Genomic DNA, 72089 nt, shown 5'->3' with positions numbered 1-72089 from the left:
GTCAAGCTTTGTCCCTTTGTGCCCTCAACAGTCTTAAATAAATGAATGAAGGGCACTTTAGATAGAAAAAACTCTGAGAAGTCTCTGATACTCAGACCACACTCTGATTTATGCAGACCAGCTATATTTAATTCTTTATAAAGATATTCTTGACCTATTTAATTTGGAGAAATCTCTAACAGAAAAGGTAGCTCTTGTATTTGGCAGTGGACTGGCTATGTTCTAAACACAGGAAAAAACAAAATTACTTTTAAGTGCATATAATTTGCTCCCCTTCAGTACAGAACACATTTTCATCAGTGTCAATGCCAGAATATATCTAAGCCTTACCATGATGGAAAATGTGGAAGAGATTAACAAGGCCTTACACTATGCATTCCAGTAAAAACTTTGAGTATAAAACTTTACACTTTCCCAATACAACTTAGAGAAGATTCAGTGATCTTGTCTTCTGTTTACCTATGAAAAAGTCAAACAAAAATCCACAAACTCCTGTTTTTCACTTTGTGATATGGTTTTAATATAGATTTTTCCCACTAAAACTTATGTTCAGACTTTCTTCTTCAAGCCCCAGAGTACATCAAAATATCATTCACCATGACCAAATAGGCTTCATCCCAGGCATGCACGGATGGTTCAATATACAGAAATTCATCAATGTAATCCACCATATGAACAAACTAAAAAAAAAAAAAATCAACTCCTTAGATGCTAAAAAGCATTTGAAAAATAACACCTCCCATTTATGTTTAAAGTTTTGGAGAGCTCAAGGATACAAGTCACAAACCTACACATAATAACGGGTATATAAATGGTGATCCAGGAGATCCAAGATGGCAGCGAGCGGTGTGGACTGTGTTTAGAAGCTCTTGTAAACAATTAAGGGACATGCACAGAATTCTGAACCATGAACACTGGGGTCCCTACACCACTGTAGCAGGAGTGCTCCATGGTTTGAGGGGACCAGCGTGCAGAGGACCTGCGTGCCCCTGCACATGGGAGGAACACGGATTTTATCAGATCAGAGCGGCAGTGGTAGCGGCAGCATCAGCAACTGAGGCGATTGGTGTGGTGATGGTTAGAGTTGCTGTGGGAGAGGGGACTCTGGGCAGGATTTGGGCCGAGTGGTGCCCTGAGACCCAAACTGTACTAGGCGGGCAATTCAGGCCCTGAGTCCCAAGCTCAGCTCAGTGTGCAGTTCCACCGTGGAGATGCTAGCACAGCTAAGCGTGCAGTTCTGCCCCAGACACTAGCTCAGCTAAGCATGCAGTTCTGCCCAAGATGCTAGCTCAGCTCAGCTCGCAGTTCTGCCCGAGATGATAGCTCAGCTCAGTGTGCAGTTCTGCAGCGGAAACACTAGCTCAGCTCAGCATGCAGTTCCACTGCTGTGACACAGGCTGAGCTCAACGCACAGATTCGGCCCAGAGTCCCTAGCTGGACTTGCCAGGTAGGTTGGTCTCAGAGACTCTAGCTGGCTGGACTCCCTGTGCAGTTTAGGGCTGGAGTCCCTGGCTGAATTCAGCGTTCAGTGTGGGTCCAGAGTCCCTGGCTGAGCTTGGTGCGTAATTCTGCCCCTGATATTCTGGCAGAGATCAGCGTGTAATTTGGGGCCATAGACCCTAACTGCGCTTGGCGGGCAGATTGGGCCCAGAGACTCTAGTTGAGCCTTTTACTCAGTCTGGGCCCTGAGTCTCTGGTTGTTCCCTGTGTGCAGTTTGGATCCAGAATTCCTGGCTGAGCATGGTGGAAGGTCCGGATCCTGAGACTATAACTGACCACGGCACGCACTTTGGGCATAAAGAACTTGGCTGAGCTTGGTGCACAGTCCCAGGCCTGAAACTCTAGCTGGAATCTGCATGCATGTTTGGCCCAGAGTCCCTAGCTGAGCTCGGCAGACGGCCAGGCCCTGAGAATCTAGCGGAGCTTGGTGAGTGGTTCAGGCCCAGTGTCCCTGGCTGGTCTTGGCAGGGGACTCAGAAGGCTATGGACACTTTGACCTGACCCAACGCACATTCAGAGACCCAGAACGATTGCAGGACCCACAGTACAAGGGAGCTGAGGATCACTGGCTTTGATGGTCCAAAAGGACAGGGCTAGCCTCCTGCCATGCACACCAGTGAAGCATCAGAGCTTCTGGCCTAGGGAAATCATGAGAAAACAGGTGAATCTATTATCAGACTCCCTCCACCCAACTCTGGAAGCTAACCAATAAAAACAGAGACAGCAAGATGTCTAAAGGACAGCATAAAAGAATATGCCAAAAAAACAAAACAAAACAAAACAAAACAAAACAAAATGGCATTTCCAAATACCAGCTATCCTAAAGAAAACAACCCAGAGAACTCAAACAAAAGGGAAATACAAGAAAATGACCACAAATCCTTAGTAATGAGGATGATAACAGAGGAAACAAATAAAATTCAAAATCAAATGCAGGAAGATGCAGGCAAACAGGTGAGAGACATAAAAGAAGCCCATAGAGTGGAATTGGAAATTTTTCAGGAAAATACAAACAACGAGATGAAAGAAATCAATAAAGCGGGTTAAGCTCTGAAGACCTATAAAGAGGTAATGGGAGAACTCAGGAATATACAAACAATCAGATAAAAGAAATCAAAAATTCAATTCAAGATCTGAAGATGAAAAGAGATTCAATGATAAACACACAGATAGAAGAAAAACGAGAATGTGAGACCTCAGAGAAGAAAGCAAGCAATACAGAGGCAAGCTTTTCTAACAGAATCCAAGAGAAGGAGGAATGAATCTCAGGCCTAGAAGATACAATCACAGATCTTGAAGTAATCATTAAAGAAAATGCTAAATCTGGAAAACTCTCGCCACAAAACATCCAAGAAATTAAGGACACCATGAAAAGAAGAAATCTGAGGATAATAGGCATTGAAGAAAGAGAAGATATCAGACTCCAAGGCCCAGAAACTATTCTCAACAAAATCATAGAAGAAAATTTCTCCAATCTAAAGAAAGAGATGCCCATAAACATACAAAAGGCCAACAAAACACCAAATAGAATTGACTAGAAAAGAAAAACTGCCCATCACATAATAATCAAAACACAACACATACAGAACAAAGAAAAAATATTAAAAGCTGCAAGGGAAAAGGGCCAAATAACATTTAATGGCAAACCTATCAGAATTATACCCAACTTCTCAGCAGAGACCATAAAAGCCAGAAAGGCCTGAACAGAGATCCTCCAAACCCTAAGAGACCACATATGCCAGGCCAGACTACTTTACCCAGCAAAACTATCAATAACCATTGATGGAGAAAACAAAATATTCCTTGACAAAAACAAATTCAAACAGCACCTATCCACAAATCTTGCTTTACAGAAGGTACTAGAAGGAAAACTCCATCACAAAGGGACAAGCTACAACCAAAACTATTCAGGAAATAGATAATTATACCATGGCAAAAACACAACTACACAAACGCTCGAATGGAACCAACATCAAAATTAAGACTCTTAACAGTCACTGGTCATTAATATCTCTCAACATCAATGGTCTCAATTCTCCAATAAAAAGACACAGACTAACTGAATGGATGCATAAACAAGATCCAGCATTCTTCGGCATTCAAGAAACACATCTTACCCATAGCGATAAGCATTACCTCAGGGTAAAAGGATGGAAAAAAATGTTCCAAGCAAATGGTCACAATAAGGAAGCAGGCGTAGCCATTTTAATATCGAACAAAATAGACTTTCAACCAAAATTAATCAAAAGGGATGAGGAGGGACACTTCATACTCATCAAAGTTAAAGTCAACCAAGATGACATCACAATTTGGAACATCTATGCTCCCAATACAAGGGCACCCACATTTGTAAAAGATCTGCTAATGAAGCTTAAACCACACATCGATCCCCACACAATAATAGTGGGAGACTTCAACACCTCACACTCACTAAAGGACAGGTCATTGAAACAGAAACTGAGCCTAGAAATAACATCATTAACCATTGCCATGAATCCAATGGCTCTAATAGATATCTATAGAACCTTTTACCCAAAGAAGAAGGAATATACTTTCTTCTCTGCACCCCATGGAACCTTCTCCAAAATTGATCACATCGTAGGTCACAAAGCAATCCTCAACAGATACAAGAGGATTGAAATAATACCTTGTATCATATCAGATCACCATGGTCTTAGGCTGCAATTCAACAACAACAGAAATAACAAAAAGCCTACACGTACATGGAAACTAAACAACTCTCTGCTAAATGATTCCTGGGTCAGGGAAGAAATAAAGAAAGAAATCAAGGACTTCTGAAATTCAATGAAAATGCAGGAACAACATACTCAAATTTGTGGGATACATTGAAAGCAGTACTAAGAGGAAAATTCATAGCACTAAATGCCTTTAAAAAGAAATTGGAAACCTTGTACATAAGCATCTTAACGGCACAACTGGAAGCCCTAGGAAAAAAGAAGCAGAAACACCCAAGAGGAGTAGACATCTGGAAATAATCAATCTCAGGGCTGAAATTAACAAATTAGAAACTAAGAAAACAGTCCAAAGGATCAACAAAACCAAGAGCTGATTCTTTGAGAAAATCAACAAGATAGAAAAAACCATTATCCAAACTAACTAATAGGCAGAGAGACAGTATCCAACTCAACAAAATCAGAAATGAAAAGGGAGACATAACAATAGACACTGAAGAAATACAAAGAATTATAAGATTCTACTTCGAAGGCATATATGCCACAAAATTTGAAAATCCAAGGGAAATAGACAATTTTCTTGACCAACTTCATTTGCCAAAATTGAGTGCAGAACAGATAAACAAGCTAAATAGTCCCATTTCCCTTACAGAAATAGAAGCAATCATTGATAGTCTCCTAACAACAACAACAAACAACAACAACAACAACAACAAAAGGCCCTGGGCCAGATAGTTTCAGTGCAGAATTCTCCCAGACCTTCAAGGGGGCACTAATACCTATAGTCTTCAAGCTACTCCAAAAGAAAGAAATGGATGGAACATTACTAACTTCATTCTATGGAGCCATAGCCACATTGATACCTAAACCTCACAAAGAACCAACAAAGAAAGACAATTTCAGACCAATTGCTCTTTTGAACATTGATGCAAAAATACTAAATAAAGTACTTGCAAAACGAATACAAGAACACATCAAAGATATCATTCAACATGAACAGGTAGGCTTCATTCCAGGTATGCAGGGATAATTTAATTGATGGAAATCCATCAATATAATCCACCATATAAACAAACTGAAAATAAAAAACCACATAATCATCTCCTTAGATGCAGATTAAGTATGAGATAAAATCCTACATCCATTCATGTTTAAAGTGTTGGAGAGACCAGGGATACAAGGCACTTTCCTCAACATAATAAAGGCTCTATACAGCAAATCGTTAGCCAAAATCTAATTAAATGATGAGATACTCAAGGAAATTCCTCTAAAATCAGGAACAAGTCAAGGCTGCGCACTCGCTCCATATCTCTTCAATATAGTACTCAAAGTTCTAGCCAGAGAATAAGACAACAAAAGGAGATCAAGGGCATCCAAATGGGAAAGGAGGAAGTCAAATTATCCCTATTTGTGGATGATATGATAGTCTACATAAGTGATCCTCAAAATACCACCAGAGAACTCCTACAGCTGATAAACACCTTCAACAAATTGGCTGGATACAAAATTAACTCAAAAAAGTCTGTAGCCTTCCTATACACAAATCACAAGCTTGCAGAGGAAGAAATTAGGAAAACCACATCCTTCACATTAGCCACAAACAATATAAAATATTTAGGAGTTACTCTAACCAAGCAAGTGAAGGACTTGTTTGAAAAAAATTTCAAAACTCTGCAGAAAGAGATTGAAGATGACATGAGAAGATGGAATGATCTTCCTTCCTCATGAATCAGGAGAATTATCATAGTAAAAATGGCTATCCTACCAAAAACAATCTACAGATTCAAAGCAATTCCTATCAAACTACCTACACAAATTTTTTAAAAAGACATTGAAAGTTCAATTCTGAACTTCATATGGAAAAAAAAAACCCAGAATAGCTAAAACAATCTTGTACAATAAAAGATCATCTGGAGGAATCTCCATACCTGATCTTAAGCTGGGCTGTAAAGCAACAGTAATTAAAACAGCATGGTACAGGCACAGCAAAAGGCTGGTTGATCAGTGGAATCAAATTGAAGGCCCAGATATGAATCCACACACATATGGTCACTTGATTTTTGACAAAGAAGCCAAATCTATTCAATGGGAAAGGGATAGCATTTTCAACAAATGGTGCTGGTCTAACTGGATGTCTATGTGTAAAAAAATGCAACTGGACCCATATTTGTCATCATACACAAAACTTAAATCCAAGTGGATCAAAGACCTCAACGTAACACCAGAGACACTAAGTCAGATAGAAGAAAAAGTGGGAAAGAGCCTGGAACATATTGGCACAGGAGACAACTTCCTGAACAGAACACAACAACCCAGGCCTTAATGTCAACAATTAATAAATGAGACCTCATGAGGCTGAGAAGCTTCTGTAAGGCATGAGACATTGTCAACAGAACAGAGCGACAGCCTAAAGACTGGGAAAAGATCTTCACCAACCCTACATCTGACAAAGGTCTAATATCCAAAATATATAAAGAACTCAAGAAATTAAACACCACCAAACTAAAAATTACCTAATTGAGAAAGGGGGCATGGAACTAAACAGAGAATTCTCAACAGAGGAATATTAAATGGCTGAGAAACACTTAAAGAAATGGTCAACCTCCTTAGTCATCAGGGAAATGCAAATCAAAACAACTCTGAGATTCTATCTTATACCCATCAGAATGGCTAAGATAAAAAATTCAAGTGACACCACATGCTGGCAAGGATGTGGAGAGAGAGGCACACATTGCTGGTGGGAATGCAAACTAGTAGAGCCACTTTGGAAATCGATCTGGTGCTATCTCAGAAAACTGGAAATAGGGCTTCCATAAGACCCAGCTATTCCACTCCTTGGAATATACCCGGAAGATGTGCCAGCACACAACAAGAAAATTTGTTCAACCATGTTCATAGCAGCCTTATTCATAATAGCCAGAAACTGGAAACAGCCTAAGTGTCCCTCAATAGAAGAATGGATAAAGAAACTGTGGTACATTTACACTATGGAATACTACTCAGCTATTAAAAACAAGAAATTCCCGAAATTTGTGGACAAATGGATTGAACTAGAAATGATGGGAGGATTCCAAGATGGCATCGACCAGAATGCACCGTATGTGATCTACTCCGAGGAGACCAGGGATGTGAATGGAGCCACAGACTGCTGGATCTTGAGAGCTGTAGGTGAGTGGGGCCCCAATCTCCACAGAGCACCAGTGGGCCTACCCCCAGGTCAAGCAACATCCCGGAGGTGCTAAACACACTCCCCAAACTCTATAACGGAATCCACATGCAAACTACAGCCTGCATATAAAGCACAGACTCGCTGTTTGCGGAGGGGATTTTCCGGAGCCCCCAGCCAGAGGAGTCTCAGTGAATAGGGTGAATCTGCCCTTGTATCCCTTCTTCCATACCACCCCAAACTGCAGAGGTCACCTGCCCAGGCCGAGTGGAAACACAGGTGGCAGGACCCACCAGAGACAGCTAAAGTGGGCCTACAGCTCGTGGGCCATCCTGGGCCCATCCTAACGCCGGACACAACGGACCGAGCCTGGAAACAGGGGAAGTTAGAAATCAGCTTGGACTGCTTCCACAGGCCTATCAGGAGACGTGGGTCATGCTTGCAGTGTCTAATTGCTGACCTAGAGCATTAGTGGAGCCTCACAGCCCTTCAGGAAGAGCAGATACCTCGGGCGACCGCCAGCTCTCTGAAACCCTATTGTCTTGGCTGCTCAGCTGCAAGGCACTGACCCTGCACTCCCCAATGGAGAGATCCTAGCTGGGTCCGTTGGCCCAAGCAAGGCAGGAGCTCTCACGTTATCAGGAGACAAGACATGGTTCATGCTTGCAGTGTCTAATTGCTGACCTAGAGCATTAGTGGAGCCTCACAGCCCTGCAGGAAGAGCAACCACCTTGGTGACCCCCAGCTCTCTGAAACCCTATTGTCTCGTCCACCCAGCCACAAGGCGCTAACCCTGCACTCCCCAAAGGAGAGATCCTAGCTGGAGCAAGTGGCCCAAGCACTGTGGAGCTCTCACGTTATCGGGAGACGAGACGTGAGTCTTGCTTGCAGTGTCTAATTGCTGACCTAGAGTGTTAGTGGAGCCTCACAGTCCTGCGGGAGGAGCAGGCACCTCAGGTGACTGCCAGCTCTCTGAAACCCTATTATTTCTGGCTGGCAGCCACAGGGCACTGATCCTACACTCCCCAAAGGAGAGATCCTAGCTTGGGCAACTGGCCCAAGTAAGGCAGGAGCTCTCACTTTAGCGGGAGATGAGACGTGGGTCATGCTTGCAGTGTCTAATTGCTGACCTAGAGCAGTCTTGGATCCTCCAGGCTTATAGTTCTGGGAGAGGCTAGACACTTCTACAGGGTATAGAGACAGAGCTAAAAGACAGCTACAGCCCAGAAGATCTGATCTACCTGGCGTCTTATCTACAAAGCGACAGAAAGGACAGGCAACTGGGATCAACCTACACAACTAGAACGTTTGTGTGCTGACCTTATTCTAGGTCCCAAAACTGCTGATCTGAATTGCAGCAGTAAAGTGAAAGGGCCCAAACAGAAATCCACTTTGGCTGGCTCAGCCTGTAGCCTATGGTGCAGAGAAAAATCTCCAGGAGTGGAATCTGGATCACTGGCCTGTTCCAGGGAAATAGTCCCTGATCCCCACAGGCAAGAGCACCCGGCCTATAATCAGTCATCAACTATCCACTCTCAACGAGCGAAGGTCACTACAAACTGCCTTCCAGCATCGAGTCACCAAAATGACAAGAGGACAGCGAAAGAACGCTAACAAAAACCAAAACAGTTTGGCATCTTCAGATCCCAGCAATCTCAATAAAAACAACCTGGAGAACCTAACAAAAATTGATAGTCAAGAAAATGACCTCAAGTCCTTAGTAAAGACGATGATAATGGAAGAAACAAATAAAATCTGCAAACAAATGCAGGAGGAGGCAAACAAGAGGGCTGAAGATTTAAAAGAGTCATATAAAGTGGCACTTGAAGATTTTCAGAAAAATATAGATAACCAAATGAAGGAAATCTTTAAAACAGTTCAAGACCTGAAGATAAAAATGGAAGCTATGATAAAGGAACACACAGAAGAAAAACGTGATCGAGAGGCATCAGAGAAGAAAGGAAGCATCTCAGAGGTGGCCTTATCTAACAGATTGCAAAAAATGGAAGAATGAATATTGGGACTTGAAGATACAATCGCAGAACTGGAAACAACCATCAAGGGAAATGCTAAATCTGAAAAGTTCCTGACACAGAACATTCTAGAAATGATCATAATGAGTGAGTTAACCCATAAGCAGAAAGAGTTAATTGGTATATATTCACTTATATCTGTATACTAGCCCAAAGGGCATGTTCTATGAAAGTCTTCACTAACCAGGAAGCTGGGTCAGAGGGGAGGACATCCTATTGGGACTCTAGATAAGAGAAGCATGAGAGAATGGCAAAGTTGAAGGATCCAGAGGATCCTAGAAACCTACAAGAAGAAAATTATGATAGGCAGATTTGGGCCCAGGTGTCCCTCTCAAACTACGAAACCACCCAAGGACAACACAGACCCTAAACTTCAAACCCCTACCCAGATCTAGCCAATGGACAGGACATTCTCCACAGTTGAGTGGAAAGTGTGGTCTGACTTTAACACGTACTCTGGTGCCTCATATTTGACCACGTCCCTTGAATAGGGAAACCTGGTGGCACTCAGAGGAAGGATAGCAGGCTACCAAGAAGAGACTTGATACCCTATGAGCATATACAGGGGGGAGGAGGTCCCCCTCAGTCACAGTCATTGGGGAGGGGAGTAAGGGGAAATGGGAGGGAGGGAAGAATGGGAGGATACAAGGGAGGGGAAAACCACTGAGATGTAATATGAATAAATTAATAAAATAAAATAAAATTAAAAAGTGGAAAAAATAAATGGTGATACATTGTATCTACATAGGAAATGAGAAAGTTAAGGTATTGCTATTTACAAATTATATGATTAGTGTACTTACACAAGCCCCAATATTCCACCAAAGAATTCCTAGAACTGATAAACACATTCAGCAAAGTGGCCAGATACAAAATTAATTTTTAAGAAATCAGTAGCCTTCATGTATATAAATGAAAAGTAAGCTGAGAAAAAAATTAGGGAAACTTCACCCTTCACATCGTCACATGTATTATGAAGTATCTTTGTGTAACTCAAACTAAGCAAGTGAAAGACCTGTATGAAAAAACTTCAATTCTATGAAGATAGAAATTTAAGAAGATATGATACGATGGGCAAATCTCCCATGCTCATGGATCAGGAAGATCAACATAGTAAAATGGCCATCATACCAAAAGCAATCCACAAATTCAATGTAATCCCAATTAAAATACCTATACAATCTTTACAGACCTTGAAATATCATTTATTAATTTATTTGGAAAAATACAGAATAGATAAAACAATCTTGTATAATAAAAGATCTTCCAGAGGAATCTCCATCCCCAATTTCAAGCTGTACTATAGAGAAACATAATAAAAACTGCATAGTAATGGCTGAGAAATAGCCTGGTTGAGCAATGGAATAAGATTGAAGCCCTAGAAAAAAATACCACACAGCTATGGATGTTTGATTTTTGACCAACAAGCCAAATCTCTACAATGGAAAAAAGATAGCATCTTCAACGAATGGTGATGATATAACTGGATGTCCACATGTAGAAAAATGCGGATAGATCCATATTCATTGCCCTGACCAAAAGTCAATTCCAAGAGCATTAAAGACTTCAACATAAAACTAGACTAAATCTGTTAGAAGAAAAAGTGGGGAAGAGCCTTGAACTTATTAGCACAGGAGAGAACTCCCTGAACAGAACACTAATAGCTCAGGCTATAAGATCAGCAAATAATAAATGGGACCTCAAAAAACTGAAAGGTTTCTGTAAGGGAAAGGACACTGTCCACAGAACAAAACAACAGCCTACAGACTGGGAGAAAGTCTTCACTAACCTTATATCAGACAAAGGGATAGTATCCAAAATATATAAAGAACTAGGGAAATTAAACACCACCAAACCAGATAACAGAAGAACATCTAATGGCAGAGAAACACATAAAGAAATGCTCAATGTCCTTAGTTATCAGGGAAATGCAAATCAAAACCACTCTGAGATTCCGTATTACAGCTACCAGAATGGCTAAGATCAAAAATTCAAGTGACAGCACATGCTGGTGAGGATGTGGAGAAATGTAAATACTTCTCCACTGCTGGTGGGTATCCAAACTTGTACAACCAATTTAAAAATCAATCTGCCACTTTCTCAGAAAATTGGGACTAGTGTTGCTTTTAGACCCAACCATACAAATTTGGGCATATACTGGAAAGATGCTCTACCATACAGTAAGGACATTTGCTCAACTCTGTTCATAGCAGCTTTATTCATAATAGACAGAATCTGGAAACAACCTAGATGTCATTCAACCAAAGAATGCCTAAATAAACTGTGGTATATTTATACAATGGAATACTACTCTGGTATTAAAAACAAGGAAATCTTAAAATTTTCAGGATACTTAATTGATTGTATCCAGTTTGTAATTGGATTGATTGTAATAATTAATACAAATACTTAAAATTGATTAAAGTAGAAATGATCACCCTGAGTGAGGTAACCCAGACCCAGAAAGACAGACATGGTATATACTCACTTATAAATGGATATTAGCCCAACATAGATGTCCTCTGAGAGACTCTACACAGAGTGGAATCAGGATGGATGCTGGAACTCACTGCTGGACTCTGGGTGGAGCTCTGAGGGTGGTATGAAACACTGGAGAATCAAAGGACCCAAAAGGTTCATGAGTCCCATAGGAGATGATCTAGTTCAGCAGATTTAGACCTAGGGGCACCTGCAAAAACTTCTACACCACAAAAAATGCATGCAGTAAATCTAGACTCCCTGTTCAGATATAGCCAATGGACAGATCATTCTCCACAGTTGTGGACAGAATGAGGACTGCCTTTGACATGAACTCTGGTGTCCCCAATCTGATCATTTCCCCTTTGTTGAGAGGTGATCACACAGAGGAAGAGGAAGCAGGTTATCCAGATGAGACCTGATAGACAATGGTTATATGTTGGGGGAGGAGGTCCCCTTATGTCCGAGGCCTAGGAGAGGAGAAGATAGTAGAAGAGGAGGAGGATCAGAACTAGAAGAAACAAGTGTGGGGATAACAATCCAGAGCTAGTCTGAATAAACTATAATGGATGAAAAATATTTCTGATTATCCAGCCTCTATCTCCAAATCCTGTATTTATTGTCATGTAAAACCATATCTAGTTTTTTGGGAGGAGTTCTTTTGTTTGATTTGGTTTGGTTTGGTTTTTCTATTCATTATAGAAATATATTTGTGTGCATAAATATAAATACATGTACTCAGACACGTATATGTTCATGGGTATCATATGTGTATTTATATCTATCTTTTTTCCACCAATCCATCCTTACATCAATTAATCTTGCAAGATATATATATATATATATATATATATATATATATATGATAAAAATGGATCAAAGTTATATAAGAAATTAAAATTCACAATATCCTTTGAGATGGTTTGAGGCTAAGTAATTTTGTTTTCCAAATCCAACTGTTTTAAGGTAGTACTACCCATAAGAAATACAATATCAGTGTTCATTCTATCATATTATACTGTCATTGTGTAGATTTTTGACATATATAGATACTGAGTCTTAGAAGACTGGGTTGGGACTGAAACAATTTTCTCCTTATATCTGTTATCAACAAAATTCTCAATTGAGTTTTGAAATATACTTAGTCATTGTCAATTCATTCTCTACCTCTGTTTATTCTCCTGGGCATTTTTTATACTCAATATTAGTAGAAACACATGTTACATATCAGTTGTTTTCAGTCACAATGATCTATCAACTTGCTATATTTGAGCACTAAAAAATACATGTTTGTATCAAAAACAGATTTTCTGTCTTATACACAGAAATTACAAATAGCATTTGTTTGCTCTACCCTCAGGCTATATAATAACTAGTAAACAAAAATGTTTTCTGTCTCCCATAATATTTTACTACATCTAGATATATTCATTGATTGTTCCATGTACCATATGACTAGTATAAATGGATTTGAAATAAAAAGCTTCATCACTATAAAAGCTAGACATATTACAGATATTTGTGGAGGTGGGGTTCAAGACAACATTTTACTGTGTAGCCTTGGATCGCCAGGATTCACTTTGTAAAGCAGGCTGCCTTCAAACTCACAGAGATCTGACTACCTCTGCCTCCAAGAGTTCTGGGATTGGAGGCATGTGACACCTCAGCTCAGATACGTGTTTTTACAGTGGATTTATTTTTCATTTTTTCCATGCAAAAGGTATTTACTCACCTCTCTTTGAAATGTTTCTATAATGTCTTTTATTTCTCTTTTTGCTACTCATATACTCCTCCAAATCAATGTCATCTCTGATTAAAATGTTACAATTCATCATTTATTATGATGAATATAGTGTAATTGATTATTTTTGTGTTTTTCTGAAATTATTCTAAATCCTATAATAAATGGACAAAAAAAAACCCCTGAAAATATGCATTTGCACATGGATATTCATTAAAAAGTAGCTAAATTTCTTGAAAAATGCTAAGAGAAGTTTTACCACTCAGGCTATGTGGAAATGCAAGTAAGGTATGTGGGCAGCCACTATCAGTATAAACACTACATGTATTTTTACATAATTACACCAGATTGCTTTAAATATAACAAAATGAATTTTACTATAGGTGACAAAGTTTGTTTTCTATTGATATGATAAAGCACCATGGCCAAAATCAACATGAGAAAGTAAAGGTTTTATTTGGCTTACACATCCTAGTTCCAGTTCATAACTGAAGAACTCAAAGGTAGAAACTCAAGTAGGGCATAAACCTGGAGGCTGAAAATGGAGCAGAGAACATAGAGAAATGCTAATTATTCACTTGCTATCAATGTGTGGAATCAGCTTGCATTTTATAACTCAGAATGATCTGCCCAGGAATAGTGCTATCTACAGTGGGCAAAGAATCCCACAACAATCTTTAATCAAGCAAATAATGCTGTAGACATGCCTACAAGCCAGTCTGCTGAAGTCATTTCTCAATTGATATTCTCTTCCCAGGTGATTCAGCTGTATCAAGTTGACAAAATACTATCCATCACAGTTCATTAGGTTTAATCTTTTGTATGCAATTATTTTGGACATGGAAAGAAATCAGAAAATTATATTTAATAGACCTTCACTGCTTAATAATATTTGCATGGAGCTATGGCCCTCCTTTATTTTATTTTTTCCATTAGGAGTACTTTTGGTGCTTAAAATGGTTACTAAAAACAAGCATTCTACAGAAAATATAATTATTTCTCAATCAAATGCATTATGGTCAGTGATTTTCTCAATGTAATCACATATCTCCAAATTCAAGATAGCTTTTATAATGAAAATAATAGTTAATGAAAATTTGAGATTTTAATTCAAATACATTCAGTAAACTTCAGAATCTTTTTAAAGTAAGGAGCAGTGGTAGAGTTTGGACTCTTGGACTCGAGGCTTTACACATGTAAAGTAAGCTTGTATCACTGAGCTATGTACAAAGGCTCAAAACTTCAGAATCTTTAGTAGATAAAATGAACAGCTTAGAAAGTATCAAAGAAAAAGTATGCCTATATCTGTTCTTACTGTGGTTAATGAATGCCACATTATTGAAAAAAATCAGTGCTTACTTACAAGACAGGTCACTAGGAGTTTGGAAAGCAAGCTCTATAAATATATAGTTTGTGACATAAATGTTCTCTGTTTTGTTTAAGTTCATTTCCAGTAATGTGTTGACTGTGTTAAGATTAACATGTGAAACCTATCACTGTTTACATTCAGTAGTTAAATAGATTCTTTAATAGTATTTTTATTTTATTTTTTAAAATATTTTATTAATTTATTCATATAACATCTTAATAGGTATCCCAGCCCTTGTATCCTCCCATTCCTCCCTCCCTCCCATTTCCCCCTTACTCCCCTCCCCTATGACTGTGACTGAGGGGGACTTCCTCCACCTGTATATGCTCATAGGGTATCAAGTCTCTTCTTGGTAGCCTGCTATCCTAATTAGAATACAAAGTATGAGGTTTCATAGTGACATTTTCAAATATCATTTGTTTTATTTTTGCCTACTATTTCTTTTAATAGTGGGATTTAATTTCACATAACTTGATTACATAGTGAAAAAATTCTTCACATACATTCTCTCTCTCTCTCTCTCTCTCTCTCTATATATATATATATATATATATACTCCACTGCTACCTCTTTAGCAGTGGATGTACAGATGTATATTACCACACCCAATTTTATGTGGTACTGGAGATAAAACCTAGGACTTTGCAAATTCCATGTAAATACTCTACCAACTGTGCTACTTCTCCAGCCTCCAAACATAACCTCTCTTAAAAAACAATGTTTTGAGTGTCATAGTATACTTTACTCATGAATTACTTGCTTAATTATCATTTCAAATATGATGAATAAAAATTAATAGAAGATATTTGAGCAAAGCATGAATCATGAAACATGAAGTCCTCAGAAGCATCTAAGATTCAAATGGTACACAGAAAATGGAAAGAGGGATATAAATCAATATTTGTGGCAATAAAATACCCTATGAAAAATACACAAAATGAGCATTTGCCTGGTGAGAACATAATCAGATCATTTGGATGTCTGTGACTGGATGATCTCCAGCTGCTGTGATTTGCTGAGACTCAGCTCTTTCATTCATGTGTAACTCTTAGGTTGTTTGCAATTGTTATATACTGTTAGATAATCGTACAGTTTGAAAGTGTTCAGTGAGGCAGCTTGCCTCAAATGTGCAAAATGTAAAGCTGAATCATATGAGTGTCTGTATTTAGTCAATAAGTAGTAGGTAGAGTAGACATCTCCTCCATTGGCCTGGCAGACTAACAATCTGGCACCAAGCATAATGAATATTTTAGGCTATTTTGCAAGATTTTGATTGTCTACCCTTTGAAATTACACAGTCTCTCTTTTATGATCTCTTTAGAAGCTGGAAGTACTTGAGATAATACTTAGTGTGGAGAAAATGCTTATCATTAGTAAATATAGGAAATTTTTATAGGAAGAGACTTTAAAATGGTTCAGGGGTTGGCCTACCTCAGAAGCCTGAGCTGAGCTCACTATATGACAATTCAAGAGGAATAGCAAGAACAGAGAACAAGAGGAGAAAGTTCCTGAAAAAATATAGCTGAAGGTGTTTAAGTATAACTCTTGTTAAACAGTTAATCAGCTTAGGGCTTCCCACAAGGAAGATGTACTTTTAGGAATTGTTAGTGTTTTCATGCAGCTTTTTTCTTCTCACTGCACAGGCAAGGGAATTTAATAGTTCAATGGATGTGTGAGTTGAGTAACAATCCCCACAGAAAGAAAACTGTTAGAATTGGTGGTGAATTCAGAAATACGTGTTATCTCTAGTTCTTCCTGGGAAGATAGGCAGTAGTGACTGAGTATCCAGAATGATGTCAGTGCTGCCTTGCAATTGAGATTCTGATAGGGACCAGTTCTGTGCTGGTTCTGGCTACACATAGCCCCTTCTCAGTGTATAAAGACATACTCAGCAGGTTTTACTGAAATTAAATGTGTAGTTTGATTACTCATAAGTGCTAGGTTCCTTTAGAAACTGTTTACATAAGATTAAAGTAGAAAAGCTTAGAAAAATTATCAAGATCAGCAGACATATTGAAGCCATTTTTGTTGTTGTTGTTGTTGGTTTTCTTTTCCTTTGTTTTTTTTTTTTTTGAGAGGATTTATTTGTGTAGCCTTGGCTGTCCTGGACTAGCTTTGTAGACCAGCTGTTCTTGAACTCACAGAGATCCAGCTGCCTTTGCCTTCTAGAGCTCTGGGATTATAGGCTTTAAAAACATTTATTTATTTATTAACTTTATATCCCAAATGCAGCCCCCTCCTACATGTGCTTCTGGTCCCATCCTTATACCCTCTTTCCTCTTCCCACCCTTCCCTTCTTTGCAGAAAAGGTGAGCGCCCACCCCCACATAAACACCCTCCAGCACATAAGCCACCTCATTACTGAGTGCATCCTCTTCCACTGAGGCCAGGCATAGCAGCTCCACTAGAGGGAAGTGATCCATAAGCAGGCCACAAAGTCCATGTCAGAAATAGCTCCCACGCTGCTCCACTTGCTAGCAAACATACATGAGGACCAAGCTGCCTATTGGTTACATATGTTTAGGTGGCCTAAACATCATTCATGGTTTTTAGTTGGTGCTTCAGTCTCTGTAAGTCCCCATAAGCCTAGGTTGAAGTCATCTTTATCGTGTTTTTTACTTTAGAATGTTTTCTGAAGAGCAGTGCTAGATCTTCAGGTGGCTTGCAGTAGTACTCCTATGTCACTAATGGTTTGAGTTTTGGGTGGTCTTAAACTCGAAAAGATAAACCTAGAAGTTCTTTTAAAAAATCAGTGCCACCAGGGTAAAAGGGAAGAAACTGTAATGTCTTTCCACTTGGACTAGTTGGAATTATTGGAGCCTTCCCTCCATATTCCATAACTTTATTATTTCTTATTCCCTAGGATTATCTTGAGCTCAGTGGAGCTTATAATCTTGGATAGAGAAAGGGTGAGTACCAAAATTCTCCAATTATCTTCTGAAATTGTCCCAAATTCAAATGGAATTTTAGACTTTGTTCTTTCTATGAGTATATTAGGTCTTTATATAAAAATGGTCTCCCATGAAACATCTTGTGCAAAGACACTTTATTTTTTGTTCTTGAGGTGTCTTGAATCCTCATTAAGGTTATGAGTATAGTTAGGTGTTTTTCTGAAATATTTTAACAAATTTTGTCTAGGATACTCTTTAAGGTTTCATTTGCTCTTTCAATTTCTCCTGAAATCTGAGATTCTCTAAACATAATGTAAGTAATATTTAATGTTGAATGCTTTAGTCACTCTTTGGGGATTTCTGCTAAGTGAAGGAGAGTCCATTGTGACTTTATAATGACTGATACAACCCAAAAAGATGGATAGTTTTTAAAAAATTCTATGCTGTCTTAATTCATATGGGAAAACTTCTATCCATCCTGCAAAGACATCTAACAGTACTAACTAGAGGTTAGGCCTTTGAAGAGTATCACGTGAGTAAAATTTAATTGACAGTTTTCTACTGTGAAAATGCCTCATTTCTGAACAGCATTTAACAATTGAAGTGGTTTTAGTCCTGTGCTGTTAATCATAACTTTGACAAGCCTGGCATACCAATCTTCTAATGATTCTCAGTGCTGCTTCCTTTAAAAGCCTTAAAGCCATCATGGTAGTGGTACCCTATCCTGCATCAAAGCCAATGATAACTGTTTCTTTTGCACAACAAGTCCCCTATCTAGATTATCTTTGTTTTAATTCCTGGGTTAAAGAAGAATACAGACGGTGTCATTAGCACAACTGCCCTGAATTTCTGGTTATCTTTCCTATTCCCCTCAGAAGTTTCACTACTACCATATTGATAACCCTTACACAGAATCATTACTATTTTTAAGGAATACCAATTGCATCTCTTTTGACCCCCCACTCCAGTAACAGTTGTGGACACAGAAGATGGCCTATCCACTAACAGTCATTAGAATGTTAGATATTTTCCCTCCTCCAAAATATAAGGCAGTTAATATCTAATTCCAAGTGTTTGTGCTATACTTTTTTTTTCATAAACACAGCAGGAATCTATGGGATATCTGCACTTGGTGCAGTCTTTTGCCTACTTACAAGTTTTCTAACATTTAAAGCAAATTCCCCCATATTTTTAGGTTCCATCAAGAAAACTCCCAATTATAACTACCATAATTTTGTATTGACCTTTATCTATGTCTTATTTTCTTCCCTCCTCTTAGTTGCAATTATTAAAGACAGTGAAGGCCATATCCACCAGCTTTTCCCTCCAGGAAAGTTTAAAGGTTAAAGTCAGTGTCTGGATACCAGTAATTTATTTATTTGTAGCCTCAGAATGAGTAGCCAACTTCCCACTGTAATATTCTTGGCCCAGATTACTCTCTTAAAGGAAAGAGTGATTCTTTTGTCCCAGAAATTAGAGGTCCCTTGTTAGTATTTTGGGGCCTCTGAGAAGAAGGCAGACTTCCTTGGTCATGGGACTCAAAAAGATTGTGTTTAAATAATCCATAAGTAGAAAGAATAAGGGAAAAAGTACCATAGTTTAACAGTTTCTTCTTTATAATCTGAAAAAAAGAAAAGGATAAGGACAGTCCATCAGATGTTTTATATTTAATCCAAGTAACTAGTGATTCTTCCTTGGATATGGGGGTAAGGTGAAGAATTAAACTTGCTTGTTTTATAGTAAAAACAGATTCCCTAAGTCTTTGAACCTATGAAATGAATTGATTGAAGAATGTGGGCATCTAAAGCTTGGTAATGAAAGATTGCATGGCCATAACAGCATGGGGTGAAGAAAATATTCTCAAATTGGAAGCCTAAAGTATAATATTGTCCTTCAAGTTGGTCTTTACTTTAGAAAATAGGGGAATAGCCTGTTATCTCTATTTTATTCTTCTTTAATGCAATATACCATGACCACAATTTGCCATCCCTCCAGTCCTTTCAGCCCCAGCCACAATTTCCCTCCACACCAGATTCATTACTCTTTCATTTCCCTTCAGAAAAAAGCAGGCATCTCAAGGATATCAGCTGAACACTGCAAAACAAGATGAAATAAGGCATGAGCCCTCGGGGCTGGATGAGGCAACGAAGTAGAAGAAAAGGGGTCCAAAAAGCAGGTGAGTCAGAAACACCACTGTTCATAGTCCCACAAAACACCAAGCTAGCAAATATTAAGTATTTACATAAGACATGACACAGACTCTTGCAGGCTCTGTGATTGCTGCTTCAGTCTCTGAGCTTCTATGAGCTAAGCTTAGTTGATTGTCTGGTGTCCTTGCTGGTGTCCCGGTGTCCTTGACTCTTCTGGCTCCTAAAATCCTTCCTCTTGCACTGGGCTCCCCTGTTCTCACCTAATGATCGGCTGTGGGTCTCTTCATCTGTTCCCATCACCTAATTGAGGAAGCCTCTCTTATGATGATTAGATGCTTAATGATCTATGAATCTATGAACATGGCAGAGTAACGACATGAATCATTGTTTTTTTTTTTTTTTTGTTTTTTTTTTTGTTTTTTTTTTGTTTTTTGTTTTTTTTGTCAGTTGTGTTTGGTTCTACCCAAGATCTCTGAGCCATCCAGATTCTAGTTCCTGGCTATCCAGATAGTATATGCAGTGTTGGGCATTGGCTCCCTCTTCTAGTTTGGGCCTAAGATTACAACAATCATTGGTTGGCCACTCTCCCAATTACTGGGCCACTATTGGTCCAGCACACTTTGCAAGCAGGATAGGTGTGGATCAATGGTTTTGCAGCTGATTTGATATCCCAGATCCATCATTGGAGGACTTTCCTGATTAGAGAAGACCAGTTCAGGCTTCAAACCTTCCATTACTAAGAGTCCTCACTAGGGTGCCTCCCACTGGTTCTAAGAAGTTTTCACTGCTCTGTTTCTATACTGCCCCCTAAATACTCTGCTATTCCAGGAATCTCTCCCTATATGTACTCTTAATCCCTCCTATTTCTATGCCCACCAACCCCAAGTCTACCTGCAAAATCTATGCTATTTCCTCTTTCCAAGGACACACACACACACACACACACACACACACACACAAATCGAAGTCCCCTTGTTATTTAGTCTCTCTGGGTCTATGAATTTTAGCATGAGTATCATTTACTTAACAGCAAATATCTACTTACAAGTGAATATAATTGGATGTTTGTCTTCTGGGTCTGGGTTCCCTCACTCAGGATTATTTTTTCCTACTTCTATCTATTTGCTTGCAAACTTCATAGTGTCATTTCTTTTCTAACAGATGAGTAGAATTTCACTGAGTGAATGTACCATGTTTTTATGCATTCTTTGGTTGAGGGACATCTAGGTTGTTTCCAATTTCTGGCTATCATGAATAAAGCTGCTATAAACATAATTGAGCAATTATCCTTGTTGTAGCATAAAAAGTCCTTTGCGTTTATGTCCAAAAGTTGTATACCTGGGTCTTGATGTTCATCAACTCTCAGTTTTCTGAGGAACCACCATATGGATTTCTATGTACAAGTTTGTACTTGTACCAACAATGGATGTGTGTTCCCCTTGATTCACATCCTCGTAAGCGTGAGCTCTCACTTGTGTTGTTGATCTTAGCCATTCTGACAGTGTTTCGGTAGATTCTCAAAAGAGTTTTGACTGGTGTTTCCCTGATGCTTAAGGATGTTGATGTTTCAAGTGTTTCTTAGCCATTTGAGATTCCTGTATTGAGAATTTTGTGTTTCGATTTGTACCACATTTTCAAATGGATTATTTGGTTTCCTGATGACTACTTTGAGTTCTTTATAATTTAGATATTATCCTTCTATTAAATGTAAAGTTCATGAAAAATTTCCCATCCTTTAGACTGCAGTTTTCTCTTGCTGACAGAGTCCTTTTCCTTACAGAAGACCTTTTAAGTTTCATGAGGCCTCATTTATTAATGGTATTCTGTTTATGAATTTGTCTCCTGTGCTGATGCATCCAAGGCTATTCCCTACTCTTCCTTCTATCAGGTTGTTAGTCTGATTTAATGTTGAAGTCTTTGATCTTCTTAGACTTGAGTTTTATGCAGAGTTATAAATATGGAAACTATTTGAATTCTTCTACCTGCAGACATTTAGTTAAACTAGCACCATTTACTGAAGATGCTTTTCTTTCTGGCTCCTTTATAAAAAAAAAAACAAAACAAAACAGGTGTTTATAAGTATGTGGATTTATGTCTATGTCTTTTATTCTCTTCCATTGTGGTCAACATGTCTTCATCGCAGCCAGAGTTTTCTACTCCAAAACAAAACTCCTCTCTCTAAAAGGGAAACATAAAAATTATGGACATCACAATAAGTTACTCCAAACAGAGGAAAGTAAATATTCATGTTGGTAACAACAGAGAGCAGGGCCTCAAAGACAGGAGAGGCAGTTTGCAATCTTGTTTTATGAGGTTCTAAAGAAAGAGGGACATGAACTGGTTACTAAAGGGCATAGAATGCCTTGGTTGACAGAAATAGACACATTTAAATATTTCCTACTGCGCATGTCTCTTCCAGTAATTATTTGATTTTAATAATTGCATGCACAATTTTAATGGACATAATAATAGAATATTATTACCTAGAAGATTATGTGAAGGTCAGTTTGTTTTGTTGAGCATGCACCCGAAACCACTTTAGTCATGATCTGAATTTTTTTCTTAAATAGCATTTTTTCGTATATCTTAACTATGATATTCCTTTTCTTTACTCCTCTCAGTTGCTCCCCAAGTCCCCTTCCATCCAGATCTATGCACTTTCTGTCTCTTGTTAAAAAACAGATTCCTAAGGGATAGTAATAAAAATAAAATAAAATTTAAATCAGAAAAACACAACACATTGAAATAAGGGAAAACAAGCAAAGATAAGGGAATTGCTGAGAAAATGCACATATAAAACAACTATGGAATCAGAGACTCAGTCACACATTCAGAAATCCCATAAAAGCACTGAATTGAAAGGTATAATATATACACAGGAAGCCTACAGAAATAAAAGAGGGAATATATACATGAGTACATAAATAAAATTTAAAAAATAATAAAATTAAAAAATTAAAAGTTATAATGCAACATTATGAGTAAGGAACATCCAGTGATGCAATTGAGCTCATTTTCTGATCACCATCTAGTGCAGGGCATGCAGCTTACCCTGAAAACTAGTTTACTTCCATAGTGAGACTCCATTGGAGAAAACTAGGTATCATGTGCATGTGGTTATCAATTGCAGATAATTTCTTGGTTAAGGATATGGGAATGTGTATACTTCTCCTTTCAGTTCTCAGACTCCATCTGGTGCAGACTTGTGCAGGCCATGGCCATGTTGGCTCATTATCTTAGAGTGCATATATGCTTCTGTCTTCTTGGTTTACAGTATTTCCATAGGACCACTGGTTTCTGGTGGTGTCATATAGTTCTGAGTTTTGTTGCTTGTGTTCTTGTGCTGGCCTCTAGCCATATGGTTGTCTCTGGTAATAGTAGACCAGGAGATTTCTCCGATGGGTATCTGTGTCCTAGGTGGGCTAGGCAGTTCAGGAGCAGGCAAAGAGACCTCCAAGCCCAAAGGCTGCTTGCTAGAGCTCCCCGGAGTCCTCCTCAGGATTTCAGAGACTGGGTATTGGAGCCTGCTTCCTGCTCAGGTCTGAAGGGTTCACTGTCTGTGTCCTAGTTGTGTCATGCAGGACAGAAATGCACTGATAGCACTCCAAACCAAAAGCTGCTCAGGTGCCCTCAGGCCTTCTCAGTATGGTGGACAATGCATTTGGTGGCCTGCACTGAACCTACCTCTGCTATTTCACTGTCTCTGACCCAGATATTCCAGGCCAGTAAGGAGTGGATAGAGAAAGATCCAAACCCAAATCTGCTCAATTGTCTCAAATGCCTCCTCTACTTGTTTTCTGGCTGTACCTTGGATGAACCAGTCTGGTGATGAGAGGAAAAAGATTTATCCAAGCCCAAAGCTGCCATCTACAGGTTAAAATCTCAGATGTTATGGAATAGTTTCCTAATACAGCAATGCTTTCATAACAGCACTGGTTTAGAAAAATTTTTCTTCTTCAATATATGAATTAATTGAATTAACTCCTTTGAAGAATACTAGTCATAACTAGAGTTATTGAGTTGAATTTTCATAGTACTACCTGTTTTTATTGAGTAAAGATTACAATAAACCTTAAAACAGAGATCTCTCTGTGAAGAAAATATTTGCAGCCAGATATAGTATACTCAGAAGTCTATAAAGGAAACTAGGTGGTCGAGAGATTCTATTCTCACCCAAAGATACACTGAGATTTGACTTGTAGACAAAATTGATTTTCTAGATTTAGCCAAATAAGACAGGGGGGAAAATGTCAAAATCATGATGTAAACTTGGATTGATTACTAACATATCAATAAAGTAGCCATCTTTTCTTCTCCTTTAGAATAAACACAATAAATCCTTCTGTAGGCTATGAACAATATGGCAATGATGAATTTACATGGATCTTTAAACTTCTCTATTGTACACCAAGAGTAAATATAAGACTTAAGATTAAATGGACACATAACAACAATCTTATTCCCCTCTAGCTATTGTTTTGTTTTAGAAGACATATTATTCTTCAGATCATATTTAGACCTATCACCTAATATTTGAAGGATGCTTAAATATGAGTATATCATCAAGATGTGTATGATACAAGAAATACTGGTATTACTACATTATGGGAAGATATTAATATTATCACATACTAGTCTTACAAAAATTCAGAGGAAAAAGTGCAAAAATCTAACAAAGTACAAAAGATACCTGAGATTCATATTATAAGTTTTGTTCCATGAAAGTGAGCACTTGTTATTTAATGTTGAAATGAGAAAATTAATGAAGGAGATACAAGATCGTGACACCCAGTGTGCATGGTATCTGAAAAGATGGAAAGCAGTGGGAGCAAAGAAACTGACAGGCCTTTTGATGGACCACAAACCCACAACATCTGTGTTTCTCACGTGAATCAAGAGCCTATGGTGTGGGAAGCTTGCAGGTCTAACTTCAACTCTCCAATAAAAAGACACATACTAACAAATGATGCATAAACAGGACCCAGATTCTGCTGCAAAGAAGAAACACATCTCAGCCACAAATATAAACATTACCTGAGAGTAAAAGGCTGGAAAAAGTCTTCCAAGCAAACAGACTCAAGAAGCAAGTTGTACTAGCTATCCTAATGTCTAATAAAATAATTTTTTCAATTGAAATTAATCAAAAGAGATGAGGAAGGTCGCCCACATTCATAAAGGAGACAACTAAGGTTTAAGTCACACATTGAACTCTATACACTAATAATGGGAGACTTCAACATCCCACTCTCTCCAATGTACAGATCATCAAGACAGAAACTGAATGGAGAAATAAATAAACTAACAAAGGCCATGAAGCAAATGGACCTAACAGATATCTACAGAAAATTTCACCCAAACACAAAGGAATATATCTTATTTTTAGCACCTCAGGGAGCCTTCTGCAAATTTGACAAAGCAAACTTCAACAGATACAAGAAAATAGAAATAATAGAAATAATCCTATGTTCATTATTAGACCACTATGGACTAAAGCTGAACTTAAAAAACAATAGAAATAACGAAATAACGAAATAACGAAAAGCCTACAGACTTGTGGAAACTGAACATGCTTCATCCCAGTTATGCAGGGGTGGTTCAATATTTGGAAATCCATCAATGTGATCCACCATATAAACAAAATGAAAGAAAAAAATCAGATGATCATCTTCTTAGATGCGAAAAAAGCATTTGACAAAATCCAACACCCATTCATGTCAAAAGTTTTGGAGAGATCAGGGATAAAAGGCATATACCTAAACATAATGAAGGCAGTACACATCAAGCCTATAGCAAATATCAAACTAAATAGAAAGAAAGGTAAATTAATCCACTGAAATCAAGGACAAGAAAAGGCTGTATGTCTTCAAAATAGTACTGGAAGTTCTAGCTAGAGAAATGAGACATCAAAGAGAGATCAAGGAGATACAAATTGGAAAAGAAGAAGTTAGAATATCATGATTCATGGATGGCATGAAGTTATACATAAGTGAGCACAAAAAGTCTACCAAGAAACCCCTACAGCTGATAAACACTTTCAAAAACGTGATTGGATACAAAATCAACTCAAAAAAATATCAGTAGCCTACCTGTATACAAAAGACAAGCAGGTTGAAAAAGAAACTAAGGAAACAACACCATTCACCGTAGCCACAAAAATCTCATAGAATATCTTGGTAATCAAGTGAATGAAGGACTTTTATAAAAAAAAGCTTCAAGTCTCTGAAGAAAGAAATTGAAGAAAATATTAGATGATGGAAAAATCTCCTATACTCATGGATTGGGAGGATCTACAGAATAAAAGTGGCCATCTTACCAAATTAAATGCAATTCCCATCAAAATGCCAACACAATTCTTTATAGACCTTGAAAGAACAATTCTCAAATTCATATGGAGTAACAAACAAACAAACAAACCATCAAAAGAAAAGCTAAAAATAATGATATATAAAAAGAGATCTTCTGGAGGTCTCTCCATCCCTTTTTTCAAGCTGTACTATAGAGCAACAGTAATAAAAAATGCATGTCACTTTCATAGATACTGACTGGTGGTTGAATAGAATGGAATTAAAGTCCCAGATATTAACCCACGCAGCTATTATCTCCAAAACCATGCAATGGAAAGCAAACGACATCTTTAACAAATGGTCCTAGTCTAACTGAATGTCCACATGTAAAAAAAAGGTAAATCAATCCATATTTATCACTCTGTACAAAACTCAACTCCAAGTGGATAAAAGAACTCAACACAAAACCGGACACACTAGATATTTTAGAAGAAAAAGTATGGAAGAGCCTTGAACTCATGGGCACAGATGACAACTTCCTGAACATAACACCAATAACTCAGGCTCTAAGATCAACAATTAATAAATAGGACACCATGAAACTGAAAATCTTCTGTAAGGCAAAGCCCACTGTCAATAGAACAAAATGACAGCAAATAGACTGCGAGAAGATCTTCACTAATCCTACATCCAACTGAGGTCTACTATCCAAAATTTATGAAGAACTTAAGAAACTAACCACCACCAAAGAAAATAATCCAATTAAAAATGAGGTATGGAGCTAAACAGAGAACTAGTAACAGATGAATATCAAATGGCTGGGAAACACTTAAAACAATGCTCATAGTCCTTAGTCAAAAAGTAAATGCAAATCAAAACAACCTTGAGATTCCTCCTTACACCCTCCAGAATGGTTATGATCAAAAACTCAAGTGAGACACATGCTGGCGAGGATTTAGAGAAAGGAGACATTTTTCAACTAAGTTCATAGCAGCTTTATACATAATAGCAAGAATCTAGAAACAGCCTAGATGTTCCTCAACCAAATAAGAGATAAAGAAACAGTGGTATATTTACGCAATGGGATACTACTTAACTATTAAAATCAAGGAAATCCATTTGCAAGTATTTCGTTAAGTATTTTTGCATCAATGTTCATAAGAGAAATTGGTCTGAAATTCTCTTTTTTGTTGTTGTTGTTGTTGAGTCTTTCTATGGTTTAAGTATCAAGGTGACTGTGGCCTTATAGAATGAGTTTGGTAATGTTTCTTCTGTTTCTATTTTATGGAATAGTTTAAAGAGAATTGGTATTAGCTCTTCTCTGAAGGTCTGGTAGAATTTTGTGCTGAATCCATTTCATTCTGGGCTTCTTCTTGTTGTTGTTGTTGTTGTTGTTGTTGTTAGAATTTTGATGACTGCCTCTATTTCCTTAGGTGTGATAAGATTATTCAATTTGTCTACCTGATCTTTATTCACTTTTGGTAGTTTGTTACTACCAAGATAATTGTCCATTTCACTTAGGTTTTCAAATTTTGTCACATATAGGCTTTTGAAGTAAGACCTGAAGTTTCTCCTGATTTTCTCAATGTCTATTGTTATGTCTCCTTTTTCACTTCTGATTTTGTTGATTTGAATACTCTCCCTCTGCCTTTTAGTTACTTTGGATAAAGGTTGATTTTCTCAAAGAATCAGCTCTTGGTTTTTGAATTGTTTTCTTTGTTTCCAATTTATTGATTTTATCCCTAATTTTGATGATTTCCAACCATGTATTCCTCTTGGGTGTGTCTGCTTCTTTTAGTCCTAGAACTTTCATGTGTGCTATTAAGTTACTAGTATGGGATCTCTCCAGTTTCTTTAAAGGAACTTAGTGCTATGAACATTCCTCTTAGCAATGCTTTCATTGTGTCCCATAATTTGGGGTATGTTGTACCTTCAGTTTCATTGAATTCTAGGAAATTTTTAATTTATCTTTTTACTTCATCCCTTACCCAAATGTCACTGAGGAGGGAGTTCAGTTTCCATGAGTTTGTAGGCTTTTAGTTGTTTCTTTGATTTTTGAGTTCCAGTTTGAATCTATGGTGGTCTGATTAGATGCAAGGAGCTATTTCAATTTTCTTGTATCTGTTGAGGATTTCGTTGTGACCTGTCACCTGGTGAGTTCCACAGTGTGAAGAGTAGAGACTACTTTGGATATGTATGGTGGCTTCAGAAATTTGATCACTTCCCCCTGGCAGGACAGCCTTGCCAGGCTACAGAGGAAGAGCTTACATGTAGTAGAGATGAGACTTGATTGGCTGAGGAGGAGGGCTACCATTTCTGAGGACTAGGGGAGGGAGGGGGAGGAGATGACAGAGGGAGCAAGAATTGGAAGGGGATGAGGGAGGGGATGTGAAGAATTCAAACTGCAGAACAAGCAGGTAACTTATATTGTTAATCCTACAATATGGGAATAACTCTAAGACTGGCTGAGACATGAATGTCTAGGCATAGACAATGCTTCATGTTAGCTAGAGAAACCCTATGAGTTATTATTAGATGCCATTTTTCTTATGGCATGAACAAAGATATATAGATGTCTTTTTTTCCTGCTCATTTGTTCTATACATCCTGCATTTTATACATTTATAATTTGAGGCCTACATAGTACTTGTGATAAATTGTATGTTTTCAGAACAAAAGAACCAGCCACTGATATTAGGTCAGAATTGATAAGATTCATTCCTCTCAGCATGCTAGACACTGACTTCCTGCATCCTTCAGGTTCCAGCACCATGTGCTTCAGATCCTGTTCCTCACCAGAAGAAGACAGCTCCCAGGACACCTTTTAAGAAAGCTTCCAATCTCAATTGGTCCAGCATTTCATCCTTTCCCACACAAGACTCTAATTGAGCCTGGAATCTGGACCACAAATGCTATTCCTGGCTTGTTTAACCATTTCCTCAATTTTATTTGTGCCCATACAAAGGTATTAGTAGTCCCAAATCAGCTGGAAGAAACTTTAAGACAATGATACCCCATTTCTATTAAGGGGGTTGGGTAGGTTTTTGGTTGCTTTCTTGGGCTATAGTGGATTATTTTCAATGGGAATTAGTTACAGCCGTTGTTGGTCTTATTTGGAGAGAAAACAAGGTTGGACTGAGGGATCTCTCTTTTTTTTATCTCCCATTCTGAGGTTTGGAGATAGGGGTTGAAAAGAAAGAAGGGGGAATATAGAAATATACAGGGATAGTAGAACAAAAAGTGGATTAGTGACTTTACCCCTCAACTTAATGCCTCAATTGTCACTCACACGGTTATTTTTAACACACTGGTATAGAATTTTGTATATAGATGCAAAATAAGTGTAATTCTAGGTAAAGTGGTATAGAATTCAAATGTAAGATTATTCTTCACAAACATATATATTCATATGTGCCTTGGTCCTGCTGTGTAGGGAAGGTCTTGCTTTCTTGGTATCCTCCATTCCCATTGGTTTTTACAAATTTTCTGCCTTCTCTTCTCCAAGGAGCCCTGATTCCTGAAAGGACAGATTTGATAGAGACATCCCATTTGAGACTTAGTAGTTCAAAAGCCTCCAAGTTAGTAGTCTTATTTCAAAGTAAAACATAAAAAATCAAGAGTGAAGACTTTCATGTCCCGTGAAGACTTACCAGGAAAATGGGACAGAGGGGAAGACTTCCTGTTGGGACTCTAGATGAGAGAAGCAAGGGAGATTAGGTAAATAGAAGGATCTGGAGGGTCCTAGAAACCTACAAGTAGAACATTATGATGGGCGGATCGGGGGTCAGGGTTCCTGCTCAAACTATGGCACCAGCCAAGGACAATACATGCAGTAAATTCGAACCCCACCCAAATCTACCCAATGGACAGGACATTCTCCACAGTTGAGTGGAGAGTGAGGTCTGACTTTCACATGAACTCTGGTGCCCCATATTTGACCACATTTCCTACATGGGGAGGCTTGGTGGCACTCAGAGGAAGGATAACAGGCTACCAAGAAGATACTTGATACCCTATGAGCATATACAGAGGGAGGAGCCCCTCCTCAGTCACAGTCACAGGAGAGGGGAGTAAGAGAAAAATGGGAGGGAGGGAGGGAGAAATGGGAGGTTACAAGGGATGGGATAACAATTGTGATGTAATATGAATACATTAATAAAATATATTAAAAATAAAATAAATAGAAAAAAACCTTCACATTCTCTAGCCAACATACCATTAGCAATTTGATAGCTACTGATAGATGAAGAATTGGTTTTCTCTAAGACTGTAGCCTCTGGTAAGTCTATCTGGCCTTTATGGAGAGCCTCAAAGTCAAGAATAATATGTGGATAGCATACTTTGCACTGAATAATTTTAAAAGAAACAAAAGAAGACACAAATTTGAGTGGGAATAGAAAAGGGGGTGAATCAAAATGTACTCTATTCTGAAGGAACTAAATTGTTTTTTAACTTGTTTTCCAATTTAATATTTATTTTCTATTCTCTCTTTGTTTCAGTTCAGCCTAATAGTTAATTTTAAAATTATAGCCTTTGAGAACGTGTTTTCATATCTCAACTACAATTTTAGCTTAAATTTGATGCCTGTTAGATTTCAGGACCCCACCCGCCCCCAATGTTTTTCTACAGCATTTGGAATCTCCAACTGCAAAAATGTAAATATAAAATTTAAAGTCTATGTGTATGCCACTAGGTGGTGTTAACACTACATGTTAGATGTACTGTTAATATGGCTCAATCATACTAACATCCAAAGTTTACCTGAAAACCAGGGAACAGTTACAGTTTTTAGTTTTTGTTGTTGGTTTTGTTTTGTTTCTGTCATGACTGATGAGGTTGGGGAAATGCTAACTTGCATCATATTATACCTGATTTTAATATTAGTTATGATGCTTGTGAATCAGTTCAATCTGTGATCTTGAAGAGGAATGGCTCTCATGTACTACAAATCATACTGATGCAGATGAAGTGGTAATTATATTTGATCAATTCCGAAGGGATAGAGTGATAAAAATCAGAACAGCCCAGGAAGTCTCAAGTATACTGGGAAGATAGTAAGACAATGCAGCCTGGACTGTATTTCTATATTTCATACTTACATTTCTGAATTTCAAATAATTAAAATTTAGGAAGGAAAATATTCAAAACTGGGGTTGGGCATTTAGCTCAGTGGTAGAGTGCCTGCCTAGCAAGCGCAAAGCCATGGGCTTGGTCTTCAGCTCAGAAAAAAATAAGAAAATATTAAAACCCATATTTTCTGGAAATACTATAACCAATGAAGGCATGATCACACAACAGCTGGGTACCTTCCATAAGCCTAAAAAAGAGTGAGCCTTTTAATGTTCTATCACACATTGGGCCAGGCCTTGGATCCTACCCTTCCCTGCAGATGAACTATTTGCTGTTGGATTCTGGGGAGGTACACACATTTTCTTCATAATGTACCTTATAAGAGCCCTCCAGGCTCCAAGGGATAGTTCAAAACTCATGGTCATGCAAACAATCCTGTTTAAACTCTGTGAAACTCAAAACAAAATGATGTGAATATGGAATGGGGACTTGTAAGGAGGCAGAGTATAGTAGACATAGAAGTAGTATGAGAGTCACTGTAATTTTCAATAATCAGATTGTACTATATACATGTATGAAATTGTAAAAGAACAAATTTAGTACAAGTTATTTAGAAAACACAAAACAATGAGGAGTTACATAGCTCACTGAGTAATTGTTTTTCACAGCATGTGTGATGCCCTTGATTTGCTCTCAGGAATCATTAGAGAAGAGGAAAGAAAAAGAAGCAATGAAAAAGATTGAACATTTGTTATTGTCTTATGTTAAAAATTTACCACTTTAGTATTGACAATGTTGGAACAATGCTACCGTGTAATATATGGAAAGGATTAGAAGCTATAGGATTATAAAATGCAACATCATATTTTCTACTTGGAAGATGTGCCCAAGCTATCTCAGTTATATATAGTCTGAAAAGACTAAATTTAGTAACTGAGACTTATGTTTTCATATTTCTTCTTTTCTTGACTCATTTATATTAATTTTTGTTGAATATTCTGAATAAGTGTATTACTAAACCTGGCATTAGAGGAACTGATTCAAGATATAGGAATATAACTATTTCATTTTTAAATTTGAATTATCTTTAAAAACAGTAATTTGAGACAAAGAGATCCTGGTTATTTGCAAATATATTTAAGTCTCATTGTGCCATTCAATAATAAAAAATTACCTAGTTATATAAACAATAATCTAATAACATTAATAAGTCATGGAATCAATCTATATAATGTTGGATTGCAGTTTTTCTTTCATAGTTTTAGTTAGCACATGATTTTCTTTTGAGTGTGGCTTTTTATACATGTTTACAGTTTTAATTTTGAAATAATTTGAAATTATTGAAAAACAATAAATAATTCTTTATGCATTATTTTTCTTATTTTTAAATTTCCCTGATTTTTGTCCTGAAATTTTAAAACAGAACATCAGGAAAAAGGTACAAGATTTGTGTGTCTAGACCAATTTTTGATAGTGTAATTTTTATTTGTAATTATTAATTTTACACCTCTCAGGTAATATACAAATTTTCATCCAAAACATAAGTATTGAAAACTACAAATAAAAGATCCTGTGGTATCTCCAATGGGCTTTTTTGGTTAAATATCTGTAGTTGTTTGTATTTGAAGGCCTCAATAATGAAACCATTTTGGATTTCAGGTAGGTACTACATTGCTAGCTGGTATCATTATAAGAGAAAAGCAAAGGAAATTTGGATACATATTTACAGACAGATGGTAATATAAATGTTGTGAGAAGATAGTCTCTAAGAATGAGTTCATGTTGCCACAAGTCGAGGCATACAAACAATTTTTAGGAAACCACATTCTCAGAAAGAGTCCTGCAGTAATAATAAGAGCTTTCAGAAAGAAGTAACTTTGCCAGGACCTTGATTCTAGATAGCTGGTATCTTGAACTATGAAAAGTATGGTACCCTTAGTGTAACTTTACACTTACTGTTACTTTACTGTCTATAAAGTTGATGAGAAATTGTTATGGCAGCCCTGGGAAATCTATACATGTACCAGGAAAAATTTTAATTCTAATTCATTGTATAAAATCATTCCCAAAACTTAGTGTATGATTCTCACAGATTTTTACTAAATCCCCAACCTCATCTCATGTAGAGCGAAGGTAACTATGAGTAAAGAGAAGTTTATAGCACAAATTCCTTTGTGTTTTCTTCCACTGTTGCTGATGTGTTGTGATTGTCAGACCTAAGGTAACCCCTGACTGATACTACTTAATAGCAGGTAGTATGTGGTCTTATTCATGACTGCCAGTAACCTTTCAGGACTGATACAAGAGTCAAGATGTATACAAAGGAATGACAGAGATTTCTAAAACATGTAATAAGCCAAGGTGTATGGAAAGCAAGTGACAAATAAGAGAATTGATAGTTAAAGCTATGTCAAGAGCAATGATATAAACAACTATCTGTGAAAGGATATTTTTGTTTTCTTTGTTACCTATAAGCCAGACTCATTCTTGATTAAGCCAGGAAGTTGTATTGTTGGCCTAATAATCCTCTTTAAATCCCTGAGTAAGCTTGAAATTTGGGAAGCTGTGCAACATTTAACTGTGGGCCGAGTGGAAGGAAGTTAGGTCATTGTAAGAAAGGAAGGGGATATTGAAATCTTGTTCTTTTTCTATCTCTTTTTCTTTATCTCCAACCACAAAGGAAGCAATGTCCTATACCTTATACTCACATTATGAACTGCTTTGCCTCCAGCGCTAAAGCAACAAAGCCAACTGAACACAAACTGAAACAAAAGCATACTTTTCCTCCATATAAGATGCTTCTCTGAAGTATCTCATTGAAGAAACATGAAGCCATCAAACATAGAAGGAAGGAAGTAAATGACACATGTAGGCTTTATTATTAATCAGTGTTTGAAATTAACTGTCTCCTAAAAAAAATCACCTTCTGCAGAAAAGTAGATAAAAGATGGTTAACTTTGATTTATAAAATTATCATTGCAATTAAATAAAAAATATATGTTTTAAGTTTGATATTTTCAACAAAGCTAAAAATGTATAAAATACAATGTACTGCATCATTGAATGTTCATTTATACATGCTTCCTTGATCATTTGGCTTCTCATAAGTTCAAATTATATATATATATATATATATATATATATACTTATATATAATTATATATAATATACAATATATCATATCATTAATAAAAATTACAGGATACTCCATACTGAACAAATTTAGGTCTTTGCTTCTTTATGAACCTAACTAATTTATTGAAAATAATCCTTTGAAGAGGCACTTATTTATAACCCAGTGCATTCTTTCATTACCAAGACTATGATAATGGACTTTTTGTGCTACAACATATGACTATCAAGTTTGAAAGAGAGAGGAAATGGAACATTTTATTTATTATGATATTTTACATAATAAATTGCACATAACCTCTTAATAAATTCATGGCAAATTTATTTTAAGGATATAAACAATATACTCTATGTCAGTAACTTCAATATAGGTTTAAAAATTATCTGACAGTAATTTCTATACCTGAAAACTTTATATCCAAATGAAAGAACAATGAATGCTACATTTTTATTCTAAATATATATTGGATTGCACGACAAAATTATTTCCTAGTGTATTTCAGGGCCTCACTTATATTTTAACTTCCATTTAAAGATGAAGAAAGATAAATAAGGTTTTTTTTAGTGCAACTTGTATGGAATGGCTAGCAAGACAGGATAAGAGGATGAGAAATGTTTAGTCCCTTTATAAACACAGGAGGGAACTTTGAGGTTTGTTTTTCCTTCTTTATTATTTTAGCTATAAAAAAGCAACAGGAATATTAGGGCCTTTCATTTTAGGAAAGAGTGGGTACTCTCACATTTTTAGTGTATGGTGTAGAATTATTTCATGCATAATTTCATCTTATTTTTGTAATTTTTTCCTTTTAAAGACAAATTCAAATGTACATTCTTGGAATTATGATTTTCTGGCTGCTCTATACCCCCAAAAGTATTTTGATTTCTCAAGCTTAATGCCATTTGAGAGGATGAAAGCACACTATTTTCGATGTATTGAGTGCTTCAAGGACATTCATCCATTTTGTGAATTAGTTTTATTTCTTTCTAATACTTCTCTCTTGTGCTTTAGATAAGAGTATAAACATGCATGCAATGTAACAACTCAAATTCTGGCAAAAAATTAACATTATCTAGCATCCTAAGATATAAACAGAGCAATAGACTAAATAAAACATATTTATACTTTATGTAAAAATAAAAATAACTGGCATTTAAAATAAATTTATCATACTTGGTCTGTGTAATAACATAAACACATATTTTATACATTTCCTATAGTACCCACACTTTTTGATAATATTTCATATAGTCACCATAAAATGTCATCAAAATGATTTATATCAATTTTACAGATAAGGAAATTGAGACATAAGTTCAACAAACTATGACAATATGTAAGTGAGTAATTTTTTATTTTAATTTGGATCTGCCTATGTAAATCCAAAGCAATAATCTTTTAAAGCTCAATGTCTATGAAACTATGTGGCCTCATCAATGTCATCTTGGAGCATGTTAGAAATAATAGCTATTTAAAACAAAAAACAAAAAAGAAGAGCTGGACATGGTGGTGCACTCCTTTAATCCCAGCACTCAGGAGGCAGAGGCAGGTGGGTCAATGTGATTTCAAAGCCAGCTGGTCTACAAAGCAAATCCAGAACAGCAGAGGCTACACAGAGAAGCCCTGTTTCAAAAAACCAAAGAAAGAAAGAAAAATGAAATAAAGAAATATAGATATTAAGTTCCCACCACAAAATGAGTGAATCACAAATATCATTTTTAAAAATGCCTGTGGTAGTTTCAATAATAAAGCACACAAACACATAAATAAAAGTACATTTTCAAAATGTGAAAGAAATAAACTCTCCTCTTAAATAGATATAGGTATAGATCTCAAAGCCCCTTGTCCGAAGCAGTTGCCTTAAGACTCTGCTAAACCTGTCTGCTTTCATGACATCTTCTCTTTCATGCCTTACCATCTTTTTTTTTTTTTTTTTTTTTTTACAAAGGCCAAAATCCCAAATTTGCTTTTCAGACTGTTGGGACATTGTCTCTGTCTGAAGTGTCATTCCCCTGCCCAACTCACTCAATGGAACTAAGGATTTTCAGTGCTGAGTTGGAATTTTTGCTTTTACTTCTAGACCAGAAATTATCCTTTCTATTCTTTCTCCTCCTGCCAAATCCCTTTGCCCAACAAGTGTTGATATCTTCAGCATGCTTACATTATCGATTTTTTGTCCATTTTCAAACAGTAGCCTTCCAATTACCTTATTCATACATTTTAAAAATTATTTTCTCTCTAAAACCAAGAACCTACAAAAGGGATCCAGATGGAATAAGCAATTTGACTGCAATGCAGTAGTTATTTTTTCATGACAAAATCATTTATAAAAAATACCAAATCCTCTATATTATGGAAGTCAAGAATCTACTTTCTCAGAGTCTCTTACTCATGTCTCTAAATATTCTTTAATTTTTATTAATATTTACTTCTCTTCAAGAGCTTTGGATACAAAGCAAAACAAAGGAGCTATTTATTCCACATTCTGCTTTCCCCTTTAAATCATTTTTGAACTCTAACTAGGTATTTGCAAATATTATCTACATACATACAGCATAATTATCATAGTCACTGTAAAGAAATCCTGGTGCTTAACTGAAAAAGGTAATAAATTAATTTAGTTTAGCTGACATATGATCATGAAAGTAAATTTACAAAATTGTTGAGTCCAAATAGAGAGAAATTTACAAGTTCAGTTATTTCTAATTTTCAGCAGGTTTTACTTGTCTTCCTATCTATCTTGCTTTTATTTAACCATATTTATTTAAAATGTGTAGGTTAGTGGTAAGAACAGTTGCCGAGCATGTATTGGACCTGTGCTCAACTCCTACTACTGTAAAAAATATTTTGAGGACCAGGCATGAGGCTACAGATTAAGGATCTGTACCTTACAGATCCCTAGTCTCAACACTTGGGGGGCAGAGGCAGTTGAATCCCTGTAAGTTTGAGGTCAGCTTGCTCTACAAGGTAAGATTCAGAACAGAGAAATTCTATCTTAAAAGAAGTCAAAAATTAACAAATATATTTCTTTGAAAAATAGTAAAATAATAGTGTTTGGACAAAATAAATTATCAATTTTCTCTTTTCGAAAAATAATTCTCTAATTAATAGCCCTCTTCTACTTTCATATTGCTGCTATATATGTTATTTAATGGGAGGAATAAAAACTTATTAACTGTATATCAATTTATGATTAAGAACATCGGAAGCTAAAGTTATATTAAGTGTATAAATCAATTCTAATATTTTATTCATGTAGCATGTCTGAATTTATACTGGAAAAGTTTCTAAAAATTGTGTTGGCTTATACCACTTGTTTAAAACTGGTATGCAGTTATATCCCCCTGTTTCTGAAATGGTCTCGCCTCTGTTAATGGGCGGGGCTATGTGAGCCATTTTAGAATGTCTGAGATAATAATACAACTGAAACGTCACAGTCAAAGCTGTGTAGTCAAGTGAACCAAAGGTAACAGAGTCATTTGATCTCTTGTCATGGAGCCGTAAAGGTAGATGGATTTAGCGGATCCAAAACTAAGGTATCAAGGACCATGAGTTACAGCCGTCCCTCCGTAGGGAGGGAAGGAATGACCGCCCTCAGGGTGGACAACTTACCAAAGTACACTTCAGCCTTCACGCTGAAGCACGTCTTCGAAGATTACGGGCCTGTTGGTGATGTATACATTCCCCAACATCCCTTAACTAAGGAACCTTATGGTTGTGCCGTTATTTATTTTTACAATAACCATGATGCCAAGAAGGCCGTGGATGCCTTAAATGGGACTTTATTTTGTGGTTGTGAACTGAAGGTGCACCTTGTTCACAACAATGATCGACAGAATGCTCAACCTGACTGTGGCCAGGGAGGGCAACAACATAACGAGGAAGAAAACCATGAATTCCCGAGTCGAAGTGAAAGACACAGTTGTCGCACGAACAAGATCCAATCCAAATGTCATAGCAAGTCTTCTCTAAGCCACTCAGAAGGCCTACCTCGATCTTGTTATCACTCTCGAAGAGGATCATCATCAATCAAGACATGTGAAGCCGAGTCCTCGGCGTCCACTCAACAGCCCCGTGGCAGGCCTCTGGCGAGGACCAGAAGTCTTCAACAAGCACACAAGAAATCCGAGTCTAAATCTTCATTGAAGTGCGCCTCCAAGGGTCTTTCAGGAGAAGGTAGGCCCAAATGGGTTAAAAAATTCTTCAGCAAATAGCCTGAGTTCCTGGGAAGGGTGAGAGTAAAGGAGGTTTACTGAGTTGAGAGGGATTTTGGCAAAAGACAAGGGAAATAGAAAAACATGATACATTATGTAGAATTTTATTGTAAATCTTTGTCAAGTTTTAAAATTAATTTCATACTGCATTTTATTGCTGTTATTTGAATATTTTAATTCCCTGTATAAATTATTTAATTTTTTTGTTTACGTATTTGAAGTAAAACAGTATCTTTAGAATGCTTATTTAAAAAATGGTTAATAGAGTATTAGCATCAATGCCTCCCATGAAAATGTGCGTTCTGGTTTCTTATCTAAATGTTAGTAATTAGAAATGAACCTTTACAGTCTTCAACTTTTCAAGTTAAAATCCCATGAAAATTGTAAAAATGCATTTGTTATATATATTTTTCTGATCTAAATGATAACAAAAAGATCCATTTGTATAAAAGTATAACAACTTATGTTTTTAAAAATATTTATCAGTTTTGCTTGGATGCTCACAGTCAGAACAAAAAACTCTATCATTGCTTCTTAAGCCTTTGGCCAGATGCCCTCTGTCAACATTTTCTATGGGAAAAAGTTTTCCCTGTATGATTTTCCTTAGGGATGAGAAATAAAGAGAAAAAAAAAACAGTTTTAGAAGAAATAGCATATTTCTAAACAGCATTCCACCTGGACAATATATAATATTTAGGGGCAGTGGTGATCAGCCTGAGATCTTTGGAATGTTGTCAAGCAAAGCTTCAGCAGCTGTTCTCAATGTCTAGAGATCATGCTGGACAATCAGAGGTCTCTGGAACTTTGTAAGCAAAGCATCTATGACTTATCCTCATGTCTGTGACAGGTATCCATTGTCTGAGGTTGAAAGAATATAGAACTGATCTCTCCATTCTTGAAGTTGACCACTTCCTCAGAGGTTTATAGTTATATCCACCACATAAAGCTTTGGTCTTCCTATATCAACTTTTGGTCCCACATATTTAATTTGTCTTATACTTTGTTTTTACATGGAATACTGTTTCAATTCCTAAAAACTGTGTAGATATATTCTGAAAATGCCAATTTAGATTCCAATTTCTTGTGAGATTATTGATATATCAAATTCTGTGTCCAAAAGACCTTCTTTTTCTATACAATTGTGTTCTAATTTTAATTTTGATCTCTGGTCATTGGTAATAGTTTGCCAAAAAAACCTGTCTTCCAGTTCTTCTAAATCCTCCTGTTGGCTCTTTTAACCTCTCTCTACTTCTCTACATCTCTAACTCCTCTCTCTCTCTCTCTTTCTCTCTCTCTCCCCCTCCCTCTCTCCCTCTCTCCCTCCCCCTCCCCCCCCACCCCATGTGTCTCTAGAGACGGTTCCTTTATCTCCTTATTAAACCTCTTAAGTGGAAAAATAAATAAATAAATAAATAAATAAATAAATAAATAAATAAATCCTCCTGTTGGCTTGTCCTTGTTTCCTGTGTGCTTGATGTATATCATTGATTTTTTTATTTAATGTTTCTGATTTTTAATATAAACATTTTTCTTATGAACTGCCTTTTTAGAACTTCTTTTTCTATGTGTGAAATATTTAGATAAGTTTTGTTTCCATTTTCATGTTACTCTAGTGTTCCAATCTGTTCATTGCTATCTGGGATTCTCATTGGTTTTGTTTAGGCCAAGATCAGTCTTTCCAAAGGCAGTTGAAATAAAATATTACTTCTCCCTTTAGTGATAAAACTATGCTGTGTGTTAGCAAATGTATTAATTTTGAAAATATTAAACTTTGTAAAATATCAAAGTCTTTGGTTTCCCATTTATGTTGTTTATAAACAAAGTTTATGCATATTATTTTACAATAAGTTTTTGAAGTTCCTTTTTTATTTCTCCTTTTTTATGTTAACTAGTTTAATAGGTAGATGATCATATTTGACATGCTTAGTGGTAATTTTGCACAAATCTAGCTAATCTTTTTGGAACAATATGAAAATTTGTTGGAAAAGAAGTATAGAGAACTCTATATTTTTCAGTAACAAATAAGACTAAACCAAGGAATTATGATATATTGAGATAAGTTAACTTTAGGAATTTAAACCTAAATTAAGAAAGCCATTGATATACTTACCAAATTTTCTTACAGGAGAAAATATAGAAAGCAATGAGCCATCCAGAAAAACTCCAAAATTTGAATTAAAGGTCGTACTGACAGATATATTAAAAGAAATTGCATCCAAAACAGTAACTGAAATTCCACCTACCACAAGTCATGAAAGAATCATGCACCCAAATCTTCCAAAAGAAAGAGAACATACTGAAAGTAAGTTACCTCTAAATGTATGGAATAGAGTGTTACTTAGGTTTCCCTTTACAACGTGTGTCTTCTTAGTGTATTATTGAAAATAAGTCAGATATTGTATAGAATTTAGCACAAACAGATTAAAAAAATCTAACATTTCCTGAGTTCATCTTTTTGTTTATTTATTCTTGTAGAATATTCTCCAGCAACCACCTGCAATGACTCTGTGAACTTCAATAGTTGACCTAATTTTTATTGTAAAGGAGATGACGTGACATTTAAGTGTATATTTACATGTTTTATATGGTGACTAATAATATCTGCTATTTTTATAACATTTATTGGCATTATTTGTTATTTTAAATATTCAAGAATTCAACATCCTCAATACCGAGCTGCCATGTTGGAAAATTCTAATCAAGTTGATCTGATATGAGGAACAGATTTGCTAGTCATGTAACAATTATGATTTGGAACGTTACACTCACCTGCTAAAGAGAGACTAGAAATACTGCCAAACACCTGAAAATGCTCTCAGACTTTGTTATGTAGACCCCAATGTTAAGAATAGTGGTAAACTTTAAAAACCTACCCAGATCTAGCCAATGGGCAGAACATTCTCCACAGTTGAGTGGAGAGTGGGGTATGACTTTCACACATACTCTGGTGCCTCATAATTGACCATGTCCCCTGGAGGGGGACCTTGTGGCACTCAGAGGAAGGATAGCAGGTTACCAAGAAGAGACTTGATACCCTATGAGCATATACAGGAGGAGGAAATGCCCCTCAGTCACAGTCATAGGGGAGGGAAGTAAGGGGAAATGGGAGTGAGGGAAGAATAGGAGGATACAAGGGATGGGATAACCATTGAGATGCAACAAAAATAAATTAATAAAAAATTTAAAAAAGAGCTTTCTGATTATTCTCAGATCCCCCACCATTCCCTTACTATGCTAGTTCACAGGCTGTTCTGGTTAACAAAGCCTTCCCCTTCTTCAACATAACCTCTTACAACCAGCAGGATTATCCCAAAGCTTTTGCTATCTTGTCTTCTCCAGAGAGATTGTCCTGGTGACTGCCATTTGACTCTTCGGGATGCCTCTTACTATTTTGCCTTTCATACATACCTCTTCTCCGAAGACTGAGTGGTCATTTGAATTGTTCACTCCCAGTACTCTCCTGTAATAGTTTGGTCTGAAAAAGTATTTTTATATGTAACAAAAGAGATGCACCAACACATTTCATCTGATCTACAATTTCAGGTTAACACAAATTCCTGGTAACAATATGAGTTATATTTCTTCATTTGCCTTTGTCTAAAATAGACTTTTACTGGGTGTAAACAAGGAAACAAAGTAGGAGAAAAGCAGTCCCAAAAGGAGGCAAAACATCAGAGAGACACGCACTTTGAATCTTACAAGTCTCACAAAACACCAATTTAACAAACATAAAATATATTCAGAGAATCTTGTGCATGTAGTTTATAAAACAAAGCTTTTGAGAAATATTTTGATGGGTTTGATGTTTGGAATTCCTTCCTACTTCTTCTCTTCTTGTGGTAACAGGTGAAGAAGACCATGATATGACTAGTCATGATACTGCTGGTTACCAGCCAATTACTTTTGAATACCATGAAATCATGACTGATGAAGAGCAAAGGGAATCGCCTTCTTGTACAGGAAGACCACCTAGCAGTTCACACCGGGAGACAGGTGGGCACGTTAATGATATTTCTGAGAGCCCAGATCTAGATCATGACCATTTATATTTTGCAAGACTTCTTGGAGATGAAAATATGGAGAAGAACAAAAAGAAAGTGAAAAATACACAATCCAAGTCTGTCTTTGAACGGCCACATACATCAAAAGGGAATGCAACCAAGACATTGACAGAAGGTCAATTTTCCAGAAATCAGACAAGAAAACGACAGAGAGATGCAAAAAATTGGACAAAAAGCCCAGTGATCGAAAGTAAGCAGTATAATTTGACAATATGATTGCTCCATGTTATGGAAAGTTTTTATTGTAGTATGGGAGAGATAGCTAGAGGCATTTGGAAGACTGCAAAGCTTAGAGAGAATGGAAAACTAGAAGGACATAGCCAGAGATATTTGAGAGATGGGAGAATAGCAGGGGATAGACAGTAGAGAAAAGCATAGTGAGAATAGCAAGTGCAGGAGCACAAAATAATTAGATTATGGACACTATCAGAAGCTGGGGGAAGAAAAGGCCAGGAGACTGGTATGAGGGCTTGGAAATGTATTTGTGGATAGGGACTAGGGGAGCCTGGATGGCAGCACAGACCTTAATATGGCGATGATCACCATGGATATATGTTAATTGGAGAGCAGTATGTCCCTTTTGCTAAGGGTAAAGGAAATCAATCCTTCTGGTAGGAGGGAACTAGCTTCACAAGTTACTGAACTATGTTGGTTCTTACCTAACTGCCAGAAATCCTTCTGGGGCTCACTAATGGACGCCAGGTGAGAGTGGCATGGAAGAATTTGGGGATGGAAGCACCTAGAGGGTTCAAGAACCCCACAACGAGACCATAAAGGCTGGTGGATCTGGACCCAAGGGCACCTGCACAAACTGTTCTACCAACCAAGAACAATGCATTCAGTAAAGCTAGACCCCTGTTAGTGAACTAAGAGAATACCAGTCTTGGATAGGAACACATCACAATAATTTGAAAATCCCTAATGGTAATACAAGGTTACTGTTAACTAACATGTGTGATACAAGCTTACCTGTATGAAACACTATTTTTTTTTTATTTTTCTAGCAGGAGAAAATACAGAAAATAACCAAGGGCAAATGGGATATGCACAAAATGAGTCAATATCTAAAAAACCATGTGATCCAAAGGAAGTTAATCCTCAAACATTGATGACTAATAAAAGATCTCAGAAAAAAACAAGAGGGAAGAGTCAAAGACTTCCAAGACCCAGCAAGTCAAAGAGAAGTCAGTAACTGCTCAATTCTCTGAATTCAATATTGTTGAAATTTCTCAATATCTTATTAGCTGAATCTTCTGAATATCTTACAGTAAATGAAGTTGTGTTATTTTCTAGAATTTAGCACCACAAACATTGAATTCAAACGTAAGATTGAAGTTGCAAACATGTCAATGTGCTCTTGATAGGCATTTACTTTCCAGATGGGTTCTATACATGAAGGTGATAGGTTATCTTTTTCCCAGTGAAATGAGACAATTCAAGACACATTAAAATACTTATGCATTAGCTTATTGAGAGTAGCTCTAGGTAAATTCTCTAGTACCAGGGAAAGGGGTCAAATAAGTTGCCATGGATAAGGAGACAGAAAAGTGAGAGGGGAGTTTGTATACAGAGAGAGGAGAATGGAAAACTAGAGAAAGAGACCCAGAGAGACAGATAGAAAAGAGAAACAGAAAGACCAAGGGAGAGAGAGAGAGAGAGAGAGAGAGAGAGAGAGAGAGAGACAGACAGACAGACAGACAGACAGACAGAGAGAGAGAGAGAGACAGAGACAGAGACAGAGACAGAGACAGAGAGACAGAGAGAGAGAGAGAGACAGAGAGAGAGAGAGAGAGAGAGAGAGACAGACAGACAGAGAGAGAGAGAGAGAGAGAGAGAGAGACAGAGACAGAGACAGAGAGAGAGACAGAGAGAGACAGACAAACAGAGACAGAGAAACAGAGAGAAAGAGACAGAGGGAGAAGAGAAAGAGAGAGTAAGACAGAGAAAGAGAATGAGAAAGAGAGAGAGAAAGAGTCAAAGACAGAGACAAAGATAAAGAGGGACAAAGATATTGAGATACAGAGAGAGTGAGAGAGAAACAGAAGAGAAGACTGAGACAGAGAGAGAAAGAGAGAGCAGAGAGACAGAGAGACAGAGACAGAGAGAGAAGAGAAAGAGAGAGACCACGACAGTAAGAGAGAGAGAGAGAGAGAGAGAGAGAGAGAGAGAGAGAGACAGAGACAGAGAGACAAAGAGACAGAGAGACAGAGAAGAGAGAGAGAGAGAATGGGGGAGATGGAGAAAGAGAGAGAGATTAGGGACAAAAATGTATGGATTATATAGTGAAGAGCTGGAAGGTAAGTCATTGACCCTGGGATGCAGAGTTCCTGGTTGCTTGTGGGTACAGTTGTCCAGCCATACCATGTAATACGTAGGGACTAGAGGACACTGGGAGAAGCTGAAGCCCGTCCCACCTGGGTTCCAAAGACACCTCATCTTCTTGTCCCAGGTATGAACCCCAGCATCCCAAAATTTTACTAAAAGTTATGGTATAATCCTGCTAGTTATAAGAAGCTATGTTGAAGGAGAAGGCTTTGTTAGCTAGAACAGCCTGGACTAGCATAGTAAGGGAATAGCAGGTGACATGGAAAGGGTCAGAAAGCTAGTGTGTGGATTTTTACATTCATAAATGCTGGAATGTTATGCATGCCTGGGAGGAGAGGGCTGTTTTACTTGCTCTCCAGTATGTTTTTGACCATCTTTTGACAGTAAGACCTCCTAGCAATTCACACAGTGAGACAGCTAGGAAAATATAGACCCAATTGAAACAGTCTGTAAGGTTAAGCATGAGCAACTGCATTCTGGATACAGCTCCTGAGAAAGCACATGGCCATGACAAGATGATGGAACAGATAGATATATGTTAGGGGCAGAATATAAAATTAAGGACTTTAGGCAGAGAAATTTTTCCTTAGGTGTTCATTTGAAACTCTCATAGTTGAAGGAAGAGTCACAAAACCAAGGAGAGGAAGAGGGATCCCATCCCCAGGGATAGGCAGGTAAGGGATCAGGCTGTTGATTGACAGAACTTGTCCAGAGTATATTTGACATGTGAGAGGTGGATTCAGGTATATTCCCACATCTAGGCGCAAGTCCAGTGTGTGGGTGGCAAAATGTCAGTTTCCCTCACTTACAATCCATAAAAACCTTCCCCATAATAGTTTTGGTGAGACTGTCTCTGGTCTTGTCCCCTGATAGTGTTGAACTTTGCCCAGGAGTGCCCATCACTGTATAAACCTCCCATGTTTTTTACTTTCAATCTGACTTAATTGGCTTATTTTGTTGGTGATGATAACATATCAAAAGGATTGCTATGAAAATACTTTTTCTAATTTTTCTAAGATATTCCTAATCTTTTCCAAAAATAATTAGCTTGTCTGTAAGAATTTAAACTATCATTCTCTTTTGCAATCCACTTATTCTCTGCAAAGTATTGATTATGAAAATACTAAATTTCCATAAAATATCTAACTTTATAGGTTACCATCCACGTGTGTGTTTTTTAAATGGGTACTTCTCTCATACAATACACCCCTGTTACAGTTTTCCCTCCTTATATCCCTGCAGTTCGGTCCAACCTCATCTTCTCCCAAAGACTTACACACCATCAGTTTTCCTTTAGAAAGAGTGGGAAACAGGAGCCAAACATGACAAAACAAGATACAATAAGACATGGTAAAAACCCTCATACTGAAGGTGAACAAGGAAACCCAGTAGGAGAAAAGCAGTCCCAAAAGGAGGCAAAAAATCAGAGAGACACCCACTTTGAATCTTACAAGTCCCACAAAACACCAATTTAACAAACATAAAATATATTCAGAGAATCTTGTGCATGTAGTTTATAAAACAAAGCTTTTGAGAAATATTTTGATGGGTTTGATGTTTGGAATTCCTTCCTACTTCTTCTCTTCTTGTGGTAACAGGTGAAGAAGACCATGATATGACTAGTCATGATACTGCTGGTTACCAGCCAATTACTTTTGAATACCATGAAATCATGACTGATGAAGAGCAAAGGGAATCGCCTTCTTGTACAGGAAGACCACCTAGCAGTTCACACCGGGAGACAGGTGGGCACGTTAATGATATTTCTGAGAGCCCAGATCTAGATCATGACCATTTATATTTTGCAAGACTTCTTGGAGATGAAAATATGGAGAAGAACAAAAAGAAAGTGAAAAATACACAATCCAAGTCTGTCTTTGAACGGCCACATACATCAAAAGGGAATGCAACCAAGACATTGACAGAAGGTCAATTTTCCAGAAATCAGACAAGAAAACGACAGAGAGATGCAAAAAATTGGACAAAAAGCCCAGTGATCGAAAGTAAGCAGTATAATTTGACAATATGATTGCTCCATGTTATGGAAAGTTTTTACTGTAGTATGGGAGAGATAGCTAGAGGCATTTGGAAGACTGCAAAGCTTAGAGAGAATGGAAAACTAGAAGGACATAGCCAGAGATATTTGAGAGATGGGAGAATAGCAGGGGATAGACAGTAGAGAAAAGCATAGTGAGAATAGCAAGTGCAGGAGCACAAAATAATTAGATTATGGACACTATCAGAAGCTGGGGGAAGAAAAGGCCAGGAGACTGGTATGAGGGCTTGGAAATGTATTTGTGGATAGAGACTAGGGGAGCCTGGATGGCAGCACAGACCTTAATATGGCGATGATCACCATGGATATATGTTAATTGGAGAGCAGTATGTCCCTTTTGCTAAGGGTAAAGGAAATCAATCCTTCTGGTAGGAGGGAACTAGCTTCACAAGTTACTGAACTATGTTGGTTCTTACCTAACTGCCAGAAATCCTTCTGGGGCTCACTAATGGACGCCAGGTGAGAGTGGCATGGAAGAATTTGGGGATGGAAGCACCTAGAGGGTTCAAGAACCCCACAACGAGACCATAAAGGCTGGTGGATCTGGACCCAAGGGCACCTGCACAAACTGTTCTACCAACCAAGAACAATGCATTCAGTAAAGCTAGACCCCTGTTAGTGAACTAAGAGAATACCAGTCTTGGACAGGAACACATCACAATAATTTGAAAATCCCTAATGGTAATACAAGGTTACTGTTAACTAACATGTGTGATACAAGCTTACCTGTATGAAACACTTTTTTTTTTATTTTTCTAGCAGGAGAAAATACAGAAAATAACCAAGGGCAAATGGGATATGCACAAAATGAGTCAATATCTAAAAAACCATGTGATCCAAAGGAAGTTAATCCTCAAACATTGATGACTAATAAAAGATCTCAGAAAAAAACAAGAGGGAAGAGTCAAAGACTTCCAAGACCCAGCAAGTCAAAGAGAAGTCAGTAACTGCTCAATTCTCTGAATTCAATATTGTTGAAATTTCTCAATATCTTATTAGCTGAATCTTCTGAATATCTTACAGTAAATGAAGTTGTGTTATTTTCTAGAATTTAGCACCACAAACATTGAATTCAAACGTAAGATTGAAGTTGCAAACATGTCAATGTGCTCTTGATAGGCATTTACTTTCCAGATGGGTTCTATACATGAAGGTGATAGGTTATCTTTTTCCCAGTGAAATGAGACAATTCAAGACACATTAAAATACTTATGCATTAGCTTATTGAGAGTAGCTCTAGGTAATTCTCTAGTACCAGCGAAAGGGGTCAAATAAGTTGCCATGGATAAGGAGACAGAAAAGTGAGAGGGGAGTTTGTATACAGAGAGAGGAGAATGGAAAACTAGAGAAAGAGACCCAGAGAGACAGATAGAGAAGAGAAACAGAAAGACCAAGGAGGAGAGAGAGAGAGGGAGAGAGAGAGACAGAGAGAGAGAGAGAGAGAGAGAGAGAGAGAGAGAGAGAGAGAGAGAGAGAGAGAGAACAGAGAGACAGACAGACACAGAGAAACAGAGAGACAGAGACAGAGGGAGAAGAGAAAGAGAGAGCAAGACAGAGAAAGAGAATGAGAAAGAGAAAGAGAAAGAGAAAGATTCAAAGATAGAGAGGGAGAGAGATAGAGAGATACAGAGAGGGAGAGAGAGACAGACAGACAGAGACAGAAGAGAAGACTGAGACAGAGAAAGAGAGAGCAGAGAGACAGAGAGACTGAGAGAGAAGAGAAAGAGAGAGACCAAGACAGAAAGAGAGAGACAGGGAGACAGAGAGAGAGACAGAGAGAGAGACAGAGAGAGTGAAGAGAGAGAGAGAGAGACACACACAGAGAGAAACAGAGAGACACAGAGAGACAGAGAGAGAGAGAGAGAGAGAGAGAGAGAGAGAAAGAAAGAGAGAGAGAGGAGAGAGAGAGAGAGAGAATGGGGGAGATGGAGAAAGAGAGAGAGAGTTTAGGGACAAAAATGTATGGATTATATAGTGAAGAGCTGGAAGGTAAGTCCCTGACCCTGGGATGCAGAGTTCCTGGTTGCTTATGGGTACAGTTGTCCATCCATACCATGTAATACTTAGGGACTAGAGGATACTGGGAGAAGTGATATTGCATAGTATCAGTGGTGGTTATCTTAACTCTATCCAGTGTTGCAAGACTAACACTGCTTTCAGTCTTATTGACAGTCCCACTAAATACTTCCATGTGGTCCCCAATATTGTTGGTGCTTCATTGAGAAACCCTGTTCAAAATCAAGAATTGATCTTTCTTTCTCAGGATGCTCTAGCAAATATTACTACATAATAAATCATCACTATTCTTTCTTATTTGCTTATAATTGCTTCTTAAATTTTCAATGAAAGCATGCAATTTATGACCCTACAAATAACATTACAGGCTAATGAATAATGTTTTTAAAAACTTGAACTTTGATACAGGTATTTAATTTGTACAAAATTTGTTTTAAGGGTTATAGAGATGGCTCAGCAGTAAACATCACTTTGTTTTCTTCCAGAGGACTTGTGTTCAATATCTGTTCCCCAGTTTGGGTATTTTTCAATCTGTAGGATTTTACCCAGGGGATCTGATTCCTTCTGGCTTCAACAGGCATCTGCACCCATTTGGTATATACTCATACAGACACATATAAATGTTCACAATATAAAACTTTAAAAATTTTTTTTAAGTATTGATTTGTTTATTTATATTAGCATCTTTATTAAATTCCTTTCTGTGGTGATACATACAATTCTGAAACAACAGAAATATCCTCTGATTCACTTTAAATTTTCATCAAATTATCTAAAGTATGCTAGGTTATTTCAAAGGCAGTTTTGAAACCTTCTTTCCTTTATGTGTAAATTTAGATTTTATACTTAGCACTTGTATTGATTTTTGTTGATTCTATGTGAAACCTGAATCAAATTCAGACTAAAATGCCTGAATCTTTAATTTGTTTGTTTTTATTAATTTTTAAAGCAGTGTCAAACAAGTACTCATTCTAATTTTGAGAGTTCCTTTCTGATTAACTTCCATTTTATGTTTACAGGTGTACGAAATACTTCAAATGTTTGGCCTAGTTTTGGTTCTGAAACAGACCAGCTTACCTCCTTTGAACAATCTGATAATCGAACACAAACAGAGATACATTTGACAGCAATTAGTCAAAGTAACCCAAATACTAATGGCATAACTGGAAGGGATAGTGAGAATTCAAATCCACAAAATGACTGTGAATTATTGTCAGGGCGTAATTGCCATAGGAGAAATAGGAAAAGTCAGAAGCAAGTAGACTGTAGACAACCTGAGTCAACATTTTCAATTCCCTTTACACCGGATGATGATGTAATTGAAGTTGTAATGGAAGATCCAATTACTGAAGAAAGAATTACAGGAGACAGTAGTCCAGATGTTGTGATAGTTGGTGAAATGTTAGGAAATGAGCCACTTCCACATACGGACAATGTGGAATTTGTGAGATCTTATCATTATCCTAGTATGGATGAGCCTTACTCGTTTTCTAATGGTCACACATTACCATTAACAAATGATTTGACCACATCTGAGTCACAAAGAAGATATTCTTCCACAAGCGAATACATATTCAGAGGGAACACTACTAGTATAGATCAGTCTACATCTGTAACACCAACTAACATTATCACTGTAGACCTTGCTCAAGAAGAAGAAGAAGAGGAAGCAAATATCCCTTCTAATTCTAATCAGGCAGTTATGCAGAATGATGAAGTAATAGCTATTGATCAAACTTCAAACACTGATTTAGAATTTATAGGAGCTACATCTCCTTTTAGAACATCAGAGCACACCATGACAGGAAATTTTGCCGTAGGTGATAATCATGGTACTGATATCGAAGTAGAGGCTCATAACTCATCATCAAGGCAAAATAATAGAAGAGTTCATTTTGATGACAGTTCTATTTCTAATTCTATTTCAACTTCTACTAATAATTCAAGGAATAGACAACAGAATATTCCTACTCCTAGCACCAGTCGCAATAGTATGTTTGGTAGTATACTTACACGAGCATATTACCGCTTTGATGAAAATGATAGAAATGTAATATATTTATCTGACCCTCCTCCAATGGCTAGCCCTAGAAGGCATAGACCAAACTTTGGAATGGCCCGTAATAGTAATTCTTGGCCACCTTTGCCTAATTTTGCCAATTTCAATGATATTCACAATAACCACCCTACTGGACTTACCAAAGAACAGATTAACACATTACCAGTAAGAGCTTTTCAGGAAAATGATAAATTAAACTCCTGTAGTATTTGTATTACAAAATATGTACGAAGAAGTAAGATTCGCATACTACCTTGCTTTCATGAATTTCATGATAAATGCATTGACCGTTGGCTATCTGACAATGCTACCTGCCCTATTTGTCGTAAACATATAATAAATCCCGATGACACAGAAAGTGGATTTTGAGGGCTGAGCCTCAGATAAATAAAATATGCTGAATGAAAAATTGTAATTTGTTGTCTTAATTTGAGTTTCTATTGATTTGAAAAATCCCATGACCAGTAGCAGCATTGGGCAAAAGGAGTTGTTTTGGTTTATGTATTCTGGGTAATAACTTAAAGAAGCTGAGGCAGGAACTCAAACAAGGCAAGAACCTGGAAACAGGTGTTGCACGTACCACAAAGGAGTGCTGTTTACTGTCCTGCTCTTAATATAGTAACTTTTCTTATGCAATATTCAATGAGTTATGCCCATACCTATTATTTACCAATTAATAAAATACCCTACAGGCTAGAATCTCAGATGATTCTAGCGTGTGTCAAGTTGAGAAAAACTAGCCAGCACTGTTGATTCTTTGTCAATTTCACACAACACCATCATTTCTTAAGATATAACCTTTCCTTTTTTATTGTCATCAAAAGCTCAGTTAATTTTGAAATATAAATCATATTCAAACCTTCAGAGTCTTTGAATCTGCATGTCCTGTTCCGTCCACTTCATGTGTTCCAGCAGGTCATACATGGGGTAGATGATGAGGTGAGGTCCACTCAGAGTCCTGGATCAGGGCCTGCTCCCATGTCACCATGGCAGGGCCAACTCACCTGCTCTTGTGTCTTCAGGGTGCGGCCACTCTCCCTCTTCCTTGTCATTATGGCAGGGCCAGCTCCCCCACTCCTGTGTCCTGAGGTCAGGGCTGGCTCTCCACTCCCATGTCCTCAGGGTGGGGCCATCCTCCCACTTCCATGTACTCAGGGCAGGAATGACTCCCCAGCTCCTGTGTCCTCAGGGCAGCGCCAGCTCTCAGGCTCCCATGTCTTCAGGGCTGGCTCACCTGCTCTCCAATACTCAGGGCCAGCTCTCCTGTTCTTGTGTCCTCAGGGGCAGCTCTCCTGTTCCTGTTCAATTCACTAGATGGTTACTGGCCATCAGGGCCTGAACAGTCTCCTATTCCTGTTGGTACTGGATCTTGTGGGCCATCAAGCAGATGGCAAGTTGAGGTCCCTCAAAGTCTTTGTTGAGTAGCTCGCATAAACCATGGATGTTGGCCCAGCTCAGCTTTGTGTCCCAGGGAACTTGTGATTCTGTTGATTCTCACCTTGCGAGTCTCTGGTTCCATCACATCCTCCATCAGACATGAGGCCCCTGCCTCGGTGCTACCCCTAGCGTCCACCTCTGCATAATCCAACTCTGGGCACTGGTACTGAGCATGGCCCCAGCCCTGTGAGAGGAGGTCCTTGACCCCTATGGTGTGGGTGGTGCATTAGTCCTCGCTCAGGCTTGAGTCAAATAGCACCCCTCCTCGACCACCATCTCCTTGGCCTACACTGCGTGGGCCGCAACCTGAAAAGCAGCTGCAGTGGCAGTGGCAGTAGCCCAGTGTCCCTGGGATCATGGTCCTGTGGAGGGAGGGCATGGACGATCCACATGACAGGATTTAATTTTTTTCTGGGAAATACCAGCATTGTGTTTTGGAACTCTCAGTATGGTCCTTTTGTGACTGTGCAGTCACTGCTGTTCTGTGGATCAGGCACAGTGTGAGATCAACACCATCTTGGATGATCTAGGCTTGGGTATTTCTAATACATTGCACTGTTTCCTCCCAATCAAGCCACTCTCGGGGGTGAACATTTCTGTGTAGCTCTGGAGCAAAATCATCCTCCTCAGAATGCATTGAGGACCTCATCTTTTGAACCCCAAGGATCCCGTGCTCACAGCCAAATGAACTTTTTGGTGAAGAAAAATAAATATGATAGATAGATAGATAGATAGATAGATAGATAGATAGATACAGATATTAAAAGAGAGGGAGAAAAACTAACCACTGTGAAAAAGTTTCAAATATGAAAGTAAAATTATGTATAATATGACATGAAGAAACCTGATATTTTATATACCTATAAAGTTAATGATTAACAGGAAGAGGCATGAAGGATAATCAAGAAATCAAGTTATCCAGAGATACTTATAATAATACATTTCTTAAAAATTCCTAGAAAGCATGTATTTCCTATAGCATCTCATGTCCAGTATTCATAATAAGGGGTTACCCACTAAAAGTAATAACCTTAGGATACATACATAATATCTACTACCCAATTAAAGACTGAAAGTAGAAAACAGGGCACATAAACCCCCTGGCTTTACTTTCCTTGGGTCATATAAAGTTCTGATGATAGTTTCTGGCTAAATTAATTTACTTTAGTGAGACAAAGTAACTGAGAAGGTTTATTACCATTCAGTAACACTATTGACAAAGAATAAAGCATTCAAACCATGATACTTAGAAGAATATTTAACACCGGCTCTATAGTAGTCTATCTCAGATTATGAAAGTCTCATGCTTATCTCCAAATTAAAGTATATTTTGTCCTTGTCCAAAAGTATTTATTATGTTCTAGCATTGCTCAAAATTTCAAATTCTAAGTTTCATGGTGTATAAAAATACAAGTGAATTTTATCTTTGGACTTGGATACCATGCCACATATGTTTGTGTGTATTAATATAGATATATGTATTTGGATATATTACATATAGTTAATATGCAATGCTAATATTTAAAATTGAAATATGAAATACTTGTGATCCCAAGAATTTTGCATTAAGGATACTCAACCTGTTTTATACTTCTAAAGAATAAAATTGTTTCTTAAATATATTATATAATAAATAAAGCATACCAAGTGAAAAAATCTGGCTGCTTAGGATGTTATTTTACCATAAAATTCTCAATAATCTGAGTATATAACCTTGATTTTCATCCTTTGAAGACAAATTAATTTAATATGTTCACCTGATATATTTAATCTGCCATAGGCTAGTCCTCTTACATATTTTATATAATTTCTTGCTTAATCATTTTTAATTTCTGCCAGAATTTTCCAAGCTGTTATTTTACATGTTGACATACATATTGGCATAGAATGTATCAGGGTAATGCTTAGTACTCGCACAAGATTTTGGAAGTATAATGCTTATCACTCAGAAATAGGTTCTGTTCACTGCTAGATAAAGACATATATGAAACAATCCATCTAGATGCTGATAGAGATTTAGAAATAGAATATAATGAGTCATGCAATAATATAAAGGAAGAACTTCATAAACCTAAGTGCTATCTAAAACTTTCAGTGTTTTTTTACGTTTATCTGCATTTATTTTATGCATTTTCTTTTTTTTTCAGTTTCTTCTTGGATATCTTTTTCTTCTGTGCAACCTCCTCTTCTGGCTTTGGAACAACTTGTTCCTTTTCAGTGCATGCCATCCATCTCAATGTGACATGGGGAGCTCTTGTATGGGTTCATCTGGCTATGAGCTCTATAAGTTCTTAGGTGCTTTGTTTATCTGGCATGTTCAATAACTAGAGAATCTACATCTATACCCTTAAGTTCAGCATTATTCTGCATTTTTATGTGTGTGCAGCAAAAATTTCAGCACTGGTTTTTGGCAATCAACTGTTGCTGGGACCCATTCCCAGAACATTTGGGGGCAGGCATGAGCTGGCAAGGAGTCATGCCATCCTGGAGACTCCAGGAGTTATTCATGAGGCAAAAGCAGATTCATTTATTGCATAAATAGGCATTCCATTGGCTCTTAAACTGCATGCTTCTGCTGTGGCAGCACCTCCTGTCATGATGTCACTAGACATTGGGCAGTCAATCTCAGGGCATGCCCAAGCATGTCCAGGTAGGTATCAGGCCAGTGCTAAATGAGGGCCCCCTTCAGTGCATGTACATTTCCAGGCAGGCCTTGTTCTGCTCAACACATGTCTCCTTCCTCTTACAACCTACTTGAGTCCAGTCACACTGTTTGTCCTGGACACACCTCCTGACTCCACCATTATGCAGGCAAAATAGCACAATGTAAGACTCATAGAGAGAGAGAGCCCTACTTTTAAGAGACTCCAAATGAGGGACACAGAAACAGACACAGACAGGAATTGATGCAAAAGCAAAAAGCATTGTTCCAACACACTGGGGTTCACCTGCAAACAGGAATGAGGCAGCCCATAACAGAAGAATTTTAGGGTTTTTATATTCTTAGGCTGGGCAGATTTTGGTAAGAGCAGTCTAAAGCAACTCATTGGTATGTTCTGATTGGGTGAGGTAGGATTGTTTGACCTAGGGTGGGGATTTTTTCAAATATGCAGGTGTCAGGGTTCCAGTTGAAGTTTTTCTTGGAACTGTTCTTATTTCTATAGTTCCTGTAGGGGAGGGGTAGGTGAGGCTGTGGAATTTTACAGGGTTTAGTTTCTCATTACCCCCTTGTCTTTGTAACTGCTTCAATCCTAAAGCACTCCCAAAATTATTTCAAGGCAATGTGAGGGTCTTCAGTATCCAACCTTCTATATCCTTGGCTTAGAATCATTACTTGTACAGCACTGATGTGCTCCTTGATAAAAGCTACTAAGCAATTGAGGATGAAAAGTCCAAAAGTAAGCAGCAAGAGGAAAATTATCAGAGACCCTTGCAGGGTAGAGATCAGGATGGTGACCCAAGAAGAGCAATTAAACCAAGATTCAAACCATCCCTGGCTGGCCTTACATTCTCTTTTTATATGGGCAAGCCCTTCTCTGACTTTTGCCATGGTGTCCCTCACTATACCTGAATGGTCTGCATAAAAACAACATTCTTCTTTGAGAGCTGCACAGAGGCCTTCTGCTGTAGAAATAGGAGGGCTAATCTCCTGCAGTTCTGAAGGACCACTTCAGAGACAGACATTAAAGATTCCTCTAAATGAGAAATAGAGGTCTCTATGTCCTTGATAACCTCATCAATTGCTGACCTCAGCCCCTGCTAGTTCTGGCCCTGCAAGATTAGGGAGGAGATTCCAATGGTGGCTCCAGCCACTCGCAGCCCCAGAAGTAATGACACTGTGTGTCTGGTGAGCACCTCTCTGCATTGTCTATAGTACCCCGCATCCCAAGTATCTAACAGAGTTTCATATGGGTGATAGATGATCCTTGGAATTAACTTGACTGGAACACAGAAATCATCCTGTAAAATGGCAGAGTGAATGCAAGGAATTAGACTGGAAAAACAAGCCCACCAGTTTTCTAATGGGGGCAGGTAATAGACTAAAGGATGTAGGGTGTCATCTAATTTCCAGTGTGAGGAATGTAAGGTCCTATAGGAGGTAGGGACATTTCCTAAGCAGAGCCCTGAGCCAGTGTTTGACTGGAGAGTAAATCTTGCACCATGTACCTGTTGCCATCTTCACTGGCTTGGGTCAGAGGTATTTCTGGGTAATGGAGCCTTAATGGTTATTCCCTCATAATAAGGGGGTGATACATTGTAACATAACCAGCAGGACCTGGTAACATTAGGATCAGATTCATTCAGTACCTGGAATGTCCAAGCTATGAGATAAATCAAAGATGTCCCCATCCTCTCTTCGTTAGTTCCCACCCCCCAATTTTGTAGTGGATGGCTCTGGGGCTTCAGTAGGGTCCCAGGGGTTGGTAGGAACAGTTCAGGACAAGAGGGGGCCAACACTGGCTTGGGTCCCAGAAGGACACTCAGAGTTTCTATCTTAAGGCAGATGGTAAACAAGAGCCCGTTTTCTGGCCCCTCTTTGTACCGCCTTATTCCCGAAGTATTTCCCTTTTCCCAACTTTTGGTTTCCTCTCCTTGCTGAGTGATTTGGATAGATATGGGTTTGCATGCAAACTGTAGGCAGGGCCCATCACCCTCCCAGATTCCCCTTGGCCAATTTTCAAATCCAACTTTTGGTGGCCTTTGCAGATGGTGGAAGTCAACTCTGGGCCAGTGTGGTTTCTGCTTATTTGGATCAAATCCCAGGAGGAGCTTGGATTCCAATAGGCATCTCCAGTGGTTTTGCATCCCCAAGAAGTGCAAAAATGGATTTCTGTTCCCCCACAATGGAGAGCCAGTTGTCAGTTTCATCCATTTCAGGGACACACATACAGGGATGCCTTCCTTAGCTTGGCTTTAGACTGTGATTATCTGTATCCCATTACCCATTGCCCCATCCCAGAGTCCAGGCAGGGCTTCTTTGAGCAGGTGGTCTGCCTATTACATTCTGGCAGGCCCTTTCTGGCTTCCAGGGTGGGGACATCCCAGGAGTCCAGTCCTTCTGCCAGCTCACATAGGTATGAGGTCAGAGTGAGCCACCAAGTATAAGGTGGGTGTTCCTCAAAGGTTGACCAGAGCACGTCCCCAGTAGCCAAGAGGACCATCCAGGTCAACCAGGTGAGAGCATGTGAGTTGGGGACAGCCATACATACAGTCAAAAGGGTAGTCAGGAGTACTAGGTGCCGAAAGGGATGAGTTATCATTTTTCCTCAGTATTCTTGTCCTGGTTGGAATCTAGATGGTGCAGCGTGAGCATTAAGGGTTTGTCAGTTTTTCTATGTTCCCAGGCAGGCTCTGCAGGCAGAGGTCTCGGTTTCATGTTGGAGGCATGGATCCAGGCTGTTATGCCCTCAGCTTTCACAGCAGTAGGGGTCTTCAGTAGCAAAGGAAAGGCCCCTCCCAAATGGCTCCAGTGAGTGAGCATGATGCCTTCAAACATAGACAATGTCCTCCACCTGGAGCTTGTGTGGCACCTCCTGGGTTCCTGGAGCATAGAAAGCAGACAATTGAGACCAGATTTCCTGCTGTATAGATTGTAGAGCCAACACTGTCTTTGTCATGGGTCCATGAGAGTTGGAGCTCAGGCCTTGTTGCCACTAGTGGCAAAGGGGACCCAAATAGGATTTCAAAGGTGTCAGTCTAAGTTTTTAGGGAGTACTGTAGGCCCTAAAGAAGGCCAAGTGGAGGAGCACCACCCCACCCAGTCCACGCCAGTCTCTAGGGCCAATTTGGTTAAGGTTTCTATAATGGTTTTATTCCTCCTCTCTACCTGTCCTGAGCTTTGGGGGATGATAAGCACAATGTAGTTTGCAGTTGGTCCCCAGTACAATTGTCAATCCCTGACTCAACTGAGACATGAAGGCAGGGCTGTTGTCATATCCTGTTACCTTGGGTACACCAAACCTGGGGAAGATTTCTTCTAGGATCTTCTTGGCCACAATGGTTGCTGTTTCATGTTTTGTGGGGTAGGTCTCTACCCATCCTTGAAAAGGTTATCTACAAACACTAGCAAGTATCAATACCCATACTTTCCTGGTTTTATTTCAGTAACGTCAACTTCCCAGTAGACTCCAGGCCTATCTCCTTGAGTCCTTTTTCCTATGTCCCTTTTTTTGTCCTGTTCACTCGTCTGCAGAAGTCACACACTTGTATTATTTCTTTTACTATAGTCCTGAGACTCACAACAAACATCTTTGACCCCTTTATTGCCTCTATCAACTTTTTGTACCCTAGGTGAGTCCAATCTTTTGCCTATTCTCTGGGGAGGAAGGTCTCTCCATTTTGAGTCTTCCAAATGTCCTTCCTTAGGCAAGTAGTAATTGGTGGGATATTCATCCTCCTTTGCGTAGGCAAGGAGGTGGCAAGAGGGGGCCACCGTTTTGCCCAATCCCATATCAGCCGAGGGCACTCTTCCAGGTGCAGGACCCTGGGCATGGTCTCTGCTGCGACCTCTCCTGCCACCCGGTCTACCATGTTGTTTCCATTGGCCACAGGGTTGTTGCCCTGCTGGTGCCATGGGCAATGGATGATGCTTACCTTCTTAGGCAGGTGGAGTGAATCTCTAACAAGTCCAGGATTTCAGACTTGTTTTTGATTTATTTCCAGTCGGAGGTCAATAGCTCTCTCTGCTGGTAGATTGCCCCCTTGGACCTGCCGTCCTTTCCCAGTTCCAGAGACTTGGTCAAAGCTATTAATTCCGCTTTTTGGGTCGATGTTCCAGGGAACAGGGCTACAGCATCTACCACTGCTGCCCCTCCCCTCAATTATGAGACTGATACCGTCTGTGAACCAGACAGCCTCGGCGTCATCCATCTGTTGGTCAGACAAATCCTTCTGCCACCCTGCCACCCTGGCACCAGTGGGTTTCCACAAGCACTTGTTGGCAGTCATGCAACAGAACATCCAGGTCCGGGTCCAGGAGCAGCTTCGCCAGGTTGAGCCCTACAGGCGGGGCAAAGTTATCTGGTCCCAGTTTAACAGGAGAGTCTGATAATGAGTCAGTCATTCAAGCCTTGGTCATGCATCGGTCAGGTGGCTGTCTGACCACACTCTCCAGGGCATGGGGAGCCTCTACTGTTAAATCCTATCCCATAGTCAACTTATCAGCATCCTTAACTAAGGTGGCCAGCTCGGCTACTAGGTGGAGGCAGGCCGGCCACCCAGCTGCCACCAGGTCTAGTTTCTTTGACAGGTAAGCAACTGGTCATTTCCAAGGCCCAAGCTTCTGAGTCCATACGCCTTTTGCAACCCCACTATTTTCTGCAACATAGAGCTGGAATGGCTTGGACATGCTTGGGAGGCCCAAAGAAGGAGCAGGCAGGGGTGCTCTCTTAATGGGATCAAAAGAGGCCTGTTCTTTTTCTCCCCACAAGAACGGCCTCCCATTCTTAGTGAGTGGGTAGAGGGGAGCTGCCAGTTCAGCGAATCCTGGGATCCACAGACTATGAAATCCTGCTGTGCCCAGGAATTCTTTTACTTGCTTGGGGCTTTTGGGAGGGGGAATGTGTAAGATAGTCTCTTTTATGGCATATGAAAGCTTCTGCAGCCTGTCCTGTAGCAAGTAACCCAGGTATGTTACCTGCTATTGACAGATCTGGGCCTTTTTTGTGACACTTTAGGTGCCCTCAAGGCGCTCTTCTTGTGAGTCTGCCACCAACAAGAGGTCATCTACATACTGCAAAAGCATTACCTGGGGATTTGAGTTCCTGAAGGGAGCCATATCCAGGTTTAAGACCTCATCAAAAATGGATGGCGAATTTCTGAAGCCCTGGGGGAGGTGGACCCAGTAAAACTAGCATCTGGGTCCTTCCATTCAAAGGTGAAATAGTCTTGAATTTCTGGTGCCAGGGACAAGCAAAAGAATGCATTGTTGAGATCCAGCACAGTCATTCTCAGTTTTCTCAAGTGTAAGATGGGTTTCAGAGTCATGTTATGATGTTAGGGTATCTGAAACAGACATACAATCATGTCCTTCTTTTCTTCCTTGCATTTTTCTACTCATTGTCATAATAAAATATGTTTATTATTTTATTATTGTTGATCCAAGAAATTAATATCACTATATTTAGGTTTGACTTGTTTGGGGTAAGAAGTAATGAAGAGAGAACAGACACATATGTAGAAAAGCTGCAGTTAAGTGGGTTGTATGCTCTGATGGAGCTGAGACAACAGACAGAACATGCTATTCATTTATTGTATGCAGCTGAAGGAGGAGGCAGGTTAGCTCCTAATCATTTTGGGGGGTGGCTTCTCTAGGGACACAGTTTCAGAGTACAGTCATGTCATCTTTGTTTGAGAGTTTCTGTATATGGTGGTTGTAGCTGAAGTTCAGTTCTCTGCAACCTTTATACCTGGACCAGAAAAAGACATTGCCATTTCTCTGATCTTGGAATGGAAAAGACTTGCCATTCACATGGGTCCGAAGCATTGGAGCCCTTGACATGCCATGATTATTTTCTAAAAATGCCATAATCAAATCAAAACAAAACATTCCCTCAGGTCTTCGTTTGCTCCCCACAATATCTTCTTTATTTCTCTCATGTGAATCTGTGATATGTTGGAAGAACTGCTTTGAGTAATGGAATACTACAAAGTTATGGGATCCCAATTTATAGGCTCAGACTTTCTTTGCTTTCTTGTCATGTGGGATTCTTGCTATGGTTATAATTACTCAAAGAATCCAAACACTAAGATTTGAAAGACTGAGCCTCAAGAAAAGGCTGCATGTATGAAGAGCTATCAAGGATATCAGCTATACTTTTAGCTACCAGTGACATGTATTTCATGGTTATGTTAGTGAATCATCAAGACAGATGATGGGACAGCTAAGGGGAGGGTCTCTCCATATATGTAGTTTTTTTGCTATATGCTCTCAGTTACTTCTCAGTAACTGCAGTCTACAGTAAAGTAAGACATGTTAAGAGACAGAGTACATCTCCATTATTTATGTTACATTATTCATTTCCTGTGTTATTAATAACTAATTTTTTATTTTGCTTAATGTGGAGGTTTGAATAGGTTTGGCTCTCATAGACTCATGCGATTGAATGTTTGACTCATGGTGAGTGGAGCTATTAGGAGTTGTGACCTTGTTGGACTAGGTGTGGCCTTGCCGGAGGAAGTGTGTCACAGTCAGAGTGGGCATTGAGATCTCCTAATGCTCAAGATCCATGCAGTGTGGAACAGTCTCCTCCTGGATCCCTCCAGCATCGGGTCTGCCTGCATGCTCCCATGCTTCCTACTATGACGATAATGTACTAAACCTCTGAAACCATAAGCTATCCCCAATTAAATATTTTACTTTATAAGACTTGCCTTGGTCATGGCATCTTTTCATAGCAGTAAAACCAAAACTAAGACACTTACTATGTGGCATTTTCTTACAGCTATATGCTAAGGAAAATATATCATATATTGTGTAGGGTTAATTACTATTGACAGGGTTACACCTTCATAAGGGATTTTAGACTTTTTGCACATGGACAATGGAGAGAGTACTCTATGTTTGTTTTTAAAAATCTGAATTCCAATATGTTTTTAGATGAGATCTTTTTTTACTCAAAACTTGATAAATGGACCATTGATTTAACCTTTAAAAGATGATAATGTTAAGGAATAATTTTGACTTTGTATATAAAGGGCTCGGTTCTAGATTCTCTAGAAGAGAAAAAAGGCCTTCATTAGGGAATCAACACTGAAGTGAATAATATTTTTTCATTATTCATTCATTCATTCATCTACTCACTCACAAACTTGATAAATATTTTTTTAAGCAAAAATACCCATAGCAAAAAATACTCATGGCTTCAGTGTAAGCTTTTTATTAGTTGACTATGAGATTATGAAAATTTATAGGATGATATTTGAGTTGTGGACACTTCAGTCTTCTAATATGGGGGTAGGACATGAATTAAAACCAAACTACTCATGGGAGTGGAAAGAAAGATTGAAAGATTTAATATCGCTAGATAAAATTTCTAGAGCCACATGCAACATGCTTAGAAAATAAAATAAAAAGCAATCTCAAATGAAAGTAAATACCCCATACACTAAACAAATGCTAGAGTTAGGGATAAGTAATGTGATAATTTATGTGGAGCTTTGTATTAGAGTAGACAGTTTCATCATGTGTATCATAATACATTAATGCAATTTTGGGCAAGTTTTAAACTATCAGATGGAAGTAATAGGAAAAATGTAGTATGACATTAAGCATAAATATAGACATACATATGTATATATGTACATCTCCTATGTTCTGCATAAATTATACTATTGAAATTGAACTTACTGACATTCAGTTATATGAATTTTGTTTTATCATCACATCCTTTATTGTGTTATTTCTAAAAGGAACCTTTTATAGGATAATAAATCTCTGTAAGTAGAAATGTTCATGTAAACAGTTTTGCTTTTGTGTTTTTTTCTGGCTTCTCCTGGCCATGGTACTCTGATCTTTTACTATATATTCTGATTCTTATCACAGTCCTGTCACCATATTATTTCTCTGATATTCTAAAGTAGAAACAAGAATGTCCAATTTGATTCCTGTGAGCTGCTTGTGTCCTACCATAGATATGAAAGCAGCTCCACACATTTGTAGATGAGAATGTCATGTTGTCACATCAAAAGATAAGCTTTATCTCTTGCTTTTCTACTAAATTTACTAACATTTTCTAAAAGGAAATCCTTGCTTTTAAATAAAATTTCTCTTCAGGCAAATAGTTATTGATGTATTATATAATGTTCATTCTTCCAGACATTTCTGAAAAAGATAATAAGAGTTTATGCTTTAAACATATAATAAAATGACAAGATTTATTAACCATAATTTAGACCCACAAACCCTTAAAAGTCTGAAACACAATATTATAAATCCTATAAGCAGCAGTTGATGAAATTTTATGGAAAATTTAGAATCCTTTGTAATTTTCCTTTTAATAGTACTAGAGATTTAACCCAGGATTTCTTTTCTACAAAGCAAATACAGTACTGCTTGTTTTATTTTCTTCTGTATTATCAACATGATATTTTGAGAACCATATACATCTCATTGTCAGATACTCCTGTATGGAATATTGAATATGTTTAAAGTTATATAGAATTAAAGCAATGTCCAGAACACTCAAGAAAATGAAGAATTGTGATTGCTTGGTTGTAACTCAAAAAAGGAGGACAAAACAATGACTCTTTTATGTAAATGTATTGTGAGAACACTGTTTTTTACTTTGATAGCACTAGGTGGCATGAGAGATACACAGTGCTTAAAGAAAACCACTTTGCTAGAAATTCAAATTGTTTTCTTAATGCTTCAGGCAGGATAAGCATTATTAAAACAATAGCAATGTGTATATGGTTGTCAAAATATCATGTCCCCGCCATTATTGCCTAAAAAGCATGGGAAGGCAAAATACAAAGTATATACATTTTTCCTGATATTCTAAGTCCTGAGTAGAACTTGACAACATTTGTACCCAGACTGGTGATAATAATAGATATTAAGCCTCATAAAATCATACAAAAGGCTATATTTTGCATTTTAAATATATATGTGTATATAATTTAGTTGTTTGGCATTACTAAAACATAGTGGTTTTTTGAGATTTTTAAGATAATTCAGAATGTCACTAAAGGTAAAATTTGCTGATTTCTAAAATTATAGGTTTACAATTATTTGGAATTGAGGTGAAATATTTGAACAGAGCAGTGATGGCACAGGATAGAGAGACAGGTGGTCCTCTGTGCATTCAAGACTAGCTTGGTATACACAATGAAGTCAGGGCAAGACCCCCTGATCATAATATAAAGCTACTTAGAAACAACAGTCTAAAATTCAAAATGACACATTTTTCCTTAGTAATAAATGATAATGTCCTTACTGGATATACGGATATTTAGACTCCACAGGGGATCAGCACTGAAACTGACTGGGACATGTAAATGTCTCCAGCCAGATCCTCAGATATGTAGAGCAAATAAATCTTATTGGCTAGAAAATTCTCATGAATTATTATTACATGCTACCCTTGTTGTGACATGAATGGAGTTGGTATTACAGCTTGGTATACAATCCTGACTGGCTTAAGAAAAACAGATGTCTTTTTTTCTGTTCATATAAATAGCATAAAATCATCCTTAATTTATCTGTGCATCCTGAGCATCTTATGCATTTATAATTTGAAAACTGTATATTATCTGTGAGAAGTTATATGTTTTCAGAACAAAAGAACAGGACACCAGGAAAATTGGATCAGAACTGAGAGTTCATCCTGGAGGATTTTGAGACTCTGACACAAGCTATTCTAGTATCCTACATTGATCTGCCTCAGAATGCTTAAGTTGATATTTCAGCAAAGCTTGCTTCCAGCACAGCTTCAAATAAAGCTGATGATCCCAGTTGCTCCAGAACCACAGGCTGTTCTAAACAGGACTTCATTTAAGGCAGAATTTTTTAAACATTTGAGACTGAACCACAAATATTATTGCTAGCTTGCTTAACCACTTTCTAACTTTCTCTTGGGCACCCCAAAAAGTATCTTCTGCCCCAAAACAGCAGAAAGCAATCTTAAGAATGATATCCCTTTCCCTTTGGTTGAGGTGGGTAGGTTTTGGTTATTCTGTGGGCTATGGATGTTTGTAGTTACAGGTTATTAAATAGTCAAGATCAGGGGAAAAAACAAGGTTCAGGAACTTACACTCAGGAATTTCTCCCTTTCCTTTTCCTTTCTCTATCCTGTTTTTCTTTGGTAAGGGAAAAGAGGTTGAGAAGAAAAAGGGGAGAATATAAGTATATCATTAAAGACATGGGAATGTAAGAACTATTTTAATTGTCCATATGTGTCATGCATTAAGACAGGAGGTAGAAATACAAAGGAAAGATTATGGGATATGTATTGGATAATTTTACTACATGTATTTATAAAAATGATTTTTATAAAATGTAAATAAATACAAACAATTCTCAATATATTCCATCCTATAAGCAAATCAGTATAAGTTTTATCTTCACAATGTTTTAAATAGGCAAATAACAAGAAAAGAATCCTTGTAAATCAGAAGCAAACTAGGAGTAGATGTGAGAACTGAGGAAAAACAGACTCAGGGAAAACTATATCATTTTCTATATGTTAAAGAACAAATACTGTTGTGCTCTTCCAAAGTGAAATGAAAATAAGTAAAATGTTTTAAGTACCTGTGTTTTGACCTACATTCCCTAGAATTTCCGTGGCTCCTGTATTAATACAGAATTCGATCAATTACTAGAAAACCCTTCCATTGGCAATGACAAGAGACAACAGAAGAAAAGTGAAAACAAAAACAAACAAATAAAAACAGCTATAAGAGGGTAAAGAAGGAATATATTGGAAATGCAAGGCTTCTTATGTGCCTTTGTTTAGTATCTGCATATTCATTATTTACTATAATCCTAAACAAAATTCATTGTTGAGAAAATTCCTGCTTTAGTGCAGTTTGTCAAGCTGGGATCCCACTAATATTTCAGAAATTAGAGAAGAGACTTAGGAAGCACAAGGTTTTCAGTCATTCTATCTTGTTACTTGACCTTTATGTCTATTACAAGTAGATAAATCCACTGAATTCATTTAATACAAAATATATGGTATGCAATGCCAGCATTTCTATTCTTTCCTGGATGAAGTATCATATTAGACTATATGGCATACCATCTAAATCATTCTTCAAAGTGAAATCATATTTTAAGGGTTAGATATTTATCAGGCTGCATTTTGTATTTTAGCATCAACAACTATTAAAGGATGAAAAATAGAATGTCTTATATAGAAGAAGATCCATATCTTCAAAATCATTTTAACTCTCCACTCGAGCCTTCAAAGTTCATATTCATAACAATAGTATACTGTGAAATAATATCACTTGGCAGTGGGGTAGGAAAAAAAGCCTGGTCCCCTAAGCCATACTGATGATGATGCAAGGCATCTTTCTTATTTATAGAAAATAATATGAACATGGCATTATGAGTCACCTTCACACTTGTGTGCTATTCTTTCCTTCTAACATCAACCCACATCAATAAGATATTGCCTGCAAAATGACATTTCTGTACAATTTTGAGTTATTTCAGTATCAAATCCCTTTTATGTATGGGAACAGAGAGATCAGGGAGAATGAACACATATCAGTTTAAACTGAATTCTCAAACTTATTTAGTATCACTAATCCAATTGTAAATAAGAAACCACTTATTCCATGTCGCAATTTGAGATAAACCCAGGGACATAATGCATATTTTTATTCCTATAGAATATTTCTGCTTCATTTGATTAGAAACGTTTACCCCATGAATTTCAAAAAACATAATGCATAAATTATAAATTTGATAATATTTAAGTGACAATCCTTATATTGCAAAATAACAATATTTAGAGAGACAGATAAATTCCATTTTGCAGTGAAAGGATAAGAGATAAATTTTTAAAAACATTCCCAATGATTTCCAAATCATTTTCTCTATGATATTGCACAAATGTCTACATTGAACCATGAAATAATGAGAGATAATGGAGTTTAATTTCTACATATTATAGTAGCAAATGTTAGTAATAAGCTAGAGATTAAACCTGTAAAGTATTATCTACCAGTGATCAGTACAACAGTAATAAAATAATTATAATTTTGATTTGCTAATAATTTTATTGAAATTGATTTGAATCTCACTCCACTTATGATGATGTTGGTTATGGAATTGCTGTAAATTACCATTATTGTGTTGAACAAAGTTTCTTATTTCCCTAGCCTAACTGGATTTTGTCAAAGGTCTTTTCATCATCTAATAAGATGATCAGGGTTTTTGTCTTTTACTCTGTTTATATGGGCGATTACATTTTTTTGATTTATGAATGTTGAATAATCCCTCCATCTCAGAGATGAAGCCAACTTAATCATGGGGATAATATTTTTGGTATTCTTAGACTCAGTTTGCAAGTGTTTTATTAAGTGTTTCAGCTTCAATGTTTATAAAGGATATTGACCTACCATTTTATTTTCTTGTTGAGCTTTTTGTAGTTTGCGTACCATGGTAATAGTCACATCACGAAAAGAATTTTGAAATATTCTTCCAGTTTATATTTTGTGGAGTAATTAAAGAGTTTTGGTGCCAGCTGTCCTTTTAAGGTCTGGTAGTATTCTGGGCAAATTTTTGGTTGGGTGTTTGTTAATTATTATTCCAATTTCACTAGCCATGATGGCTATTTCATCTTGAAATAAACATTTTAAAACTTAAAACTTGGTCATTCATACGTCTCAAATTTTTTTATTCATTGTACATTGTCCAGTGTAATGGAATACAATTTTTAAAAGTATGTTCTTAAGATTCTCTTAATTTCCTAGTTGGCAATTATAATGTATCCATTTTCATCTCTAACATCATTATTTGAATCCTTACTCTCTTGATTAATTTTGCTAAAAGTTTGTCAACTTTGTTAATTTTCTCAAAGAAAACAACTTTTTGTTTCATTGATTCTTTGCATTGAATTTTGAAAATTATTTTTATTATTCTCTATTTCATTGATTTCTACCCTGAATTTTATTTCTTCCCATATACTTTACTAGAGTATCATTTATTCTTGTTTTTCTAGGACTTTCAAATCTGTTGTTAAGCTATCAATATGAGATATCTCTATATTTTTTCTTTTTTCCATTTTTTAAAAAGGAATGCTATACAGAGAGACCCTGTCTTGAAAAAACAAAAAAATCCATTTTTAATGGATGCACTTAGCATTATAAATTTGTCTCCACTATGTCTCATATGTGATTTCATTTTTATTTGATTCTAAATAGCAAAAGAAAATACTACTGAACTAATTGCATGGGTAAAAACTAAGGATTAAGCTTTTTTAGTTCTACTTGTTCGGCAGTTAGCCTTCCTAATATACAATGGGGGATCTAAAAGCTAATAGTTCCGTTTTTCTCCTGAGTCCCAAGTGATCAATTGGAGCCTTATATCTGAAAATAAATAACAAGGCTGGAGATATGAGGTGAAGTACCTGTTGTAGGGAATATATGGCTCTACAACATTTTGGATATGAAGTATACCTGCTTTTCCAGATGAGTGGAAAGTTGTAGTCAAAGACTATCCTATAACCCGTCAGTTTTTGAAACTTATCTCACCTCTGAATCATTTGTTTTTGGTGGGCTCATTTTAAGCATATATCTGTAGCTACTTTTTGCATATTGTGTCTGCTTTTCACCTTATTTTGAGAAGTTCTTAGAGTTTTTCCTTCACAACTTTTATCTCCTGATTTATGAGAGCAAAACCTACTTTATTTTGTAGTCATGAAAACTGCACAGTTTTTCTTATTAAAAATCCTCTCTTAGACAAAAATATCTCCATTTTTAATAAAAGTTTTCAGCAAAAAAAAAAAAACAAATAAAAGGAATAACAGAAGCCAATCATTTTTATCTAATATGGGGAAACTATAATGATGGCAACTCATCAGAAAAAAGCAATGAATTAAATAAACATAAAACAAAACTATTCACTCAAAATGTTGAAGGCAGTAGCATATTCCATAAGCACTGAACATTACTAATAACCCTACTAAGTCAGTGAGTAAGTACTTTATGATGACTTGTTATTTTCAAACTTGTGTGATAATCGTTCTATGGAATACTTAGACACTTATTGGTGAGTTATAGTTTACTTCTAATAATCTGTTGATTTCTTCATGTTAAAAATTTGCTTGAAGTTAGTATAGAAAGTAGCTCATACATCTTCAGAAATTGGACTCAATGAAACCTATATCATTGAAACTTATAGACAACATGCATCTAAAGACTATGAACAAAATTTAGAGTGATCAGCATTCTGAAGAAAAGGACTGAAAACTTAGGGACTTGGAGATCTGAAATCTCAATGTCTAGTCTTTCAGAGAAATTGAAATAACTAGAAATAATCAACTTTAGGTACCAAAACCAATAAGACATACATCACCTATAAATATGAAAGATAAAACTGATCTGAAGATAAAACTTAGTTGTAATTAAATGGAAATTTCTTTGTAATATTAACATTCTGGTATTGGACCACTTAAATGATTGCACTAGGATTCTGTGATGGCTTTAATAAGAAAGGACTTATAGGTACATATGCTTGAATGCTTAGTACCTAATTTGTGTAACTATTTTGGAAAGATTAGGAGACATGATATTTTTGGGGTGGGGATTTAAATTGTCAAAAGCCATATGAGATCCTCAGATGCTCCCTCTGTCTCTGTCTGTCGCTGTCTCTGTCTCTGTCTCTGTCTCTGTCTCTGTCTCTGTCTCTCTCTGTCTCTGTCTCTCTCTGTCTCTCTCTGTCTCTCTGTCTCTGTCTCTGTCTCTGTCTCTGTCTCTGTCTCTGTCTCTCTCTCTCTGTCTCTCTCTCTCTCTCTCTCTCTCTCTGTCTCATTCACTCTCTCCCACTTCTTATGGATATAAAGCTCTCAGCAACTGAAGCACAGACATGTCTGTATGCTTCCTGGCATCAATATCATGACCATATACTAAATATCTAAACGGTAAGCAAATCCCCAACTAAATGTCTTATTTTGTAAGCTTTTTCTTATTAATGGTATTTCTTCACTGTTATAGAACACTAACACCACTGCTTTGAAACTTATCTTGACAGTTTCTTAAACGAATAACTTGGTTAGTTGTTAAAGTTTGGAAATTTGGTTTTGGATACTAAAGAAAGGCAATAGAGTCAAATAGAAATTTAGGCAAAACATGCATGGTGACATAATGTAGTTCAACTATGTATCTCAAGAATGGATGAGCAGTTTAAAGACAGGATATTTAGATAAAATTTTATTACTTCTAAAAAGTTGAATTTATAGTTTTCCAGTTTTTATAGTAATTCTCTGTAATACTGGGCAGTCATGGTGCATTCCTTTAATTCCAGCACTTGGGAGGCAGAGGCAGGCGGATCTCTATGAGTTCGAGGTGAGCCTGGTCAACAGAGCGAGTTCCAGCACAGCCAAGGCTACATAGAGAAACTCTACCTTGAACAACCAAAAAATCTCTCTAATGAATGATTAATTTCATTACAATCTGATAGACTAAACAAGCAAAGTCTAGTAAATAGTATTTACTAAAATATTAAATCTGCTTCCTTTCCCAAGATTCAATAATACATTTTCATTTAAATATTACAACAGGCAGTTCAGAGTTTTAAATACTTCCATTTTATATCATGAGTAATATTATTTAATGTTCCCAATGATTTTCAGTGATTTCCTGTTTTTGCATCCCTGGAAAGGTCAGATTCTACTAGCTTGTTCCATTTTTGGCCAGTGGTCTACCAAAGGAAGAGCAGTATATCATATTATCTGTGTCATAGTAACTGGTCATATTTGAGGATATTAGTGAACCACCATCTATTGTCAGTTAGTTATAAGCAAGCCCTCTCTGTCAAGACCCTAGCAAGACATGTAGCAAGTGTATAACAAAATAAAAAATTGCAAGCATGCATCAAAATGAGAAATGATTATGTATTAGTATTTGCACCTGAGATTAGGAGGTTGACTAAATGTCACAAGACTTAGTCTAACTTGGCTAATACACATGAGCACATCTAAGTGTAGATTCTAATGACAGGATAGAACCTCAGCTCTGCAGGCAAAGATCAAAAGATAAAAGCCCTGAAGTGCTAAAACTAGACAAAAACATCTCCCACTCAGCAGCAAAATGTAAATTCACAAATTTGTAGGGTAAAAAGACACACAGAGAGGATATGATTTTTAAAGCAGAAGCAAAAGCAGCAGGAGATGTATTAAAAGATAAGAGCTTTGTTCATTAGAAATAGAACTTAGTTAAATAAAGAGTCAAAAGGAGTTTTGATAATCAGAAGGATCAGAAGGATCAGAGTGATCGTTATGACTGTTGAATCATCTGGGAACAGAGAATTTAATAAAAAGCTGTTATGGAGATTTGGATCTCCTATATGAATAGTATATGGTTTACGCTTCTCTCTCTCTCTCTCTCTCTCTCTCTCTCTCTCTCTCTCTCTCTCTCTCTCTCTGTGTGTGTGTGTGTGTGTGTGTGTGTGTGGGTGTGTGTTGGCTAGCTTAAAATCAACTTGACCAAGCTAGTCATTTGGGAAGAGACAACCTCAACTGATAAAGTATCTGCACCATATTGGCCTGCACCAGAAAGGCTGTAGGGACATTAGCTTGATTGATGTGGAAGGACCCAGTGCACTATAAGCAGTTTTCTGAGTGCATAAAGATCCAATGCTTGGTCCAACCTGCGACCCACCCCATGGCAGACAGAATACATCTGACACTATTAACATTACTCTGCTCTGCCTGCAGACTGCAGACAAGGATAACTGTCCTCTGAGTG

The 72089-nt window shown here is 37.5% G+C and overlaps 1 protein-coding gene across 5 annotated transcripts; it reads left to right on the top strand.

Moving 5' to 3' along the window:
• The first annotated feature begins 37917 nt into the window (after positions 1-37917).
• LOC311602376 (uncharacterized protein) lies at positions 37918-51629 on the top strand. 5 transcript variants are annotated; one of them, XM_084790331.1, is made up of 7 exons: positions 37918-38681; positions 40845-41021; positions 42566-42712; positions 43788-43964; positions 46704-47108; positions 47921-48100; positions 50197-51629. In XM_084790331.1, the coding sequence occupies exons 1-7, from the start codon at positions 38054-38056 to the stop codon at positions 51603-51605; spliced, it is 3123 nt and encodes a 1040-aa protein (XP_084646457.1). In that variant the 5' UTR covers positions 37918-38053; the 3' UTR covers positions 51606-51629. The 5 variants fall into 5 exon arrangements, with proteins under 5 accessions (XP_084646457.1, XP_084646454.1, XP_084646456.1 ...); XM_084790328.1 differs by having other exon boundaries at positions 42566-42970; XM_084790330.1 differs by having other exon boundaries at positions 42566-42970; positions 43785-43964; positions 46704-46850; positions 47924-48100.
• The last annotated feature ends 20460 nt before the right edge of the window (positions 51630-72089 follow it).

The sequence above is a fragment of the Acomys minous genome, assembly GCF_964271855.1.
Source record: "Acomys minous genome assembly, chromosome: 7".
NCBI lineage: Eukaryota > Metazoa > Chordata > Mammalia > Rodentia > Muridae > Acomys > Acomys minous.
Note: the sequence above shows the minus strand (reverse complement) of the source record. Positions and strands in the feature narration are given on the sequence as shown.

Coding starts and splice junctions, on each gene's coding strand:
- LOC311602376 (XM_084790327.1), top strand. CDS start 38,054: ATGAGTTACAGCCGTCCCTCCGTAGGGAGGGAAGGAATGACCGCCCTC. Junction 42,971..43,784: donor AAAAAGCCCAGTGATCGAAA/GTAAGCAGTATA, acceptor TTATTTTTCTAG/CAGGAGAAAATACAGAAAAT. Junction 47,109..47,920: donor AAAAAGCCCAGTGATCGAAA/GTAAGCAGTATA, acceptor TTATTTTTCTAG/CAGGAGAAAATACAGAAAAT.